Source organism: Carassius gibelio, chromosome A11 (genome assembly GCF_023724105.1).
Source record: "Carassius gibelio isolate Cgi1373 ecotype wild population from Czech Republic chromosome A11, carGib1.2-hapl.c, whole genome shotgun sequence".
Classification (NCBI taxonomy): domain Eukaryota; kingdom Metazoa; phylum Chordata; class Actinopteri; order Cypriniformes; family Cyprinidae; genus Carassius; species Carassius gibelio.
The window spans coordinates 13,932,692-13,992,082 of NC_068381.1; the positions used below are offsets into that span (position 1 = coordinate 13,932,692).

The 59,391-nt window shown below is 36.7% G+C and overlaps 2 protein-coding genes across 6 annotated transcripts in view; both read left to right on the plus strand.

Moving 5' to 3' along the window:
* Positions 1-11,249, plus strand: part of LOC128022413 (protein kinase C delta type-like) — a 22,667-nt gene extending 11,418 nt beyond the window's left edge. For 2 of the 3 annotated variants that reach the window (XM_052609968.1, XM_052609966.1), the window contains exons 2-16: positions 756-881; positions 1,022-1,288; positions 2,508-2,673; positions 3,524-3,555; positions 3,847-3,932; positions 4,818-4,947; positions 5,072-5,172; positions 5,358-5,445; positions 5,854-5,984; positions 6,065-6,238; positions 7,051-7,142; positions 7,280-7,342; positions 8,703-9,030; positions 9,150-9,278; positions 10,190-11,249. In XM_052609968.1, the coding sequence (XP_052465928.1) occupies positions 773-881; positions 1,022-1,288; positions 2,508-2,673; positions 3,524-3,555; positions 3,847-3,932; positions 4,818-4,947; positions 5,072-5,172; positions 5,358-5,445; positions 5,854-5,984; positions 6,065-6,238; positions 7,051-7,142; positions 7,280-7,342; positions 8,703-9,030; positions 9,150-9,278; positions 10,190-10,348 (2,055 nt within the window). In that variant the 5' untranslated portion in view covers positions 756-772 and the 3' untranslated portion in view covers positions 10,349-11,249. The remainder of the gene's footprint in view (positions 1-755; positions 882-1,021; positions 1,289-2,507; positions 2,674-3,523; positions 3,556-3,846; positions 3,933-4,817; positions 4,948-5,071; positions 5,173-5,357; positions 5,446-5,853; positions 5,985-6,064; positions 6,239-7,050; positions 7,143-7,279; positions 7,343-8,702; positions 9,031-9,149; positions 9,279-10,189) is intronic. The other variant, XM_052609967.1, reaches the window with a different exon arrangement.
* A 1,536-nt stretch (positions 11,250-12,785) lies between these two features.
* On the plus strand, positions 12,786-58,599 carry LOC128022410 (scm-like with four MBT domains protein 1). Of its 3 annotated transcripts, none has more exons than XM_052609963.1 (21): positions 12,786-13,235; positions 16,237-16,272; positions 16,614-16,708; positions 18,127-18,370; positions 18,999-19,087; positions 20,107-20,359; positions 21,020-21,117; positions 22,060-22,161; positions 22,572-22,725; positions 23,970-24,052; positions 25,590-25,716; positions 25,945-26,058; positions 26,183-26,225; positions 26,308-26,378; positions 26,506-26,648; positions 26,956-27,065; positions 50,878-51,053; positions 52,603-52,781; positions 53,333-53,557; positions 55,433-55,561; positions 57,241-58,599. In XM_052609963.1, exons 2-21 carry the CDS (start codon positions 16,248-16,250, stop codon positions 57,379-57,381), a joined length of 2,601 nt encoding a protein of 866 aa, XP_052465923.1. In that variant the 5' UTR covers positions 12,786-13,235; positions 16,237-16,247; the 3' UTR covers positions 57,382-58,599. The 3 variants fall into 3 exon arrangements, with proteins under 3 accessions (XP_052465923.1, XP_052465924.1, XP_052465925.1); XM_052609964.1 differs by having other exon boundaries at positions 12,787-13,235; positions 16,215-16,272; XM_052609965.1 differs by having other exon boundaries at positions 12,789-13,235; positions 16,215-16,272; positions 26,509-26,648.
* Positions 58,600-59,391: the final 792 nt, after the last annotated feature.

Here is a 59,391-nt window from a genome sequence, read left to right on the forward strand (position 1 = left end):
TACTGTGCCTAATAGAAAAAATGAAATTAGCTGGTCAGCAGCAGTGAAAGTGATGTAAGCAGAACCATCAAAAAAGAGTAGATTTCACACAGTCTTGCAAGTGTTGGCTTTTCACAACAGGAAGTTGAAGCAATAATCTTGAGAGTTTTATGAATCGTTCTTAAAAAATAATGTAAAACATTGTATACACTACCAGTCAGCTTCGCCATAACAGAAAATAAATTACATATGTCATTTTAGATTTTATCAATATTTCACAATATTACTGTTCTTACTATATTTGTGGTCAAATAAATGCACCCTTGTTGAGCATAAGAGACTATTTTCAAAAATGTAACTTTTTTGAGGTTTTGTGTAAAGTCCAAAATATTCAGTCATTTGAGTTCAGTAAAGGTCTGTTTTTATTTATTTTTTTTATTTTAGATATTTGCATTACAAATCATATTCTCAGCATTTCAACATGATAAAATATGCATACATTTCATAATTTCTCCACTGTATATTTTAGATAGTATGAACTGTTCACTCCGTATAGCCCACATCCCTTTCATTCTCACTGATCTCTACATCACATTTTGCTCATCTTTTAAAAAAATACTGCATTATATTTCTCTGCCTATCACTGAGTATCTCTTTTATCAAAGCAAGTGATGTTCCTGCTATTTATGAAATAACAAACATTTTCTCTGATAGAGAGACGTTTGCCGACCTCCAGAAACCCATGAACTTCATCCATTTTTTCTTTTGTATGTAAGCAGAGTGATCTTTCACCATGGCTCCGTTCCTGCGGATTGCCTTCAATGAGTTTCAACTGGGAGACCTTCCCCCTATGACAGAGCAACCGTTCTGTGCCATCAAGATGAAGGAATCACTCAGCACAGGTCAGTGAGGCTTTTAAACTGGGCGTAATGCTTGCTGCAAGGTAAAGTTCAGTGCAATGCCGTAGAATTCGGCTTAAAGAGGGAAACTTATAATTGAATTAAAATATCATTAGCATTTATTCCTCTCTTTGTCCACCCAGAGCGGGGGAAGACACTGGTCCAGAGGAAGCCCACTATGTACCCTGCATGGAAATCCCCATTTGACGCACACATCTATGAAGGCCGTGTCATACAGGTGGTCCTGATGAAAACGGCAGAGGAGGCTTTGTCAGAGGCCACAGTTGGCGTCTCTGTCATTGCAGAGCGCTGCAAAATAGGAAACGGTCGTGCCGAGTTTTGGGTCGACCTGCAGCCTTCTGGGAAGGTGATGATGTCTGTCCAGTTCTTCGTAGAGGATACAGACCTAGGTGGGTACATGTAAGCATATACTGTACCCTTCAAAAGTATTTTGGGGTTAGTTTAAGGTTTTTGAAAGAAGTCTCATTCGAAGTTTATTTGATCAAAAACACAGTAAAAACTATATTTTTAAATATTATTACAACTTTAAAATAACTGTTTTGAGAAATAAATAACTGTCCTGTATTGAGACACTTCAGCGGCCATTATTCCAGGCTTCAGCATCAAATAATCCTTCATAAATAATATCAAATATAAATCTTTTACATATTTATAACTATGTTTACAGTCACTTTCAGTCAATTGAATGGGTCCTTGCTGATTAAAATTAATTTGTTTATTTCTACATATTTATTATTTTCTTAATGAACATAAACTATTGAAAAGTAGTAACGGTGGTATTTTTCTCAAACCTTTTTTAGATGACTAGATGAATAGAGAACTTTTATTGAATCAAATTCTGCCCTGATTAACAAAAAGTAATATTTTTAAAACATTCATTTAAACCTATGGAAGGCCTGTTTCTATAAGCAATGTTTACTCTCTGCTTCGCTTTGTTCCACTCTGGTTTTCCCCTGTTTCTTTAAATTCAGTTTTCTCTTTTTTTCCATTATCTAACCACCCTCAGATAGCAGCTTAGTCCTGTCAGCTGGTATCTGTCCTGTCTTTGCTTACTCATGCATCTTACTCATATTTTCATGCTGGTCCTCTTTCTGGCATCTCATTTAAAAAAAAAATTCATATTACAGCAAATTTGCTTTTTGTGTTTCACTGTGTACTACCAGTTTACTGTACTTCAACTGTACTAATAAATGAATGTTTATTGTCAAGACTTATCTTTGAACTCAACAATAACTGGACTCAAATATTGTGACACTCTGTGGTAGCGCACAGAGGAAAAACACATCAATCTCAGCCCGTGAGAGTTTTGTTTAGTTTTGATCCTTCTCTAACTCTTGGCAGCAAATGAGTTGATAGTGATCTATAAAAATGCTGATGGAACCGTAAACAGAAAAGTCATTATGCACCGCATAAAGTCAATGTTTAGGCATAAGGTACTAATAAATATCCCATTTAGGCATATTTAGTCCAGCAATTAAAAATCTGACAATATTGAATTTTGGGTGAAGTATCATATAGCAATGCGATTTAATATTAATGTGCAAGGAAAGTTAATGACTAGAAATAAACTGTCTATTTCAAATGACCCTGTCTTGACCTACTTCACAGATTCAAAGTCCTCAGTGACTGGGAAAGAGGACGACGGCGTCCTCACAATAAACAGAAGGAGAGGAGCCATCAAACAGGCCAAAGTTCACTTTATCAAGAACCATGAGTTCACAGCCACCTTCTTCAAACAGCCAACTTTCTGCTCGGTCTGCAGGGAGTTTGTGTGGTTAGTATATAAATAAATGAATTAAAGAAAACATATGGAAGGAAATACGGAGACACTTTTTTGCACAGTGATCTCCTCATGTCTAATAGCTTGTGTGCATGGTAACAGTAAAAACTCCCATTTCAAAAGCAGATGTTGTCTTTAGAAGAATTTAGAATTTTTGGGGGGTTGTGGGTGGTTACCAGGGCTTTGCTAGTCATTTTTGGGGTGATTCTAGATCATAAAAGCCCAAGTCTCATTATATTATATATGACATAATTGAGTGGTCCCTAGATATGACTTGCACATATGTTTCTTGCACATCTTTCACATTTAAAAAAAAAAACACAATTAAAAAATGATTTGTTTTTTAGAGGGATCATTTCCATAGCAAAACAATACAGGAAAAGTTAGAAAATGCCTAATACTCATCACCATCAGAAATTATTCAAAATTACATCTCACGAAGGTTTAACTTAAAGCAATCTTAAGCAGCCAGAAGAGCGTGGCAGCAATAATCTTAGTGTGTGTGTGTGTGTGTGTGTGTGTGTGGGTGTGATTGTAAGTCGTAGTATTGGATAGCATCTGTGTTAGTGCGCACAAGAGCACTCGGACTTTCCTCTGATATTTCAGCCGTCTCAGCAGAGTCCCTTGGGCCGTCTCTTTCCTGTTCAGTGTGAGACAGCTTGTTATGCCTTAGTGCTTTGTTCACGCTGTGTACAATATATAAATGTATATATATTGGAGAGAGTCAGTGCTCCAGATTCTCCCTAATAAGAGTTTTAAATGTATGCCATTTGTGTACTAACAGTCCTTTATCACCCGCTGTGTATAAATATCAATACTCCAACACACTCTTTTTGCATTCCAGGGGTCTCAACAAGCAGGGCTACAAATGTAGGCGTAAGTATCTTCACAGCTTTTGTAAGCACTCGCATTTGGTTCTCAGTAAGGACCACACATTATACATGTTAGTATATTTGTTCCTTGAACAACAGATTAGTAATTTAATGTTACATTTTGACCTGTTTTTTTACTATGTGGCATATAAATGATCCTCCTATGGAATTAACATAATGGACTCTTTTTTAAATCTGTATATTTTCTGTTTATTTACTATTAAATGAATAAATTAATTACTATTAAAGGTAATTTGCACACGTTAAACCTCACTGCCCTCTTGCTCTTTGCCAGAATGCAATGCAGCCATTCACAAGAAGTGCATCGATAAGATAATTGGGAGATGCACAGGAACAGCAACCAACAGTCGAGATACAGTGGTAAGCATTAGTGTTCTGACACAGAAGCACACTTGATCAGCGAGGGGTCCGTGACCATGAGAGGGTCCAGAGCAGTCCCGTCGAGAGGCCCTTTATAGGATCTAAAACCAATTTTTTATAAAGAAACAAAACTTTTACTTTTATATTTATAATATTAGGTTATTTTAATTAATATACAGTATATTGTGTATATAATGTATCATGGTTTCCACAAAAATATTAAGACAATATCACAATAATAATATGAATTGATACATGAGCACCAAATCAGAATATAATATCAAAATCACAATAATTTCTGAAGTGACAATGAAGTTTAGAGTAATGGCTGCTGAAAAAGTCTATATATGTCCATATATATCTGCATATATTGATGTAATATTTTGGAATATTGCTATTGTAAATAAGTATTATAACATATGATTATGTTATAATGACTTTGCACTCTAAATATCATAACACAGTTTTCTCTCTGATGCCAGCCTTAACTGTTTTGGACGTTAAACAAGGACTTTTTGAAGAAAGAAACATTCACTTACAGTTCCAAAGGGCTGGTCCTTCTGTTTCCAATACCAATACCAAACTGAGCAAGGATCAGAGTCTGTCAGTGATCAATAGAAGGCCAAGACACTGTAAAAGTAGAGCAGTCGAGTCAAAATACATCATGGTAACTAAACTAAACGCAGGCCATTTTAGCTTCTGACATCCAATGTCGATGATCAACATCTTGGCAATGGAGAGACTATCAAAATTATTTAGCAGTACTTTGGTCGAGTCTCTGATGCGCAGTGGGCAGCTCTGGGGTCCACCAGGCTAGGAAGGACCTCTGTTTGAAAGTGCACCATAAAGCATTTTGGTGCTGACGGTCTGTTTGTACATCTGCAGTTTCAGAAGGAGCGCTTCAAGATTGACATGCCACATCGCTTCAAGACCAATAACTACATGAGCCCGACCTTCTGTGACCACTGTGGGAGTCTGCTGTGGGGAATGGTCAAACAAGGCCTCAAGTGTGAAGGTAAGGAAGACGTTTATTGATGATCGTCTTTCATCTGTTTTCCCTTTCTTTCTCAATGGCTTTTTGTTTCTTCTCGGCCTCTTTCTCCGTTAATATCTAATGCAACTAAAGTCTCTCTGTTCAGAATGTTGTATGAATGTTCATCATAAATGCCAGACCAAAGTTGCCAACCTCTGTGGAATCAACCAGAAGCTCCTGGCCGAGGCTTTGACTCAAGTTAGCCTGGTAAGTGATTCAACCAATCAACCTTGGCTTTTTTTCAAGAAATTTGAAGTAACAATTTGTTTTCATAAACCTAAAAGATGACATTATTTGGGGGTTTTCATGGGTTCATATCAAGCATTCTGCTGTTCTCTGCATCAGTATATAACAAAATCTAAAGTGCATACTGTTTCATTCATTGTGTTTAGAAATCTTCCACAAAGCGTCCAGATCCCCCTCTCTCGGAAATTGGAATCTATCAAGCCGTAGATAAAAACATGCCAGTGGACCCTAGTGGTGAGTCTGCAGTACTGCATATTTCCTGTTGCATTATTGCTTCCCTTAGCTTTGGCACTTTATATTAGCTTTGATTTTATTTGAAAGTAAATTGGCCCCAAACTATTTCACACTTAAAACTTTCATAAATGCAATTTAATAATAATAATAATTTTGATATATATATATATATATATATATATATATATATATATATATATATATATATATATATATATATATATATATATATATATATATATAACATTAAATAAAAATATTATTTTATTTAAATCAACAATTATTTTATTACAGATAAAAGAAATTTTTTAGTTTTATTTTAGCTATTATAACCTTGTCTTGTGTTGATCAATGTGTGGGAACTGGTGTATATTTGTCTATATGTATATTTGTGTTTATAAATATTAGCGGAGGGCTCTCAGTATGGAAAACTGTGGGACAGTAGGACCCCTGCCTCTCCCGGGACCACCATCACATCCCGCGTCTCCATGAGCAACTTTGTGTTCCACAAGGTACTAGGCAAAGGCAGCTTTGGAAAGGTAAGAAACACACAGCAGACAGTTTTCTGCATTGTATTATAATGAAGTCCGCTTTTTAAGCAGTACCCATTTTCAATCAGGTGATGCTCGCTGAGCTCAAAGGAAGGGGAGAATATTTTGCTATAAAGGCCCTGAAGAAGGATGTGGTGCTTATGGACGATGACGTGGAGTGCACAATGGTGGAAAAAAGAGTGTTAGCATTAGCCTGGGAAAACCCTTTCCTCACACACCTCTACTGCACCTTTCAGTCGAAGGTGAGCGTGATTCCAAATAATAACATGTTACTCTTACACTGCCATTCAGCAACGACTGAATAAGATTAAGAAAATAAGATGTTTAATGTTACAAAAGATTTCCATTTCAAATAAAAGCTCTTGTTTTCAACTTTCGAGTCATCAAAGAATTTTTAAAAAAATAAATTGTTTGGGTTTCCAATATGTCCCAAATATAGTTGAATGATATAGTTTGAATGATTATCTAGAAGACTGCATTAAATATGTCTAAAAAAAATTATTATATTTTTTATTTATTACTTTAGTGTTGCTAGAGTTGAAATGAATTCGAGTTATGAATATGGAATGTGGTTATGCAAAGGGAAATTTCTTCCTGTCAAATGACGCAGATCGATGGATGGTTAGAGCAGAGCAAGTGCAGAAACAAAGCTTTGTTATCATTTCCATAATGTATGCTGAAGAACTCGTTTCCCCCATTACACACGCTAAGTTTCCGTGACTGCCGGGATTCAATCAACACGTCAGCTTGCTCGGCATGTGTGAGGGTCAGTGGGTTGCACATCAAACATTACGACAGGGACATGGAATGTTGTAAACACAAAATAACCGGTTCTGAAGCAGTCTGGAAATGTATCGAAAGGAATAGCACTAAATACTATGTGAAATTGCCTTGCCTGCAGCTTTGATTTTTCTTGTTTGGAAGCCTCACAATAAATATCTAACCAAGATCATTTCTTTTAAAATGATATGCTGTGGTCATTCTTTCCAGTAAAATATATAGTCACAATCCACAATCTCTCAATAATGATGATGATCTGTGTGTTTCTCAATAGGAGCACTTATTCTTTGTGATGGAGTATCTGAATGGAGGAGATCTGATGTTCCACATTCAGGATAAGGGCCGTTTTGATTTGTACAGAGCCACGTGAGTGACATCCGTTTTAAATAAATGACCTTAAAACTGTTAAACAATTGCTGTAGCAGATCTATACCGTTTATCTTCCATAGTCAAGAAAGAATGTTTTTTGTAAATGTTTTAGTCAAAACTTCTTCCTGTCACAGGTTTTATGCTGCTGAAATCATCTGTGGACTACAGTACCTCCATTCTAAAGGAATTATATACAGGTAAATACATTGTATAGTTGTGACCCTGAACCACAACATCTGTCTGAAGTCAATGGGGTATATTTGAAGCAATAGACAAAAATACATTGTATGGGTCAAAATTATAGATTTTTCTTTTATACCAAAAATCATTAGGATAATAAATAAAGATTATGTTACAAAAAGATATTTTGTAAATTTCCTCCCATAAATATATTAAAACTTAATTTTTGATGATTAATATTCATCATGAACTTCATTTGGACAACTTTCTCAATTTTATGATTTATTTGCACTCTCAGATTCCAGATCTCGGACAAATTTTTATAAAAGTTACCCTTATGACTGGTTTTGTGGTCCAGAATAACAATTATATACATTATATAAGGTTCCTTGATGTCATTTCTTTCTCTCTAGCGTATTCTTTTTTGTGTGTGTGAAAGATTTTATATTTAACCTGTTAACTGTCACCCGTCCACTCTATATATAGTACTATATATAGTCCACACACTATATTACAATTAAATCTAATCAAATCTTGACAAACTATATATCGTTGGAAAGGTCTAAGACTCCCAAATATATATTTTACCAGTGTTTTTTGCTAAACATTTTGTAGGAAAAGTAATCGATTAATTTATGACAAGAGTGCACCCTCAAAAATCTAAATTATAACTGGAGTTTTGACCTTTGTTTAAAAAAGAAGATTTCTTTGTTGCCTTTTTCTCTATCACATTTTAGAAATCATCAGAAGTTATATATCGACTGAAAACTTAAAATCTCAAAATTCATCCTTTAAAACCCATTTTAAAATCAGACATTGCATTTCCATGTAAATGGTACATCAATATCATGTTACAAAATATTTTCATTCATGAATTATAAAAATTTAAGTTTGGATCGTGCACTACAAAGTCAATGTTCAAAAATGTGAGTGACAGTTAAGGGGTTAATAGTTTTATTATTTCAATTAATCTTACTTTCTATTCATTAAGGAATCCAGAAAAACTTCATCACAATTTACAAAATACTATGAAGCAGCACAACTATTTTTTTACATTAATAATAATAAGAAATATATCTTAAGCACCACATCAACACAATGGTTTATGACGGACCATGTGAATAAAGACTAGAATAATGACTGCTGAAAATTCAGTTTTGCCATCACAGGGTTAAATTATATTTTAAAATACATTTTATAACAATATATTATTATTATATTTTACAATATTACTGTTTTCATTTTTGTGTTCGTTTATAAGTCATGTACAAGTAATTTAGCCATACAATGAAAATTACCAAACAAAAATGGGCCATAGAAGTCCATATGAATAACATTTCTCAGATGGACCTCATGCCTGTTTTTCTGTTTAATCAGAGATTTAAAGCTGGACAATGTGATGCTGGACAGTTATGGACATATTAAGATTGCAGACTTTGGGATGTGCAAGGAGAACATGCTTGGAGAAAACAGAGCAACCACGTTCTGTGGCACACCCGATTATATAGCTCCTGAGATCCTGCTGGGACAGAAATACAGTTTCTCTGTGGACTGGTGGTCGTTCGGCGTGCTGCTCTTCGAGATGCTGATCGGCCAGTCGCCGTTCCAGGGCGATGATGAGGACGAGCTGTTCGAGTCGATCCGCATGGATGTACCTCACTACCCACGGTGGATTACCAAAGAAGCCAAAGACCTGCTGGAGAAAGTGAGTCTGACCCACTGGTGTATATTGAGGAACGGCGTCAGCACCGTTGCTTTATGGATTCATTTATTGCAGGAAATATCTGTTGTCAATTGAAATCTGTGTCTTCTACATTTTCACAGTTATTTGAGCGAGATCCAACTCGACGGCTTGGTGTTGTGGGAAATATCCGAGGACATGCCTTCTTCAAGACAATCAATTGGCCTGCTCTGGAGAAACGAGAGGTGTCACCCCCATTCAAGCCAAAAGTGGTACGGTTCTGATTTGAATGGATTTACTATTAAAAATGGCTTTCCTTAATATCTAGCTACATTAAAATAAAATGTAAATAACGGATGACAAATTGTAAACGCCTGCTTGTTTGAAATAAAAATAAATAAAAGATTAATAGAAATAGAAAAAGATTACAAGCTTAAACTAAAATAATGAAAATAAATGCTAATTCAAAATATTAATATCTACTATAGTAGTATAGAAATAAGACTGAATTAACTCTGCTATGAGTGGTGTTAAGAGAGGTTTCACCTTCATGCATTCATCTTATAGTTGAATCTGATTCATTGCATCATTCAAAGTAATTCAATATGAAGGTAAATAATGAAAAGCGAGGTCTGTTTGTGTTTTATAGCTTATCGCTGTACTCTGAAATAAAAGGCAGTAGCAAAATATCTGTCATAAATGTTTGGCTCGTGTAGCGTTCATGGTTGAAAACTTGTGAAGAAGTTAATGACTAACCCATAACCTTTGCGCTCTAATGATGACGTTACAATAACAGGAAATGTCTTTTAAAGAGGCTGTATCATGAGCAATCAAATTTTCCTCACTCTGTTGAGATAAGAGCTGGATTTACGATGGAAAAAATACTGTAACTTTCAAAATCAGCATTTAAAGACCAAAATCAGCATATCAGAATGCTTTCTTGAAGATTTCTTTAAAAAATTTAAAGACTTTTAAAATGCAAAGAGCATTTTTAGTCCTACCAAGCTCTGTGTTAAGAGATCTTCGTGTCTTTTGTTTATTCTACTCATGTGAAAAAACACAACAGACACTGCAATCTTGCAGTTTGATCACCCACGTCACACCAGACAAAAAATGAAGTAGGATACAGTCTTGAAAGTGACTTCAAGATTATTTTCTGACATCTCTCTTCCTCAACTTGCAGAAATCCCCCAATGACTGCAGCAACTTTGACCGGGAGTTCCTCAGTGAGAAGCCCCGTCTCTCTCAAAGTGACAAGAACCTGATAGACTCTATGGATCAGTCTGCTTTTGCTGGTTTCTCTTTCATTAACCCCAAAATGGAGACCATTATGGAAAAATAAAACATTCCGACCTGGATAAATAAGACACTCTAAAGCTCCCTAACTCAAACCAGAAACAGTGTCCAGGAGCCAGGACTTCAACCAGTGTTACACTTGTTATACTGTCTGGATGGTCCAATAGATGATGCTGTATTTATGTCTTCTTTAATCAAATGATCAAAACTTCCAATCAAAAATTTATTTGATGATGTACTATATTTGTAATTGTAATATCCCTAACATATATATATCCCAAAGGAAATGGGACTGTATATTTTCGTCTGTTTAATATGCTGGGACTTTGCAATCTGATTGAATAGTGGCCTTCTTAACACTCTTGAATCCTTCTTGTTTGCCCTCATACAATGTTTCATTGTTAAACATAGAATCTCATACTAAGGTTTGTTGCGGGATGATTTGGTGTTTATTTTATTTTTTATATAGCTATACTTTCTTGTTGATCTGAAACAAGTTTTACATTCTAATTTTTATCTTTAAGATGCTGATTTTGCCAGCATGAGCTGAGCATGCACAAAAATAGTATTTTTTTCCCCCACTATGGATCTATAAATAATGTAAGTCTTATGTAGGTAAACCTAAAACCTCTGCAATATGAAAACCGAGAAATATCAATGTCCTGCTAGACATATTGTTTATACATTGGGTTACTTTTATGGTACTGTAATAAGTAGTATATTGGTACAGCATGTTGGTGGGTGGAGGATATACATCTAAGCATGTGAGAGTATAAATATATGAACTATTATTTAATGTTGCTATTTTAATAAAGTATGATACTGTATGTAATAATATATGTATATTGTTCTGAACTGTTGTTTTTACTGGAGGTAATAATGAGGCTTTTTGATTTTTACACTGAATTTACTCAGAACTCCACACCATTAAAGGTTTCTTCAACTTATTTTTTTTTTAACTTTATTGCCGTGTTTATTGCACCTTCATTCAACTAATCATACTTTCTACAAAAATGGCATACCTTTCTAATAAAATGAACAACCTTAAAAGTATATATGATAAGATCCCAAATTAATCGAGGTTCAGAAACTTATTTTGATAACTTTGCTGAAGAGCTGACTGGAAGATGTTTGTTTAGTTTACTTTGTTTTGAACAATCATCATCGTCCGTCCATCACAGCCGCATAGACTCATTTAAAAGCATTGAAACTACTGCCATCTAGCGGATGTGAGTTTAACCTGCATGTTCAGCCTCGCTCGACCTGAAGATCCCGGAGCTTTTCAGCAAATTCAGCTCCGCCGTTAAAATGCGTGACTAAATGTTACTTTTGATGTTGAAGGGTTCAAAACAGTTATTGGTGTATTTTACACAGAGGTGCCAACTATATATCAAAGTGCTGACTGTCTTGATTTCATATGAGCATTTTTACATGGCGGGTGTAAACAGTCACATGACCAGAGCTGTTTAATTTCAGTTTGTCTCTTTGAAAGATTATGTGTGGGTCAAAGCTAGATAAAAGGATGGAAGCACGTGAACGTGGAGCATGTTAGTGTGCAGGTGTAACTATCATATATGATGCAAATAATATTCCATTAATAGTCTATTAATAGTATTAAAATGGCTAAAAATCAGGTACACAATGCATGTAAACATGTCAGTGGTCACATGTTTGATCAGTGGAAAGCCAGTTTTGAATAAAATACTGATTAATTCACGTCATAAAACTAGATTCAAAGGTAAAAACAAATGTGCATCTGTTATTTGATTATCACTTCCTTTTGCCACAGTTTCCTGACAGAAATAATAAAGTAGCCTATATGCTAATTTTTTTATTTTCTTTCTGGTCTTAATCTGTATAGTTCCCAGTATTTGAGACCAGGAGTAAAACACATACTTTAATTTTAATTAACTTTACTACTTTCATTAACTTTTCTTTTTTTAATGCAGTTTGTTTTGGGTCATTCATAATTTCAAAATAAATAAATGCACCCACTTCTGAAAAAAGATGCTTGAATAAGTAAAAGATAACTAGTTTACAAAAAAATGTGCATCCTGTTGCCAAAAGATTAGATAATAAGTGTGCAAACAAAAATTATTTAAAGGTTTTAAATAAAGTAAATTAGTAAAAAAAAAATAATAATAATAATACTTTTAGTTTCTGTTTCGTTTTCCAATAAGCCCTGTATGGGATATATTATTTTGTCTGTACTTTATAACAAATGTAAATATATAATTCTTATTTCAAACCTTGCTTTGAAATGTTGACTAGAATTTGTTTAAAACAAACTTTCTGAATAAATCACTTAATCTTCATTATGCTATAGATGAATTAATCGTATATAAACTGTACATTCCGTGTCTCCACATGGAAGGATCCAGAAAGATTAATCACACAGAGGAACTGGCTGCTCAGCGTGGCGCAGTTGCGATAGATTAAGCTCTGTTACATTCTAACACTTTACTAAGCAAAAAAGCAGAGAGGCAGGGCGGTAAACCTTCTTTACCACATTAAAGGTTCTGTTCATTCAGATAATTTATATAATACAGAATAACCGCTAACCTCCGCGCGGTGAAGACCTGAACCGATTATGACATTTGCAAGCAACCGTTTAATATTGCATCCCAGCGATTTTATTGTTCAGTCTATGCATATTTCAAATAAAACCTCTAATAATCCACAAAAGTGGAGCTTTTACGTTATTTCAGTGTTGTTTCGGTGGGACAACATAAAGATTGTGTTGAAATATGTAGCAAGTTCGCCTTTTTAATCGCTGAAAGCCAACAAATATCAATCCCGGGCTCGCGGATGAGAGGCTCGCGCGAGAGGCGGCGCATGCGCGCTCACACTTTGTGCCATATTGGAATGAGGTCGTGAACGACTAGGCGGAAAAAGACACGGCATCTAAAACCGACTTGAAAAACTCCTCACTGGTAAGAAACGAAATGCATTCCCAAATATTTATGTATTTTACCCTTTGCCCTATTCGACCTTGTCTTTAACGAGCGATTTCGCGTTGCCTGCATCTTTTTTCCCGTCTCCAAAAAAAGGTGACTTGTGTTCGCTCGTATGAGTGCCTGGCTCTATTGCTGAAGCTATGACGTTTCAGTAACTTGACTTGGTTTTAGGCGTTTTTAGCATGTGCACGAAATCAGCCGCACTCACATCAACAGATAAAGCCTCGCGAAACCGTGCCGGGAAATGTTTCCTGTCTAATAATGTTGAATTATGCAATGAGTCTTCCGAATTGAAAGTTGCATGGTCGGCGTGAATGTATTAAATGCTATTATCCACTTATATGTGGCTAACCGAACACACTGCGCTTGACCAGCGAACTAATATCATCATTTATTAGCTAATTTCCATAAATTGCACTCACTAAAACGAATCGGATTATATATCAGATATTAATATTATTACCGTCTAAATTGCGTTTATTTGAGCTTTGGTTCTACATAACACTGATGCGTTATCTCCTGTGGAAGTCGTGTTGTTTTGTGTTTTTGTTTTTAGTAATATCCGTGTTTAAAAGATCAAGTTTAATGGGAAGCTTTCTCAAGCACTTTCAGAAACTGATGACAGTTTCATTACATAACACGAGTTGTGTTGTGAGTCGCAATCACTCTTATTGTGAAGCTCTCACTTGGCTTCATGCTGCCCTGGAAATAAAAGAAAACATATTAGATGGTCTTCAGAAATAGAAAAGTGTATTTGACTTTAGAGCTGACAAGTTATCTGATCAAGAAAAATATAATTCTTATTTGAAAGTCCACTGGATAATGCATAATTCGCCAGATTGACTCTGGTTGGTGCACGTGATAACGGTCAATGCGTCATGTGTCTTCCTTGAGTCTTGTTTGGCTTTAAGTCATTTATACTCGCACCCGTTATTCGCTTGATCAATGGAGGGGAGTTGTCTTCAGGGTGAAGTGATGGAGCGGCAGAGTTTGGCAGGAATGTGCTGAGGGTTCATAGACACACCAGAATTAGCCTCTCCTCGTTCCCTCATGTGTGGCGTTGTAACATCATAGGTTTAATTGCATGCATGATCAGAACAGAGGAAGATGTTGTGTTTCATGTTGATTAATGATTGTTAAATAACAGAAGTGGTATCATCTGAATCAGATATGCATGCTTGATGTGTAACATCCAAGGATTTTTCCTCTACGTTTGACAAAACTATGCATTATTGCTGTTAATTTGCTTCTTATATTCAGTTTTATTCCTAAATGCTTCCCAGTTGAATTCAAAAAGTTTAAAATGCAATGATAAAGGAGTGGTTTGGGGATATAAATAATAATTTAGAGCGAGTAATAATTGGAATGAACACAACAAAGCTCTTTCGACTTTATTTTATACGGTTTAGGGACGTGTAGTAACATTTCTAAACTATTTTGTTACAGACAAAAGAAGAAAACATGATATCAAAACACAAAAACGCAGAGAGACAGAATCTGAAAATAATGTCCTCTCCTACATCATCTCCGTACCTTTCCCTTAAAAAAATCACCATGGTAACCATAGTTTCTGCCAAACTACCATAGTTACTACATTATCTGTAGTGCTCTTTTAGTCTTACTGCTGTAAAACTACAATAAATTAATAGTGTACTTCAAATAGTTAAAAGCTTTTAGAATCTGACCTTTTATTTTTTTCTTTTATACAAAAAAAAAAAAAATCTATACAACAATGCTATTTTATTTGCCTTTTAAAATTCCGATGTTTCCCATTTGTTTGCCATTTTGAATTAAAATGTTTGAAATGCAATGATACAATGAGGAAGGAATGGTTAGGGGATAGCATTAATGCATTTTAAAAGGAATTTGTAATTAGTAGAGTAAATGCATACACAAAATGAGCAGATTGATTGTAACTCTCTTGGGTATTGATACATATTTCCATATCTTGACAAATATGGGAATATTATTTCAAAGTTTAGGACGCATAGCACAAAAATGCAGAGTTTTAGAGTTAAAGAAATTGAAACAAAGTTTAACACTCTCCATAAACATAATCACTATGGCGACCTCCAAAATACCTTAGTTACTACATAATGTGTAGTTTTATTATGATGACCAAACAGGCTTATTGGGTAATTTCTTCCCATAATGCTTTAAAGTTCAGTTGATCGTCATACTGAGGGACAGCGACATGCTTTTTTAAACAGCCCTGGCTGCTCTTTTCAATCCCTTTTGGAGACCACCGTGACCCCAGTACATTGTGTCCGTAGCCCGGGCTGTGCTCCAGGGCTCTGGGGTGGTGCTGGGGTCGGGGGGGGGTGGACTGAAAGAGTTTATCCCAGCAGAGCAGGAGGGTCGTGGCCACCAACGGCTGTCAGGAAGAATGTCCGACTCTCTTTAATAGAGACGTCAACCTTCACAAAGACAGCTTGACAGCTCCGGGTGAATAGACTGAGTTAATGCAACTTCGTTAGCCGTTTTCTTTCTTTTTTGCATTTTTGAAAGTGACATTTCAGATTGCATGTTGAGTTTGAAACTGAACTTTCAAAGTTGTTTCTGGCTCTTTTAGTTGAGTATCTTATTGTTGGTGTCCCTCTCTTTATATATGCTGCATTATTACTTCACAGCCATTTCACTTCGCAAAGCTATATTGGGCATTGTGTTGCATTTTTGATTCTTAAAGGTGACATCTGAGTGACAGAAGTGCCTTTTATCTTTGAACATATGCACTAAGAATTCCTCCTCCTGTTTACTTAAATGAAGTAGCCTGTGTGAAATGTGTGCAAGTCTCCTCATGTTTCTGTCTTGTCACATGCTTTCTCTCTCACACATGCAAATAGTTTTACAGAAACACTTTTATATTAATGATACTTCTATTCTCATAATTTGTCTCTCTTTTTTCATTGTTTGTTTTCCTCTCACTTGATTTTTCCCTCCTTATTATTCATGTAGAAACTGTTTGATTGTCCTCCAGGGGCTTCAGACATGAGCCTTGAGGCGCTGGAGTCTGGTAAGCTATTTATTTTCTTTCATTCTGCTCTGTTGCTCAATAAATTGAAGAAAAATAAAACCATAGTCCATCCTTTGACTCTGTAAAGTTACAATATTGAGATCTGTATTGCACATATTTAAATTGCAGTGGCACAGTGTTTGTCTTTGACAGAGAAAGTTGGACATTTCTACACATTCCTGTACATTTGCGCATGCTCCTGCCTATTATAAATATATATATATATAAGCACTCACGTTCCCACTCTGTTGATATGGTTTGATGTGAAGGGATAAGGCTGTGTGTGGAGAGAGCTGAATGGACTCTGCAGTGTTTGAGCTATTGGTCATTCAATGTTTCAGATGCAGACTCTGGACAGGATGTGTCAGAGTTTAACTGGGATGACTACCTGGAGGAAACTGGGGCGCTTTCTGTTCCTCATCATGCGTTTAAACATGTGAGTAAATGAGGCCAGCCTGTGTTCTACACCGTTATAGTGAATATAGTGAAGAAATTATCATTTAACCAAGCTGAAAGCTTTTAATCAAATTTGATCACAAACAAACATGTTTTTTATTACACTTATGTTGGCAGTTAAAGTAGTCTGATTCATTTTAAATTTGTATGCATTTGGCAGAAACATTTATCCAAAGCGACTTGCATTGCATTCAAGTTTAACATTTTATATCAGAGCATGTAGTGCATTGCATTTCCTTAGGAATTAAACCCATGACCTTGCTGCAAGAGCTACGTGAGCTACCGAAATGATTCATAAACGAATGACTATTTTGAGCTGGTTATTTTAATGAATCACTCGAAAAAGAGTCAGGTTTGAATCTGCTTGTACTCAATTAACTGATTGAGACATTGTGTTCTGTCATGTCCAATGCAAAAACAGAAATGTTGAGTACACTAGAGCCCAGCACACAATAAAATTATCAGCAAATTCTGAAGTCAACACTTAGATTACTTGCTATGCATTAGTGATGTATTCCTATTCTTATGGGATCTGTAAGACCAGTAAGTGACCATTTAGATCTTAAAGAATTTATTATCTGGGTCAGAAATTAACCAGGACATGGGGCAAGAATACAACTGAAAACTGACTGCAGGGGCAATAAAGGTCCCGTAGTCCATTCCTCTGATTTGATGATTTTCATCATAGTCTATATACTACAATACTAAGGTTTAGTGAGGATTTAGTGCCTTCAGAGGTTACTGAATGACCTATGGCTGTCAGATTGTCGCTTCATGTATTTTATGTTGATAATATAGGTAACCATTTTTTTTTTTTTTACATTAAAAATGTACTTCAGTATTTTGCCATAGATGGATGTCATGCAATGTGCTTATATAGTTATAGGGAAAGAGAAGCCCTCATAAAGGGAAATAAATGGCCATTTAAAATCAGTTCCAGAGGGCAAATATTGTCCCTTAAAGTCTGTGTTAAGGCAATTCAAAGAAAATGTTTCTAAGCACATTGTAAATTATAAATAAAATCAAGTCTCGATGACACAACGGATCCACTGAGCATGGCCCCTCCCCTAACACTTCTAATAAAGAGGTGTGTTCGGCTTGAAGTGGCACTACACAGAACGAATGTTGTAGGACATCAAAGTACAGTGAGCAGATGGCTCCTTATGCTTTCGAAAGCCACGATCGGTGCATCCTGACAAAATAAACACAAACGTATAACAAAATGACTAAAACTTAAACTAAAAATTACATTGAAAAATGAAAATCTAAAAATGAATGCTAATTTAAAGTCATTAAGAGACCAAAATTACACTCTTCACCATTATCCATGAACATGCTGCCCTGTTGGCCATGTGTCTGTTCAGATCTTCTGCTCAGACTAGTGTTTTTGTTTTTTAGGTGGACCAAGGCCTAGAGACCGGGCTGACTCCTGGTATGAAGCTGGAGGTGTGTGTGCGTCCTGAATCAGAAACAGCGTACTGGGTGGCCACAATAATCACCACCTGTGGACAGCTGCTGTTGCTACGATATGAGGGTTACCAAGATGATCGACGAGCGGACTTTTGGTGCGACATCATGACTGCTGACTTGCATCCAATCGGATGGAGCAAGCAGCAGGGTCGACCAATGAGGCCTCCAGAGGGTGAGCAGAGAATTGTGGTGACTTAGCAGTTTCACTGTGCTGTCTAAATTATGATGAATAGACCCTAATTGTTTCATTCAGTCACTCACTCCAGAAAGTGTGGCTTTTTAGGTAAAGATGTTTTGAATTCAGATTCTCCTCTCATTTCTGAAAAGCTTTGTGCACATCATCCACACAGAGCCAAATTTGCATATTTCTTTACATTCTTCAAGTGCTGTATTGCTTGCCGTGTAGTGCTTATTCCTGTATGTGGTTGTTCACATTCGATTTGTGGGCATATTCAGGAAATGGGGGATGGGTGTTTGTGTTGGGGCTTTTATTTAGCTTGCAGCTTGCTGATGGGCACAATCTTTACTCCTCTAAAATTATTAAAAGACCCGTTTTAATACTTAAAGCTTCATTTGTTAATGAAGCAATGCAATGGAGTGCAGTAGGTGCAGGCTTGGGGGAGTACAGATGCTCGCTGGCATTTTGCTTCTGGCTGCCTTTGCCTTATTGACAGCTGTGCTTATGGCCCAAAATACCATGTCAACAGTGAAGCCATCATAAGCACAAAATGGCATAAATCTGTCAGCAGGATAGTCTGAAGATCTGCTGTATGGTTAAAATGCTCTGTATCTGTGGTCAGGTGTTCGTGAGAAGCATCAGGACTGGGAAGCGCTGCTGGAGAAAGCTCTGGCTGAATCCTGCAGTGTTCCTGCTAGTCTATTGGAAGGGGTAAGAGATATGCCTTACACGTAAAGGGAAAATGTATAGTGCGCTGGTCATTATTGCAAAATTAACTGATGCAATGATATGTAAAAATTAAAACTTAAGCTAGAGTTGCAAAATTGTAGGCAATTAGCTATTATAAATTGCATGGAAAAAAGGGAAAGTTGCATGAGAGAAAGATTAAGTGTACAGTTTAAAAGTCATAATACAACAGATGACCAATCAGAATCAAGTATTTAAACTCAGGTCAGATATTGTATTTACACAACTGTACAAAATGCTGAATTTATTTATTTATTGAAAGAAACTTTAACTGAGCAAAGACACATTTAACTGATGTGCCACGTGAAGGCATTTAAAATATTTTATTTCTAATAAATGCTGTTCTTAAAAAATGCTGTAAAAAAAAAAGGCAACAAAACTATTTTCAACATTGATAATAAGAAATAAATTTTCTTGAGAACTGAATCAGCGTATTAGAAAGATTTCTGAAGGATCGTGTGACTGCTGAACATGCAGCTTTGCATCGCAGAAATCCATTTAATTGTAAAATATATTACAAAATAAAACAGTTCATTTAAATTGAACAGTACAACATTACTATATCTTACTGTATTTTTGTAGTTTTATAAATGAGTATAAGATTTCAAAAACATTAAAAACATCATACTAACCCAAAGTGCTGTACAATTAAAAAAACTAAATATTAAGATGAGGAAATAAGATATTACAATAAACAAAACAAAAGACAATAAAATCGTGAGAAAAATTAATAATTGCAATTAATAAAAAAAAAAAAAAAATCAGTTAGAAAAGGCATGATCATTTACATTTTTCTAACTCAATATACTCTCAAACAGTATTTTAAAAAATATAAATTCAAAATTTAAATGAATGACGCACTGCTATAGCAGTGGTCTTTAAAATGATGTTTGGAGCACAACAATGAAATTTCCATAGTTATTGCTAAAATATTAAATATTGCATTATCCTTGTGCATGTATCTTTTGCTTGTATGTTTGTAGGCTCAGCGTGGCTGTAATCCTATTGATCTGTTAAGTCTGGGTCTAAACATTGAGCTAGTGGACCGTCAAGATACTGGGGTGGTCTGGTCTGCAGTTATTGAGGAGAACGTAGGGGGGCGCTTGCGACTCCGATATGCCGGCACAGATGGGCTTCCTGACACCCAATCCATCACATGGGTCTTCTACCTGGACCCCCTGCTTCATATGCCGGGCTGGGCACAGGAGCACAACTGCACCCTTAGACCACCAGCAGGTGCGGGTTTTTATCATATATATAAAAAAATCTCTATCAATATACATATCTTGAAATATCAGAAATCAAATTAAATGTCCTTAATAATGTTACTTAGTTGAATGGTATATAATTATTATTTTTTTTAAATAGAATGGACTACACAGTGGATGATTTTGTTACTAGCATGGCCAGTTTTCATGTTTATGTGCTCAACGCTGTACTACATCCAAGCACTAGCTAGCTTCTGAAGTATGTAAGTGGTCAGTGCAACTAAAACCATGGAAACAGAAGAAGAAACTGGAAATAAATGTGGATGGTTAAAGATGTAGTTGCTGCTGTGGCTAGATGATTCCTAACAGTAGATGAATAAACAGACCAACAGGATTCACAGTAGAGTCTTCCTGACCTATTAATGTGCAAATCAGCTTAAGTGTTCCATGCTGGAAGTGTAGTTCATGCACAAAAAGGTAGGCAGCCTGAATTGTCCTCATAAGCACTACTAAAGTACTTTTACCCTAGGAGATCTACATATTACAGTTTAGGTAATCAATAGTTGGGATTGGTGGATGGGGGAAGTGTTTACAGGGGTTTAGATCAGAGTCCACTAGCTTTTAGAAGATAAACATGTGATGTGGTCAGCAGAGAGGTAATCGTGTGTTTGTGTATGTTTGTTTGTAGCTCTGCTCCCCCTGCGCACTGAAGCTGAATGGGAGGAAGTTAAGAAGACCGTTTCCTCTCAGGTGCAGGACTCCAGCATCAACGAGGAGTTTTACAGGGTCAGTAAATACTGATTAACTACTACGTTTGGTAGAACTTGACTCTGACCTGGAGTTTGCTTATTTGAACCCTGTTGGTGTGATCCATAAACTGGAGAGTTTTGGAGAACCACTGTGACCTTTGTGCCCTTGAGCAAAGCACTTAATTGCAGGTTGAACCAATGTGATTGTCCCTGAAGTAAGTGTACTATATATAAGTCAGCTTGGATGGAGGGATCTTTTGGGAGCTGCTTATGCAGAATGTTTTTTATTCCACTGCACAACTTGTCCATTGTTTTTTATGTAAGCATCTTTGACTGTTCTTATGGAGCGTGTGCACATGAACACAGCATCAAGTTAAAAGAAAAACAAACCTTTTTCTCATTCCAATGCCCTATATCTTGTAAGTTTTGTGTGAAAGGCCCCTTAAGACAAAAGTGTAGTACATTATGCATACACTATGATGATATGATGCATGCTGTGTAATTGTATACACAATGTATGTCAATCTTTATGCAGTAAATAATATCCATAAAATCCATTTCCTGTGTTATTGGTAAAAATCGAAATAGTTTAAAGTTCCTATTAATTTTTATAGCATATTTTTAACTTTATAAAAAACTGAAAAAACACTAAATATATATTGATTAATCTTGCTTAATTTTAATTTAATTTGTTATAGTTAGCTTTTATATTTTTATGTATTTATTATTTTTATATATTGTTTTCTGTCAGTATGTGTTGTGGCTGGGTTCAACAATAACAATGATAATGTCTGTTTGTTATTTGAATAGGTTTAATAAAGTTAAAAAAAAAATCATGTTGGAGGTATACAATACATAATGTGTAGTATAGAATGTTACTGATATTTCATTCCAAATCAAGGTATGATTGCTATAATAATAGTTTGGATGAAAAGCTTTTCTTCTTTCTGACAGACTATACACTTGTTTCTGTATTCAGGACAGATCAACCATCAATCCACACTCCTTTACTGAAGGGATGAAGCTGGAAGCTGTGGACCCAGCAGCTCCTTTCACCATCAGTCCAGCCACTGTGGCAAAGGTGACGTAATGGACCCTACCTCCCCTGTGCTATTATCACCCCAAAATGTGTTCAACACACTAAACTGTTATAGTTTGGACCTGTTACCCTAATACTCTGCAACTACATAAAACGGGGTAATACACACATTCAGTGCTAATTTGGGGTTATAAAAAAGCTTTACCAGAAATGACTTCTACTTTTCAGTTAGTATTCAGTCAAACACAACCTTCGACCAAAAGAATTAGTCTCCTTGTTGTTACCACACATGAAGGTTAAACTTTCTCACTGAAGGATGGGTGTTTTCCATAAAGATGGGTGTATTCCAGATAACTGAGTGCAGGATGAGCAGGAAAACTAGTTGTAGATCTGTGCCCTTCTTCTTAGATCTGTAATCTTTATTCATTTACCTGTTTGTTTGTGTATGATAGGTGTTTAGTGAGCAGTTTTTTCTGGTGCAAATGGACGATATGAGAGACGAGGCACAGAAAGAGGGACGCTCTTTCCTGTGTCACAGAGACAGTCCAGGAGTCTTCCCTACACAGTGGAGTCTCAAGAATGGAGTCAACCTCAGCCCTCCTCCAGGTTTGTAGATTCAACTTGCTTTTAATCGTCATATACAGTAAGGAAAGTGAAATAATACAAATTACTATTAATTAACGTTACCATAATAAACATGGTAAATGCAACCAGGAGAAATCAGACGTCAGCTTCTTATTCTCTATCACAATTGTGTATTTATTTAGTAACATATTTTATCTGTTACGAGTCTCGTATCGAGAGTTTAGCTCCGCGTAACATATGTCATCAAAATATAATAATGATTTGTTCGGGAGCTTTTATAAGAATAGATTCTAAATGTGACGTATAGGCTACTGTGACTACAAATAAACAGAAACAGACTCGACTGAATGAGCAGGCTATTTTCATAAGCGTTAAAAATAAATAAATAAAATAGAAATAAATGTATTTCTGTGTGATTAATTTTGAGTCCTGATAAATTATTTAATTATGATCAATGTATCACTTATTTTATAGTAAAACTTCGATGCTTTTGAATTTGAATATTTAACAAAGCATGCAAACAAACGGCCGCTTTTATCATGTTCCTGTGTGATCGCGTATGTTCCAGTGATTTATTTCTTAGTTTTAGTTAGTATTTAGTTATTAGTTAGTATTAGTTTTCTGATAACTTCTCTTTGTTGGTAAAATGATGAGGTTACGTGACGTTGTTCCTGAGAGGCGTGTAAAGGGTGGGTTTTAGTGAAACTATTCTGGGGCCCCGCCCGGCCCGTTTTAAGCCCTGGCTCGCACTGGCCCCACAGTGGAAATGCGGCTCATGAAACATTGGTTTTGTAGTAATACGCACTCATGAGTGAACAGTGTTTTTACAGTAGGATGCTCCCTGTCCTGAAAAATGGCTTCATTCACTGGCAGTTATACTGCCCAGCAGAACAGTCATTAGACCTAATGGCTGGTGTGGGACGACTGGCCATGTCGTTATGGAACCTTCCCCTTTTTAACAGCTGGAAACAGACACTGAGGCTTCAGTCCGTAAATGCAGTTTATCATTTTATTTTGATCTGGTTTCCAGGTGTTTTTTTTGACACCAGTTTGTGTTGATATACTGTGGTTTATCAACTGGGAGGCCCTATTTGACCCCTTTGAAACTTTGTTGCTTTGAGCACTCACAAATCAAAGTGTTTATTGTCAGTTCTCCTTTACACCTCACATGCTGCTAATCGCTAATCAACATATTGATTAGTTCATCGTTTGAACAGGTGAATTTGTTGACCATTGTGTGGTTGTGTCGGTGTGTGTGTGTGTAGGGTTCCAAGGCCAGGACTTTGACTGGGCAGACTATCTGAAGCAGTGTGAAGCTGAAGCAGCCCCTCAGCAATGCTTTCCTCCAGTGAGTTTCTCTTTCTGCATATTTAAATATGGGGCAATGGTATGACATGAGTACATTAAATACATTATACATTACAAATACAATAAAAATGCTATTTTTAACTATTTAAATACACATCTTTCATGGTTAACAAGTTTGACATTTTTTTTAATTGTTCAAAGCTCATAATAATAGCACTAATAATAATCTCAAATTGAAGCATGACATTTTTGGGGGGGAAAAATTAATTTGATTTATTTGAAGAAATCTTTTAAAATATCATTAAAATATTTGACATTAAATTGTAAGACCTAATTCTTTTATTTATTTTTATGTTGACAACATATATGTATTTAAAATATATATTTTACATTTTGATAAAAAAGTTCACCCAATAATCAAAATTATGGAAAAATTTTGCACTTATGCAAAATTATTCATTTGCGTTCTGTTCTGACATTGCCTTTTGCGGGTATACCTGAAGTGCGCACACACTAAAAAGCCTGTCAGACAGCACCTGATTAATGGACTAAGTTATATTATGTGTTTGCTTGTGGTAATACTGTCAAAAAAATACAGTTGGTCATGTCTAAAGTGAAAGTAAACAGTTGCTACAGAAAAATTCAAAACATGCTGCCGATTGTCACTTTTCACCCAAAAATGTAAATATTGTCGTTATTTACTCACACTCATGCTGTCCAAAACCATTATTGATTTATTTCTTGTTCTGAACACAAATTAAGATATTTGGAAGAATGTGGGTAACCAAACAGTTGCTGGTCCCCACTGACTTTGATAGTAGTAAAGAAAAATACTATAGAAGTCACTGGGGACCAGCAACTGTTTGGTTACCCACATTCTTCAAAATACATCCACGACAGAAGAAAGAAACTCATTCAGGTTTAAAAGAACTTGAGAATGAGTAAATGATGAGAGAAATTTCAGTTTCGGGTGAACTCTTAATTTTATTAATAAAACAACAAAACACAAAGAGAAAAGTCACTCCCTGCTCTTGACTGAAGATAATTATAATATAACTATAATTTCTACAGTGAAGTATATTTAGTTTTATTTTTATTTTTATATTTATATTTATTAATTCAGTTTCTTGAATGCTGCTGCAAAATACACCTACTGTACCTGAAAAATAAAGCATATTTGTTTTTAATTTTAATAACAAAGATAAAATAATGACATATTTTTATTTTCACCCTCTTTGGCCTAAACATCTGCCATTCTTTTTAATTTTATTTATTACCTTGAAAGGCTTTGTTTTTAAAACAGGGAAATTAGTTTGGCTGTCTTGCTTAGACAACTTGCAAATTAATAAAACCAACAAAATGACAAAGAATCGTTATAAAATGTAGATTTCCTTGAAAAAAATTGTGATATATTTTTGCCTTATCTCCACCCCTAGTTTATCGCATATTTGTATTATATTGTATTACTTTCTTTAAAAAAGATTCAGATTTCTTGCAAGACTGCTACAAATCTCAGTTAATGCTGGCTTTCGCACTGATATGACTTTATAAAAGGTATTTTTTAAACTTCCTTGTAGGACCCTTTTGATCAGTGCATAAAAGAGTCCATGATGCTGGAGGCTGTCAACCCACTCTGCCCTGGAAACATTCACGTAGCAACTGTTATCAAGGTCAAAGGTCAACACATGTGGATACGTTTGGAAGGTGTGACATCAACTCTCTTTTTTTCTGCAGTATGGCAGCTGTGAATGAGCAAAAATAATTATGGAGTGTCTCCTTGGACTGGCTCCAGAGAAAAAAAAAGTCCCTGATTAAAAATAGCAGAACCACTAATGGACTAATATAAAAGTGGGATTAGCCCTTTATAGACATCACAGGTCAGTAGACATGAGGATTAGTCTCATATATCTCTCCCTCCCACTCTTTGTTCAGGTCTGAAGCAAGCCATCCCAGAAATCATAGTTCACACAGACTCTATGGATATTTTTCCAGTGAGCTGGTGTGAGACCAATGGCTATCCTCTTCATCACCCCTGCAAGCCCAGAGGTCAGTTTACAGCACAAACGTCTCAATGCCAAGGTGCTGTGCACACAAATTACCTTATAAATTGATATTTGATATTGGCTTGTTAAGAGAGTTAAAAAATGTGTATTTTATGTGTTCTTTGCAGTGGAGAAACAGAGAAAGGTTGCAGTTGTTCAGCCAGAGAAACAGTAAGAAAGACACAAAAGCGTTTGAATTGAGTTCAAGTATTTTTGATTGTGGAAAAACACTCATTTATCTCTTTCATCGCAGCTGGATACCATCCAAAGACTCCTCACCTGACACTACCAAACAACAGACTAACTGCAGTCAGGCTGAGATCGGTGAGTGCTAGATACATATCTGAACACTATGCACGTGCATGGTCTTCCTTCTCAGCCGTTTACACAGTCATAAAAGCTCAACGGCCTCCAACATTGTACTATTTTAATCTTGTTCATGTGCAACCAGCAGGCCATGCAAATGGGAAATACTGTTGCCCCAAGATCTATTTCAACCATCGCTGCTTCTCAGGGCCCTATCTCAATAAGGGCCGTATTGCAGAGCTGCCGCAGTGTGTGGGACCTGGGAACTGTGTCCTGGTGCTGAAGGAGGTTAGCCCTAAAAGATACTATTCAAATACTTTTCAAATTTCAAATCGTTTTTACTGTATATGTGATCAGTTAAATTCAGAATAAATAAATCTCATTCTGCCATATGGACATTACTTTGACCATGTCACATCTGATAACGGATGTATCATAAAATGTGCTATACAAATCAATGTGAGTTGATCAGCTTTTCTCTGCATTTTGTAATCGCTTTGAACACGGCTCAAAATCTGGAGTTGAACTATTCTAGTGTTTTGTTAAGACTTATGAATACCTTAGATGCTGACCTATTGAGCTGTGGCCTGTACAGGTGCTGACGCTGCTGATAAATTCTGCCTATAAGCCCAGTCGAGTGCTGAGAGAGCTGCAGTTGGACCAGGAGGACCGCTGGCAGGGTCACGGAGAGACACTTAAAGCCAAGTGAGTATATGGTGCCCCAAACACTTATTTTTTGCAAAAGGGGAAAAAATAAAAAACACTTTTACAGAAGTACCTGTGAAAGGCTGATCAAACAGGTTGTTGAAACAAGTTTGTTGATAGACTATTAAAGTTATGCATATGTTTTCTATTAATGTCTATAATAATTAGGGCCCGAGCACCGAGGTGCGAGGACCCTCTTGTATCTGCTTTGTTTTTTATTAGGGCCCGAGCACCGATGGTGTGAGGACCCTCTTGGAATTGCTCCGTTTATTATTAGGGCCCGAGCACCGATGGTGTGAGGACCCTCTTGGAATTGCTCCGTTTATTATTATTATTATTATTATTATTATTATTAGGGCTCAAGCCCAAAGGGCGAGAGGCCTATTGTTTTCCTTAGGATTATTTTTTATTATTATTATTATTATTATTATTATTATTATTATTTTTTTCCAACGTCTCGGGGGCTTTTGGGGCCCTTAACGTGCTTAAAAAGTCTTGAAAATTGGCACACAGATTGGAACCTGCGGCCATTAGGGCCGGGCAGAGACTGATACACGGGCGTGGCACAGGGGCTCTACAGCGCCCCCTGGAATATGGAGGGCCATATATCATACATTCTTGCTCGTAGACGTATGAAACTCGGTACACATATAAATCTCATCAATCCAAACAACTTTTGTATTGCATATCATAGGCTCCGCCCAACAGGAAGTTGGCTATTTAGGGTTTAGTATTCAAATTTTTCGTCAAAGTTGTGGGGGCTTTTGGGGTCCTTAACATACTCAAAAACTCTTGAAAATTTGCGCACACTTTGGAGTCTGTGGCCTTTAGGAGCCTGCAGAGGCTGGGACCCAGGCGTGGCACAGGGGCTCTACGGCGCCCCCTGGAACACAGTCAGAAATGTTGATGTATAGCTCACACATACTTGCACATATTCATATGAAACTCAGTACACATATAGATCTCATCGTGCCGAACAACTTTCGTATTGCATGTCATAGGCTCCGCCCATCAGGAAGTCAGCTATTTAGAGTTATGTAAAAAGCGCATGCTCTGGAATTTGAAATACTTGTCATAGGTTTTTTTCTCGATTGCCGCCAAACTCGGTCAACGTGATCTCAAGACACTGGGGATGAAAAATTGCCAGGGGATTTTTGATATCTCGAACGGTTTGCTCGTGGCGAGGCGTTGAAATTATGGCGAGAAATGAGAAACAGGAAGTGTCTAATACCGTCCACATACATTTCCTGATTTTAATCAAACTTCATCAGATTATTCGTTGTATGATGTCGATCGCATATATGTGACTATTAGGAGTCAAAGTTATAGCGCCACCAACTGGCAGAAGGAAGTGTGTCATTTTCAAAATGATTTGAATTCAGCATCTTATTATTACTCGATTTGCTTCAAACTTCATCAGAATAATGTTAAAACACAGCCGATATAAATCTGCAAGGGGGATATTGATATCTAAAAAATTGTTGGCGTGGCAACATGTCAAACTGGAATACTTCTCAGGTGATTTTGAGGCAAATGACATACTTAGAATTTCACAAAACTCTGAACACACATCAGTATTTCTGATAGGAACTTAAATTGTGAATGGATTTTGGATAGCTTGAATGGTTTTGCCGTGGTGATTTTTTAAATGACCTTACAAAGGGAATCATTATTGTATTTTTAAATTGCAGCTTCCAAACACGTCAAATAATTTTTTCATACAGATGAAAAAGTCATTCTGAGGAAATATGCATAGTTTCACGACTTTACAACACTGCATGGATAACAGAAAATTAAAAAACTGTCAGACATCTCATCTCACTCTGTCCCTCTGTTTGAGTATATGTGCTTCAGACTTCCATTGTCTGAGAGAAATAGCGCCCCTACAGGTTCAATTCCCGGACTTTTACTTTCACTTTTAAATCGGTTAAAAATACAAACAAATACTTAGATTTAATTCACACTGACAAGCTAAACCAACATATCTGATTATTACCGGTTCAGGGCTCATGGATAAATTATTTCTGGCCAGAGATACGTGAGAAATAGGAGAGATGAATCACCGCTGTGATCACGAGCGTCTGGAGTAAAGAGCTCAGAGAAAACGAATTTATTCCTGTTTTAAAGCTTTTAAAAATAAATTATTACAGCGATATCACACAATCAACCAATTAGAACACACCAAGAGCTAAATTCAGATGTTTTTGAAATCACCGCCTCCGATCAGCGCGTACAGTGTCGAGCTCAAAACAAACGAATTTATTCTTGTTTAAGAGCTTTTTTAAATAAAATATTACCACAAATGCACACAATAAACCCATTGTAACACATCAAGAGCTAAATGCAGGTGTTTGTGACCCGTTTAAGTGCGCAAGACTATTTGACACCGCGACTGGCAGAATAACATATATCTCTCGAGCTGCAGGATTCTGCCTTTCGTCGTAAGAACGAACACATCACGGACAAGATTATTTCAAAACACATAACAGCTTGGCGACTATAAACGAAAACAGCCACGTGAACATAAACTGTTGAGAAATATATCTGAAGTGGATCTACTGGATTTTAATATTAAGTGACCGCATATACCAGCTGCTTCTGTCTTCAATTTTAATCTATATAAAAAATGAAATTCATTCATCTTGGCTGCTTTTTTAATGTGTGTACGTATTTATTTATTTATTTATTATTTTGCTCTAACAAGAATTAATCTATATTTAATTAAATCAATTACATTTTATTTTACATTTTATTTGTCCATATCTGCATCTAAACGCCTAAAAACCTAAAACATGCTCTATTATACTATTGTTAGCAATTTCTTTATCGTCCAATTTATCTGGTGTACACACTTTTATTTTCATAATAAACTTGTTTGTTAGATTATACACAGTTACAGTGGTCTATAATAAATATTAACAGGTTTTATTCAAGCTGTTTAGAATGATTGCAGTAGGCTAATTTTTTTTAATGTAAATCCAAAAAAAAAAAAAAAAAAAAAAACATTGGAAAACAATGACTGTTGTACTTTTTTATACATTTTGTATAATTTCATAGTTTATGCATTATAGTTATAAAACAAATAAATGTAGCCACTCACATAGAAATCTTAGGCCTTATCCTTTTCTGACAGTTTTAGGGATTTTTAAAAATATTAAAAAACCTTATTTGTGCTGCAAATAATAATTTCAAACTCAAAAAGTAAATAGTCAGTTCATGCTTTATAAAGCCTTGTCCCAATATTAATAGTCAGTAGTAAGCAGTTTATAAATACAGCTATAAATAGCTTGTTTTTGGTTTATAAGCACATTTATTAAAAAGGAGAGTAAAGGATCAGTTATCTTCCTATGAAAAATAAAAGATAAAAATAAACAAACAACAACACAGATTGATACAGAACAGAAAAATAAATTTTATTGTGGATTTATGATAAAATCAGCCTGTAAATGAATTCATACTCCTCCTCATACTACTCCATACTCCTTTTTCAACATGATGCCAATATACTGAGATGTTAAATTGTGAATGGGTTTAGGATAGCTTAAATGGTGTTGCCATAGAGATTTATTAATGTAACATAAAAAAATACAATAGTTATTTTACTATATCTTTAAAATTTTTCATTCTAACTCTTCATAATTTTTTATATAAGTAGAAGTCCTCATTTGAAGGAAGCACAGTAAGTTTCATAGCTTTTTCATTTTCAAGAGCCAGCCTAAAATTAAAACTATCATAACTTATAAATCAAGCTTGCAATTCTTAGTACCTATAATGGCCACCAGATGGAGCTATAGGATTACTTTTAAATAATTATTGTAGAAACGAGTATGATTTAAATAATTTATAGAAATCTTTCAAATAAAATAATATGTATTTTAGGAATTTTACTGATAAAATGACCCTCACTTAATTAGAATAACAAGCTGAAGTATTGTGAACTGTATATTAAGAATAATTCTTTATAGGCTTTATGGACAGATACGTTTTGAGTGACTCTTGAAGGTTCAGCACCACATCCTCTTTTACCACTGTTTAAAGAATTAATCTTACAGAACAGGTGTGAATGAATTTTGGATAGCTTGAATGGTTTTGTTGTGGTGATTTTTTTAAATAATAGTAAAAAAGGAACCAGTAAATGTCTTTTTATTTTTTTTTAAAGTGCAGCTTCTAAACACTTTAAAAAAATGTACACATAAAAGACAAGTCATTCTGAGGCATATTTCCTCAGAATGACTGGTCTCATGACAATAGTTTCATGACTATACAACACTATATGGATGATAGAAAATAAAAAAACTATCATACATCTGATGTCACTCTGTCCCTCTGTCACTGTGGTTAATGTGTGTGTGTGTGTGTGTGTGTGTTAAGTGAATTAGGTGTGAAACTATCAGGGAGCATTTAGTCTCCAGCGCCAACATTTTACAGAACTGCCACTTTCCTGGAGTCTCCAGAATTACTCGGTGTCCGGCTCTGAGAGACTTAAGATCCCAAAAAATGATTTAATTAGAATACCATGAAGTATTGTGAAATACTATATATTAAGGCTTTATATATAGGCTTTATGAACAGATTAGAGTGACTCGTGAAGGACCAGCACCACCTCCTCTTGTTGGATGGTTTGAGGAATATATCTTCCAGAATCTGGGATTAAGATTTAAGAGCTCATTTTTATTCCACCTCCTTTCCTGAAAGTCTGTCTTGCAGAATTGACAAAAAATTAATCTTCACATTATTTCCTAATTATTTTGCAATTCTTTTTGTCAGTTCTTCTTGACCTGTTTTTCTCTTCCAGCTTTCCTGGACTATTGTATAGCACTCATAAATGATTAAATAAAAAACAATGGTAGTTATTAAGATTGATATGGTTTGGAATTGGTAAAAAATGCTTGGAAAAAAATCACAATAAAACAATGTTTTAATGTTTAAGTTTGGAATATTAACTGACATGAATGAATGCTATATAAATATTGTTCATGTTAACATAATGTTTATGAATGGAATCTTATTGTAAAGTGTTACTAAAGTTATATATATATATATATATTGTTCTGTGAATGTGATTTTAAAGTCTAGATGATTCGGATTAACCCTTTAACTGCCATATCCTTTAAAACCTCACTGCCAGAGGGATATTGTGAATGCATGTGCCCGCTGGGCACAGTTTACCTGATGCCACCGGGGTGGCGATGGCACTGGTGGCTTGAGCCCGCCATCGCTGCTTGCAGCTATATTTATTATTATTATTCTTCTTCTCCAAAATGAATCGCATTTTTGAGGGCCTAAACATGCTCGAAAAGTCATGAAACTTTGCACACACCTCAGAACTGGCGAAAATTTACGTCTGATATGGGTTTCAGAAGTGGGTGTGGCAAAATGGCTCAACAGCGCCACCTATACACGTTCAACGGTGTGCGCCTCGAGCTACGTTTCATGTACATGTATGAAAATCGGTATACACATGTAACTCTCCAATACCTACAAAAAAGTCTCTTGGAGCAAAATCCGAAACCCAACAGGAAGTCGGTTATTACTAATATTATGAGCAAATTTTGTGTCATTTTTGTCATTTCCATGCGTTGTATTTTAACGAACTCCTCCTAGAGATTCATTCAGATCAACACCAAATTTGGTATGCCTAATCTGAAGGCCTTTGTGATGTTAAATTGCGAAGCTTTTGAGTTTTCGTTAATGGGCGTGTCCGTGGTGGCCTGGCGAATTTCGATGATTCGCCATGAAACAGGAAGTTGCTATAACTCAGACATACAATGACCAATCTGCCCCAAACTTCACATGTTTGATGAGACTCCTGACCTGAACAGATTGACATGCCCATATTCAGTTATAGTCATAGCGCCACCTATTGGCAACAGGAAGTGACATATTTTACACTGCGATGAACTACTCCTAGAAATTTTATGACATCAATGTATTTTTTGTGGTCAGTCTAATCTAAAGGCCTGTGCGATGTTAAGTTGTGAAGATCTTGAGTTTTCGTTAAAAGGCGTGTCCATGGCGCTGTCACGAAGTTCGATGTCTCGCCATGGGAATAAAAGATGTTATAACTCAGGCATAAAATGTCCGATCTTCCCCAAACTTCACATGTGTGATAAGAGTCCTGGCCTGAACACATCTGAAGGCCAAAATTCCATCAGTTGTGGCAAAATGGCTCGATAGCGCCACCTATACACTTTCAACAGAGTGCGCCTCGAGCTATGTTTCACGTACATGTACAAAAATCGGTATACACATGTAACACACCAATACCTACAAAAAAGTCTCTTGGTACGAAATCCGAATCTCAACAGGAAGTCGGTTATTTAGAATTTTCTCTGCAAAACTGGCGTTGTTTTTGCCATTTTCAGGGGTTGTACTTTAACAAACTCATCCTAGAGATTTATTCAGATCAACACCAAACCTGGTCAGTGTAATCTTAAGCCCTTTGCGATGTTAAATTGCGAAGATCTTTAGATTTCGTTAAAGGGCGTGTCCATGGTGGCCTGACAAATTTCGATGTTTCGCCATGAAAAAGGAAGTTGCTGTAACTCAGACATACAATGTCCAATCTGCCCCAAACTTCACATGTTAGATAAAACTTCTGCCCTTAACAGTTTTACATGCCCACATTCAGTTATAGTCATAGCGCCACCTATTGGCAACAGGAAGTGACATGTTTTACGCTGCGACAAACTACTCCTATTATTTTTTTGAGATTAACATATATTTTGTGGTCAGTCTAATCTAAATGCCTGTGCAATGTTAACTTTTGGAGATCTTGAGTTTTTGTTAAAGGGCGTTTCCATGGCGCCATGACAAAATTTGATGTCTTGCCACAGCAAGAGAAGTTGTTGTAACTCAAGTATAAAATGTTCAGTCTTCCCCAAACTTCACGTTTGATAAGAGTCCTGGCCTGAACACATCTGAAGGCCAATATTCCATTATAATGATAGCGCCACCTGCTGGCAACGATAAGATTGGCACATATATGGGATATACTTTGATATATTCCACTTATATTTAGGACATTAAATGCATATTTCTCAACGTTCACCTTTTTACTAAAGCCACACGATGGCGGTGAGCCCGGGTGCGAGGGCCCGTTCATCGCTGCTTGCAGCTTTAATTATTATTATTATTATTATTATTCTTCTTCTCTAAGATGAATCGCATTTTTGAGGGCCTAAACATGCTCGAAAAGTCATGAAACTTTGCACACACCTCAGAACTGGCGAAAATTTACGTCTGATATGGGTTTCAGAAGTGGGTGTGGCAAAATGGCTCAACAGCGCCACCTATACACATTCAACGGTGTGCGCCTCGAGCTACGTTTCATGTACATGTATGAAAATCGGTATACACATGTAACTCTCCAATACCTACAAAAAAGTCTCTTGGAGCAAAATCCGAAACCCAACAGGAAGTCGGTTATTTCTAATATTATGAGCAAATTTTGTGTCATTTTTGTCATTTCCATGCGTTGTATTTTAACGAACTCCTCCTAGAGATTAATTCAGATCAACACCAAATTTGGTATGCCTAATCTAAAGGCCTTTGCGATGTTAAATTGCGAAGCTTTTGAGTTTTCGTTAAAGGGCCTGTGTGTGGCGGCCTGGCGAATTTCGATGATTCGCCATGAAACAGGAAGTTGCTATAACTCAGACATACAATGACCAATCTGCCCCAAACTTCACATGTTTGATGAGACTCCTGTCCTGAACAGTTTGACATGACCATATTCAGTTATAGTCATAGCGCCACCTATTGGCAACAGGAAGTGACATATTTTACGCTGCGACAAACTACTCCTAGAAATTTTTGACATCAATGTCTTTTTTGTCGTCAGTCTAATCTAAAGGCCTGTACGATGTTAAATTGAGAAGATCTTGAGTTTTCGTTAAAGGGCGTGTCCATGGCGCCATGTCAAAGTTCGATGTCTCGCCATGGGAGTAGAAGTTGCTGTAACTCAGTCATAAAATATCAGATCTTGCCCAAACTTCAAATGTTTGATAAGAGTACTGACCTGAACACATCTGGAGGCTAATATTCCATTGGGTGTGGCAAAATGGCTCGATAGCGCCACCTATACATTTTCAATGGAGTGCGCCTCGAGCTACATGTCATATACATGTACGAAAATCGGTAAACATATGTAACACACCAATAGCTACAAAAAAGTCTCTTGGTACGAAATCCGAATCCCAACAGGAAGTCGGTTATTTTTAATTTTCCCTGCAAAATTGGTGTTGTTTTTGTCATTTTCAGGGGTTGTATTTTAACGAACTCCTCCTAGAGATTTATTCAGATCAACACCAAACTTGGTCAGTGTAATCTAAAGCCCTTTGCCATTTTAAATTGCGAAGGAATTGAGGTTTTGTTAAAGGGCGTGTCCATGGCGGCCTGACAAATTTCGATGATTCGCCGTGAAAAATGATGGTGCTATAACTCACACATACAATGTCCAATCCGCCCCAAACTTCACATTTTTGTTAAGACTCTTCACCTGAACAGATCTACATGCCAATATTCAGTTATAGTCATAGCGCCACCTATTGGCAACTGGAAGTGACATATTTTACACTGTGACAAACTACTCCTAGAAATTTTATGACATCAATGTCTTTTTTGTGGTCAGTCTAATCTAAAGACCTGTGTGATGTTTAGTTGTGAAGATCTTGAATTTTTGTTAAAAGGCATGTCCATGTCGCCATGACGAAGTTCGATGTCTCGCCATGGGAATAAAAGATGTTATAACTCAGGCATAAAATGTCCGATCTTGCCCAAACTTCACATGTGTGATAAGGGTCCTGGCTTGAACACATCTGAAGGCCAATATTCCATTATAACGATAGCGCCACCTGCTGGCAACAGGAAGATTGGCACACATATGGAATAAACTTTGATATATTGCACTTATATTTATGAGTTTAAATGCATATTTCTCAACGTTCACCTTTTTACTGAAGCCACACGATGGCGGTGAGCCCGGGTGCGAGGGCCCGTTCATCGCTGCTTGCAGCTTTAATTAGGGCCCGAGCACCGATGGTGTGAGGACCCTCTTGGAATTGCTCCGTTTATTATTATTATTATTATTATTAGGGCCCGAGCACCGATGGTGTGAGGACCCTCTTGGAATTGCTCCGTTTATTATTATTATTATTATTATTATTATTATTATTATTATTATTATTATTATTCTTCTTCTCCAAAATGAATCGCATTTTTGAGGGCCTAAACATGCTCAAAAAGTCATGAAACTTTGCGCACACCTCAGAACTGGCGAAAATTTACGTCTGATATGGGTTTCAGAAGTGGGTGTGGCAAAATGGCTCAACAGCGCCACCTATACACGTTCAACGGTGTGCGCCTCGAGCTACGTTTCATGTACGTGTATGAAACTCGGTATACACATGTAACTCTCCAATACCTACAAAAAAGTCTCTTGGAGCAAAATCCGAAACCCAACAGGAAGTCGGTTATTACTAATATTATGAGCAAATTTTGTGTCATTTTTGTCATTTCCATGCGTTGTATTTTAACGAACTCCTCCTAGAGATTCATTCAGATCAACACCAAATTTGGTATGCCTAATCTAAAGGCCTTTGCGATGTTAAATTGCGAAGCTTTTGAGTTTTCGTTAATGGGCGTGTCCGTGGCGGCCTGGCGAATTTCGATGATTCGCCATGAAACAGGAAGTTGCTATAACTCAGACATACAATGACCAATCTGCCCCAAACTTCACATGTTTGATGAGTCTCCTGACCTGAACAGATTGACATGCCCATATTCAGTTATAGTCATAGCGCCACCTATTGGCAACAGGAAGTGACATATTTTACACTGCGATGAACTACTCCTAGAAATTTTATGACATCAATGTATTTTTTGTGGTCAGTCTAATCTAAAGGCCTGTGCGATGTTAAGTTTTGAAGATCTTGAGTTTTCGTTAAAAGGCGTGTCCATGGCGCCGTCACGAAGTTCGATGTCTCGCCATGGGAATAAAAGATGTTATAACTCAGGCATAAAATGTCCGATCTTCCCCAAACTTCACATGTGTGATAAGAGTCCTGGCCTGAACACATCTGAAGGCCAAAATTCCATCAGGTGTGGCAAAATGGCTCGATAGCGCCACCTATACACTTTCAACAGAGTGCGCCTCGAGCTATGTTTTACGTACATGTACAAACATCGGTATACACATGTAACACACCAATACCTACAAAAAAGTCTCTTGGTACGAAATCCGAATCCCAACAGGAAGTCGGTTTTTTAGAATTTTCTCTGCAAAATTGGCGTTGTTTTTGCCATTTTCAGGGGTTGTACTTTAACGAACTCCTCCTAGAGATTTATTCAGATCAACACCAAACCTGGTCAGTGTAATCTTAAGCCCTTTGCGATGTTAAATTGCGAAGATCTTTAGATTTCTTTAAAGGGCGTGTCCATGGTGGCCTGACAAATTTCGATGTTTCGCCATGAAAAAGGAAGTTGCTGTAACTCAGACATACAATGTCCAATCTGCCCCAAACTTCACATGTTAGATAAGACTTCTGCCCTTAACAGATCTACATGCCCACATTCAGTTATAGTCATAGCGCCACCTATTGGCAACAGGAAGTGACATGTTTTACGCTGCGACAAACTACTCCTATAATTTTTTTAAGATTAACATATATTTTGTGGTCAGTCTAATCTAAAGGCCTGTGCAATGTTAACTTTTGGAGATCTTGAGTTTTTGTTAAAGGGCGTTTCCATGGCGCCATGACAAAATTTGATGTCTTGCCACAGCAAGAGAAGTTGTTGTAACTCAAGCATAAAATGTTCAATCTTCCCCAAACTTCAAATGTTTGATAAGAGTCCTGGCCTGAACACATCTGAAGGCCAATATTCCATTATAATGATAGCGCCACCTGCTGGCAACGGTAAGATTGGCACATATATGGGATATACTATGATATATTCCACTTATATTTAGGACATTAAATGCATATTTCTCAACGTTCACCTTTTTACTAAAGCAACACGATGGCGGTGAGCCCGGGTGCGAGGGCCCGTTCATCGCTGCTTGCAGCTTTAATTATTATTATTATTAGGGCCCGAGCACCGATGGTGTGAGGACCCTATTGGAATTGCTCCGTTTATTATTATTATTATTCCGCTTCTCCAAAATGAATCGCATTTTTGAGGGCCTAAACATGCTCAAAAAGTCACCAAATTTTGCACACGCCTCCGAACTGGCGAAAATTTACGCCTGATATGGGTTTCAGAAGTGGGCGTGGTAAAATGGCTCGACAGCGCCACCTATGCACGTTCAGCGGTGTGCGCCTCGAGCTACATTTCACGTACATGTATGAAAATCGGTACACACATATAACACATCAATACCTACAAAAAAGACTCTTGGAGCAAAATTCTAAACCCAACAGGAAGTCGGTTATTTTTAATATTATTAGCAAATTTTGTGTCATTTTTGCCATTTCCATGCATTGTATTTTAACGAACTCCTCCTAGAGATTTCTTCAAATCAACTCCAAATTTGGTATGCCTAATCTAAAGGCCTTTGCGATGTTAAATTGCGAAGATTTTGAGTTTTCGTTGAAGGGCGTGTCCGTGGCGGCCTGGCGAATTTCGATGACTCGCCATGAAAAATGAAGTTGCTATAACTCAGACATACAATGTCCAATCCGCCTCAAACTTCACATGTTTGATAAGACTCTGGATCAGAATAGATTGACATGCCCATATGCAGTTATAGTCATAGCGCCACCTATTGGCAACAGGAAGTGTCATATTTTATGCTGCGAAGAACTACTCCTAGAAATTGTATGACATCAATGTATTTTTTGTGGTTAGTCTAATCTAAAGGCCTGTGCGATGTTAAGTTGTGAAGATCTTGAGTTTTCGTTAAAAGGCGTGTCCATGGCGCCGTCACGAAGTTCGATGTCTCGCCATGGGAATAAAAGATGTTATAACTCAGGCATAAAATGTCCGATCTTCCCCAAACTGCACATGTGTGATAAGAGTCCTGGCCTGAACACATCTGAAGGCCAAAATTCCATCAGGTGTGGCAAAATGGCTCGATAGCGCCACCTATACACTTTCAACAGAGTGCGCCTCGAGCTATGTTTCACGTACATGTACAAAAATCGGTATACACATGTAACACAGCAATACCTACAAAAAAGTCTCTTGGCACAAAATCCGATTCCCAACAGGAAGTCGGTTATTTAGAATTTTCTCTGCAAAATTGGCGTTGTTTTTGCCATTTTCAGGGGTTGTACTTTAACGAACTCCTCCTAGAGATTTATTCAAATCAACAACAAACTTGGTCAGTGTAATCTTAAGCCCTTTGCGATGTTAAATTGCGAAGATCTTTAGATTTCGTTAAAGGGCGTGTCCATGGTGGCCTGACAAATTTCGATGTTTCGCCATGAAAAAGGAAGTTGCTGTAACTCAGACATACAATGTCCAATCTGCCCCAAACTTCACATGTTAGATAAAACTTCTGCCCTTAACAGATCTACATGCCCACATTCAGTTATAGTCATAGCGCCACCTATTGGCAACAGGAAGTGACATGTTTTACGCTGCAACAAACTACTCCTATAATTATTTTGAGATTAACATATATTTTGTGGTCAGTCTAATCTAAAGGCCTGTGCAATGTTAACTTTTGGAGATCTTGAGTTTTTGTTAAAGGGCGTTTCCATGGCGCCATGACAAAATTTGATGTCTTGCCACAGCAAGAGAAGTTGTTGTAACTCAAGCATAAAATGTTCAATCTTCCCCAAACTTCACATGTTTGATAAGAGTCCTGGCCTGAACACCTCTGAAGGCCAATATTCCATTATAATGATAGCGCCACCTGCTGGCAACGGTAAGATTGGCACATATATGGGATATACTTTGATATATTCCACTTATATTTAGGACATTAAATGCATATTTCTCAACGTTCACCTTTTTACTAAAGCCACACGATGGCGGTGAGCCCGGGTGCGAGGGCCCGTTCATCGCTGCTTGCAGCTTTAATTATTATTATTATTCTTCTTCTCCAAAATGAATCGCATTTTTGAGGGCCTAAACATGCTCGAAAAGTCATGAAACTTTGCACACACCTCAGAACTGGCGAAAATTTACGTCTGATATGGGTTTCAGAAGTGGGTGTGGCAAAATGGCTCAACAGCGCCACCTATACACGTTCAACGGTGTGCGCCTCGAGCTACGTTTCATGTACATGTATGAAAATCGGTATACACATGTAACTCTCCAATACCTACAAAAAAGTCTCTTGGAGCAAAATCCAAAACCCAACAGGAAGTCGGTTATTACTAATATTATGAGCAAATTTTGTGTCATTTTTGTCATTTCCATGCGTTGTATTTTAACGAACTCCTCCTAGAGATTCATTCAGATCAACACCAAATTTGGTATGCCTAATCTGAAGGCCTTTGCGATGTTAAATTGCGAAGCTTTTGAGTTTTCGTTAATAGGCGTGTCCGTGGCGGCCTGGCGAATTTCGATGATTCGCCATGAAACAGGAAGTTGCTATAACTCAGACATACAATGACCAATCTCCCCCATACTTCACATGTTTGATGAGTCTCCTAACATGAACAGATTGACATGCCCATATTCAGTTATAGTCATAGCGCCACCTATTGGCAACAGGAAGTAACATATTTTAAACTGCGATGAACTACTCCTAGAAATTTTATGACATTAATTTTTTTTGTGGTCAGTCTAATCTAAAGGCCTGTGCGATGTTAAATTGTGAAGATCTTGAGTTTTCGTAAAAAGGCGTGTCCATGGCGCCGTCACGAAGTTCGATGTCTCGCCATGGGAATAAAAGTTGTTATAACTCAGGCATAAAATGTCTGATCTTCCCCAAACTTCACATGTGTGATAAGAGTCCTGGCCTGAACACATCTGAAGGCCAAAATTCCATCAGTTGTGGCAAAATGGCTCGATAGCGCCACCTATACACTTTCAACAGAGTGCGCCTCGAGCTATGTTTCACGTACATGTACAAAAAACGGTATACACATGTAACACACCAATACCTACAAAAAAGTCTCTTGGTACGAAATCCGTATTCCAACAGGAAGTCGGTTATTTTGAATTTTCTCTGCAAAATTGGCGTTGTTTTTGCCATTTTCAGGGGTTGTACTTTAACGAACTCCTCCTAGAGATTTATTCAGATCAACACCAAACTTGGTCAGTGTAATCTAAAGCCCTTTGCGATAATAAATTGCGAAGGACTTGAGGTTTCGTTAAAGGGCGGGTCCATGGCGGCCTGACAAATTTCGATGTTTCGCCATGAAAAAGGAAGTTGCTGTAACTCAGACATACAATGTCCAATCTGCCCCAAACTTCACATGTTGGATAAGACTCTTGACCTGAACAGATTTACATGCCAATATTCAGTAATAGTCATAGTGCCACCTATTGGCAACAGGAAGTGACATATTTTCCACGGTGAGAGACTATTTCTAGAAATTTTATGACATCAATGTCTTTTTTATGGTCAGTCTAATCTAAAGACCTGTGTGATGTTTAGTTGTGAAGATCTTGAGTTTTTGTTAAAAGGCGTGTCCATGGCGCCGTGATGAAGTTCGATGTCTCGCCATGGGAATAAAAGATGTTATAACTCAGGCATAAAATGTCCGATCTTCCCCAAACTTCACATGTGTGATAAGAGTCCTGGCCTGAACAAATCTGCAGGCCAATATTCCACCGGGTGTGGCAAAATGGCTCGATAGCGCCACCTATACACTTTAAACGGAGTGCGTATACACTTTAAACGGAGTGCGCCTCGAGCTATGTTTCACGTACATGTACAAAAAATCGGTACACACATGTAACACACCAATATCTACAAAAAAGTCTCTTGGTACGAAATCCGAATCCCAACAGGAAGTCAGTTATTTCGAATTTTCTCTGCAAAATTAGTGTTGTTTTGGCCATTTTCAGGGGTTGTACTTTAACAAACTCCTCCTAGATATTTATTCAGATCAACACCAAACTTGGTCAGTGTAATCTAAAGCCTTTTGCGATCTTAAATTGCGAAGATCTTGAGGTTTCGTTAAAAGGCGTGTCCATGGCGGCCTGACAAATTTCGATGTTTCGCCATGAAATAGGATGTTGTTGTAACTCAGGCATAAAATGTCCAATCCTCCCCAAACCTCACATGTTCGATAAAAGTCCTGCCCTGAACACATCTGAAGGCCAATATTCCATTATAATGATATCGCCACCTGCTGGCAACAGGAAGATTGGCACATATATGGAATAAACATTGATATATTCTACTTATATTTATGAGTTTAAACGCATATTTCTCACCGTTCACCTATTAACTAAAGCCACTCGCTGCTGGTGAGCCCGGGTGCGAGGGCCCGTTCATCGCTGCTTGCAGCTTTAATTAGGGCTCAAGCCCAAAGGGCGAGAGGCCTATTGTTTTCCTTAGGATTATTTTTTATTATTATTATTATTATTATTATTATTATTATTATTATTATTATTATTTTTTTCCAACGTCTCGGGGGCTTTTGGGGCCCTTAACGTGCTTAAAAAGTCTTGAAAATTGGCACACAGATTGGAACCTGCGGCCATTAGGGCCGGGCAGAGACTGATACACGGGCGTGGCACAGGGGCTCTACAGCGCCCCCTGGAATATGGAGGGCCATATATCATACATTCTTGCTCGTAGACGTATGAAACTCGGTACACATATAAATCTCATCAATCCAAACAACTTTTGTATTGCATATCATAGGCTCCGCCCAACAGGAAGTTGGCTATTTAGGGTTTAGTATTCAAATTTTTCGTCAAGTTGTGGGTGCTTTTGGGGTCCTTAACATACTCAAAAACTCTTGAAAATTTGCGCACACTTTGGAATCTGTGGCCTTTAGGAGCCTGCAGAGGCTGGGACCCGGGCGTGGCACAGGGGCTCTACGGCGCCCCCTGGAACACAGTCAGAAATGTTGATGTATAGCTCACACATACTTGCACATATTCATAAGAAACTCAGTACACATATAGATCTCATTGTGCCGAAAAACTTGCGTATTGCATGTCATAGGCTCCACCCAACAGGAAGTCAGCTATTTAGAGTTATGTAAAAAGCGCATGCTCTGGAATTTGAAATACTTGTCATAGGTTTTTTTCTCGATTGCCGCCAAACTCGGTCAACATGATCTCAAGACACTGGGGATGAAAAATTGCCAGGGGATTTTTGATATCTCGAACGGTTTGCTCGTGGCGAGGCGTTGAAATTATGGCGAGAAATGAGAAACAGGAAGTGTCTAATATCGTCCGCATACATTTCCTGATTTTAATCAAACTTCATCAGATTATTCGTTGTATGATGTCGATCGCATATATGTGACTATTAGGAGTCAAAGTTATAGCGCCACCAACTGGCAGAAGGAAGTGTGTCATTTTCAAAATGATTTGAATTCAGCATCTTATTATTACTCGATTTGCTTCAAACTTCATCAGAATAATGTTAAAACACAGCCGATATAAATCTGCAAGGGGGATATTGATATCTAAAAAATTGTTGCCGTGGCAACATGTCAAACTGGAATACTTCTCAGGTGATTTTGAGGCAAATAACATACTTAGAATTTCACAAAACTCTGAATACACATCAGTATTTCTGATAGGAACTTAAATTGTGAATGGATTTTGGATAGCTTGAATGGTTTTGCCGTGGTGATTTTTTTAAATGACCTTACAAAGAGAATCATTATTGTATTTTTAAGTTGCAGCTTCCAAAGACGTCAAATAATTTTTTCATACAGATGAAAAAGTCATTCTGAGGAAATATGCATAGTTTCACGACTTTACAACACTGTATGGATAACAGAAAATTAAAAAACTGTCAGACATCTCATCTCACTCTGTCCCTCTGTTTGAGTATATGTGCTTCAGACTTCCATTGTCTGAGAGAAATAGCGCCCCTACAGGTTCAATTCCCGAACTTTTACTTTCACTTTTAAATCCGTTAAAAATACAAATAAATACTTAGATTTAATTCACACTGACAAGCTAAACCAACATATCTGATTATTACCGGTTCAGGGCTCATGGATAAATTATTTCTGGCCAGAGATATGTGAGAAATAGGAGAGATGAATCACCGCTGTGATCACGAGCGTCTGGAGTAAAGAGCTCAGAGAAAACGAATTTATTCCTGTTTTAAAGCTTTTAAAAATAAATTATTACAGCGATATCACACTATCAACCAATTAGAACACACCAAGAGCTAAATTAAGATGTTTTTGAACTGTTTGTGTGAAAATGAAATATTTGTGGCTGCCTATCTGAAATCACCGCCTCCGATCAGCGCGTACAGTGTCGAGCTCAAAACAAACGAATTTATTCTTGTTTAAGAGCTTTTTTAAATAAAATATTACCACAAATGCACACAATAAACCCACTGTAACACAACAAGAGGTAAATGCAGGTGTTTGTGACCAGTTTAAGTGTGCAAAACTATTTGAAAGCGTGACTGGCAGAATAACATATCTCTCGAGCTGCAGGATTCTGGCTTTCGTCGTACGAACGAACACATAACGGACAAGATTATTTCAAAATACATAATAGCTTGGCGAATATAAACGAAAACAGCCACATGGACATAAACTGGATCCACTGGATTTGAATATTAAAGTGACCACATTTACCACTTGCTTCTGTCTTCAATTTTAATCTATATAAAAAAGGAAACTCATTCGACTTGGCTGCTTTTTTAATGTGTGCGTATTTATTTATTTACCTTTTTATACATTTTGTATAATTTCATAGTTTGTGTATTACAATTATAAAAACAAAAATAAATTTAGCCACTCACATAGAAATAGCTTAGGCCTTAACCTTTTTCTGACAGTTTTATGGATTTTTAAAAATCCTAAAAAAAACTTATTTGTGCTGCAAATAATAATTTCAAACTCATTTGATACTGACCTATGACATCCTGTGACATTATATTTATTTTAACTTACATAATCTCATGGATGTAACAGTAAATCTGTTCAGCTCACAGATCAATACTAAGCTGTAATGCAAGCAGAACTTTCACAAATGCTTATGAGTCATTTAAGGATTTGATAACACTGTAAAATAATGTCTAATTTGTTAACATTAGCAAATGCATTGATAACACTTTATAATAACTGCACTCATTAGTAAATAGTCAGTTCATGCTTTATAAAGCCTTGTCCCAATATCAATAGTCAGTAGTAAGCAGTTTATAAATACAGCTATAAATAGCTTGTCCTTGGTTTATAAGCACATTTATTAAAAAGGAGAGTAAGTTATCTTCCTATGAAAAATAAAAGATAAAAATAAACAAACAACAACACAGATTGATACAGAACTCAGAAATTTTATTGTGGATTTATGATAAAATCAGCCTGTAAATGAATTCATACTCCTCCTCATACTACTCCATACTCCTTTTTCAACATTATGCCAAAATACTGAGATGTTAAATTGTGAATGGGTTTAGGATAGCTTAAATGGTGTTGCCACAGAGATTTATTAAAGTAACATAAAAAAATACAATAGTTATTTTACTATATCTTTACAATTTTTCATTCTAACTCTTCATAATTTTTTATATAAGTAGAAGTCCTCATTTGAAGGAAGCACAGTAAGTTTCATAGCTTTATCATTTTCAAGAGCCAGCATAAAATTTAAACTATCATAACTTATACATCAAGCTTGCAATTCTTAGTACCTATAATGGCCACCTGAGGGAGCTATAGGATTACTTTTAAATAATTATTGGAGAAACGAGTATGATTTAAATAATTTATAGAAATCTTTCAAATAAAATAATATGTATTTTATGTATTTTACTGATAAAATGACCCTCACTTAATTAGAATAACAAGCTGAAGTATTGTGAACTGTATATTAAGAATAATTCTTTATAGGCTTTATGGACAGATACGTTTTGAGTGACTCTTGAAGGTTCAGCCCCACATCCTCTTTTACCACTGTTTAAAGAATGAATCTTACAGAACAGGTGTGAATGAATTTTGGATAGCTTGAAGGGTTTTGTCGTGGTGATTTTTTTAAATAATAGTAAAAAAGGAACCAGTAAATGTATTTTTATTTTTTTAAAGTGCAGCTTCTAAACACTTAAAAAAAAAATGTACACATAAAAGACAAGTCATTCTGAGGCATATTTCCTCAGAATGACTGGTCTCATGACAATAGTTTCATGACTATACAACACTATATGGATGATAGAAAATTAAAAAACTATCATACATCTGATGTCACTCAGTCCCACTGTCACTGTGGGTAATGTGTGTGTGTGTTTGTGTGTGTGTTAAGTGAATTAGGTGTGAAACTATCAGGGAGCATTTAGTCTCCAGCGCCAACATTTTACAGAACTGCCACTTTCCTGGAGTCTCCAGAATTACTCGGTGTCAGGCTCTGAGAGATCTAAGATTCCAAAAAATGATTTAATTAGAATACCATGAAGTATTGTGAAATACTATATATAAAGACTTTATATATAGGCTTTATGAACAGATTAGAGTGACTCGTGAAGGACCAGCACCACCTCCTCTTGTTCGATGGTTTGAGGAGTATATCTTCCAGAATCTGGGATTAAGATTTAGGAGCTCATTTTTATTCCACCTCCTTTCCTGAAAGTCTGTCTTGCAGAATTGACTAAAAATTAATCTTCACATTATTTCCTAATTATTTTGCAATTCTTTTTGTCAGTTCTTCTTGACCTGTTTTTCTCTTCCAGCTTTCCTGGACTATTGTATAGCACTCATAAATGATTAAATAAAAAAATAATGGTAGTTATTAAGATTGATATGGTTAGGAATTGGTAAAATGTGCTTGGAAAAAAATCACAATAAAACAATGTTTTAATGTTTAAGTTTGGAATATTAACTGACGTGAATGAATGCTATATAAATATTGTTCATGTTAACATAATGTTTATGAATGGAATCTTATTGTAAAGTGTTACTAAAGTTATACATATATATTGTTCTGTGAATGTGATTTTAAAGTCTAGATGATTCGGATTAACCCTTTAACTGCCATATCCTTTAAAACCTCACTGCCAGAGGGATATTGTGAATGCATGTGCCCGCTGGGCACAGTTTACCTGATGCCACCGGGGTGGCGATGGCATTGGTGGCTTGAGCCCGACATCGCTGCTCGCAGCTATATTTATTATTATTCTTCTTCTTCTTCTTCTTCTTCTTCTCCCGAATGAATCGCATTTTTGAGGGCTTTAACATGCTCAAAAAGTCATGAAACTTTGCACACTCGTCAAACCTGGTGAAAATTTTCGTCTGATATAGGATTCAGAAGAGGGTGTGGCAAAATGGCTCGACAGCGCCACCTATACCAAGAAAATCAACAGCCTTCCAGCTATGTTTCACGTACATGCACGAAAATTGGCACACATATGTAACACACCAATACCTACAAAAAAGACTCTTGGAGCGAAATTCTAAACCCAACAGGAAGTCGGTTATTTTTAATATTATGAGCATATTTTGTGTAATTTTGGTCATTTCCATGTGTTGTATTTTAACGAACTCCTCCTAGAGAGTTCTTCAAATCAACACCAAATTTGGTATGCCTAATCTAAAGGCCTTTGCGATGTTAAATTGCGAAGATCCTGACTTTTCGTTGAAGGGCGTGTCCGTGGCGGCCTGGCGAATTTCGATGATTCGCCATGAAAAATGAAGTTGCTATAACTCACACATACAATGAACAATCTGCCCCAAACTTCACATGTTTGATGAGACTCCGAACCTGAACAGATTGACATGCCCATATTCAGTTATAGTCATAGCGCCACCTATTGGCAACAGGAAGTGACATATTTTACGCTGCGACGAACTACTCCTAGAAATTTTATGACATCAATGTCTTTTTTGTGGTCAGTCTAATCTAAAGGCCTGTGCGATGTTCAGTTGTGAAGATCTTGAGTTTTCGTTAAAAGGCTTGTTCATGGCGCCGCGACGAAGTTCGATGTCTCGCCATGCGAATAAAAGATGTTATAACTCAGGCATAAGATGTCCGATCTTCCCCAAACTTCACATGTGTGATAAGAGTCCTGGCCTGAACAGATCTTCAGGCCAATATTCCACCGGGTGTGGCAGAATGGCTCTATAGCGCCACCTATACACTTTCAACGGAGTGCGCCTCGAGCTATGTTTCACGTACATGTACAAAAATTGGTACACACATGTAACACTCCAATACCTACAAAAAAGTCTCTTGGTACGAAATCCGGATCCAAACAGGAAGTCGGTTATTTTGAATTTTCCCTTCAAAATTGCTGTTGTTTTTGCCATTTTCAGGGGTTGTACTTTAACGAACTCCTCCTAGAGATTTATTCAGATCAATACCAAACTTGGTCAGTGTAATCTAAAGCCCTTTGCAATAATAAATTGCGAAGGACTTGAGGTTTCGTTAAAGGGCGGGTCCATGGCGGCCTGACAAATTTCGATGTTTCGCCATGAAAAAGGAAGTTGCTGTAACTCAGACATACAATGTCCAATCTGCCCCAAACTTCAAATGTTGGATAAGACTCTTGACCTGAACAGATCTACATGCCAATATTCAGTTATAGTCATAGCGCCACCTATTGGCAACAGGAAATTAAATATTTTACACTGCGACAAACTACTCCTAGAAATGTTATGACATCAATGTCTTTTTTGTGGTCAGTCTAATCTAAAGACCTGTGTGATGTTTAGTTGTGAAGATCTTGAATTTTTGTTAAAAGGCGTGTCCATGGCGCCGTGATGAAGTTCAATGTCTCGCCACGGGAATAAAAGATGTTATAACTCAGGCATAAAATGTCCGTTCTTGCCCAAACTTCACATGTGTGATAAGGGTCCTGGCCTAAACAGATCTGAAGGCCAATATTCCATAGAGTGTGGCAAAATGGCTCGATAGCGCCACCTATACACTTTCAACGGAGTGCGTATACACTTTAAACGGAGTGCGCCTCGAGCTATGTTTCACGTACATGTACAAAAATTGGTACACACATGTAACACTCCAATACCTACAAAAAAGTCTCTTGGTACGAAATCCGGATCCCAACAGGAAGTCGGTTATTTTGAATTTTCCCTGCAAAATTGGTGCTGTTTTTGCCATTTTCAGGGGTTGTACTTTAACGAACTCCTCCTAGAGATTTATTCAGATCAACACCAAACTTGGTCAGTGTAATCTTAAGCCCTTTGCGATGTTTAATTACGAAGATCTTGAGGTTTTGTTAAAGGGCGTGTCCATGGCGGCCTGACAAATTTCGATGTTTCGCCATGAAAAAGGAAGCTGCTGTAACTCAGACATACAATGTCCAATCTGCCCCAAACTACACATGTTGGATAAGACTCTTGACCTGAACAAATCTACATGCCAATATTCAGTTATAGTCATAGCGCCACCTATTGGCAACAGGAAGTGACATATTTTACACTGCGACAAACTATTTCCAGAAATGTTATGACATCAATGTCTTTTTTGTGGTCAGTCTAATCTAAAGACCTGTGTGATGTTTAGTTGTGAAGATCTTGAGATTATGTTAAAAGGCGTGTCCATGGCGCCGCGACGAAATTCGATGTCTCGCCATGGGAATAAAATATGTTATAACTCAGGCATAAAATGTCCGATCTTCCCCAAACTTTAAATGTGTGATAAGGGTCCTGGCCTGAACAGACATGAAGGCAAATATTCCATTGGGTGTGGCAAAATGGCTCGATAGCGCCACCTATACACTTTCAACGGAGTGCATATGCACTTTCAATGGAGTGCGCCTCGAGCTATGTTTCACGTACATGTACAAAAATCGGTACACACATGTAACACACCAATACCTACAAAAAAGTCTCTTGGTACGAAATCCGAATCCCAACAGGAAGTCGGTTATTTAGAATTTTCTCTGCAAAATTGGCATAGTTTTTGCCATTTTCAGGGGTTGTACTTTAACGAACTCCTCCTAGAGATTTATTCAGATAAACACCAAACTTGGTCAGTGTAATCTTAAGCCCTTTGCGATGTTTAATTGCGAAGATCTTGAGGTTTCGTTAAAGGGCGTGTCCATGGCGGCCTGACAAATTTCGATGTTTCGCCATGAAAAAGGAAGCTGCTGTAACTCAGACATACAATGTCCAATCTGCCTCAATCTTCACATGTTAGATAAGACTTCTGCCCTTAACAGATCTACATGCCCATATTCAGTCATAGTCATAGCGCCACCTGCTGGCAGCAGGAAGTGTCAATGTTTTACACTGCAAATAACTACTCCAAGAAATTTTATGACATCCAAATTTTATTTTGGTCAGTCTAATCTAAAGTTCTTTGCAATGTTAAATTGTGGAGATCTTGAGATTTTGTTAAAGGGTGTGTCCATGGCGCCATGACAAAATTTGATGTCTCGCCATCGGAAGAGAAGTTGTTGTAACTCAGGCATTAAATGTTCAATCTTCCCCAAACTTCACATGTTCGATAAGAGTCCTGGCCTGAACACATCTGAAGGCCAATGTTCCATTATAATGATAGCGCCACCTGCTTACAACAGGAAAATTGGCAGATATATGGAATAAACTTTGAAATATTCCACTTATATTTCTGAGTTTAAATGCATATTTCTCACCGTTCACAGATCTACTAAAGCCACTTACTGCCTGTGAGCCCGGGTGCGAGGGCCCGTTCATCGCTGCTTGCAGCTTTAATTAATAAATGAATTTTGAACATAATTATGTAACCTAGTTTGCATTTGATTTTCTGACCAGTCTTTGTGCTTCACATACAGGTACAAAGGGAAGAGCTACAGAGCGACAGTAGAGATTGTTCGCACTGCAGACCAGGTGGCTGATTTCTGTCGGAAAACCTGCATTAAGCTGGAGTGCTGTCCCAACCTGTTCGGCCCAAGAATGGTTCTGGAGCGCTGCTCAGAAAACTGCTCTGTGCTCACCAAAACCAAATACAGTAAGCATCTTTTGTCTATTAATTATCTAATAATTCCAATTGTTTTCAACATTGCTGGGTAGATTTAAATTGTTTTGCTAATGTATGTTTTTTTTCTAATGTATGAGCTAGTGTTGTCACGGAACCAAAATTTCAGTATTCGGTACCGATACCAGTGAAAATCCACGGTTCTCGGTACCAATGCCGGTACCAAAGCAAAACACAAAAATATGCTAATAAAAAATATATACTTTTTATCACTAAAAATAAAACCAGTGCCATTCTTTATACTTATTTGCATAAAGTTTTTCTACAAACTTTATTTGCATAAAGTTTTTTTCTACTTATTTGTTTAAAGTTTTTCTACAAGTAATATAATTATGAAAAACGGTAAACAAGTTTCACCCAAATTTAATTTGTCTTTTAATTATTTTTTGGTAAATAAAGGGGATTTGCTATTAAAACTTAAACATGGAAGAAAAATTGTATGATTTATTTCTTTAAAAAGTTTTATTAATTTTTTCAACAGTAATAGCAGTATCACACATTCTACTAAATAATAGTAATATTTCTAGCACAATGCCTTTATGTAAAAATGAACTTTTATTTTGACGGGTTACCATGAATACTTTTAAATTGACACTGGTTTTACTCAAATGAAACGGTAAAATACTTGTGAAGTGACTCAGAGCAGTTCTGGTGATGTTGTTTATGTATTAATGTCCTCATTACTGCAAGCATCACGTGCTTCAGTCTATGTAGTTAACAACCCTTACGAAAGGAAAATATATTTACCAATATATTTCTTAAAATATATTGTGATATATTGTAATATATTATTTTCCCTTTTTATTTTCTAATATTTTATATATTTGAATACATTAATAATAATATATTGATGATACATATATTATACAATATATTGCAAAAAACAAATGATTGCCGCTTTCAATATATTGCAATATATTGGAAAAAAATAAATATTTATAAGAATATATGCCTAATATATTACATGATATTTTCCAATATACTGCAATATATTTTTGTTTCATAAGGGAAACCTGCACGTCTCTGCCATTCATTCATTCCCACAGAGTCGCGCAGAACATGCAGGATTCATATTTTAACCAACTTTTGCAGCTTAAGATTTCCAGATGCTGGTCCATATGGAGATTTGATTTGATTAATTTATGCTAACTTTGACAAATTTCGTGACTGTCCATATTAAAATGTAAGTTTCATTTTCATGACTGGATTTTGAGATTCCGTACGTGTTTTCTGCTTCGCGGAAATTATAGCGCTGTATGTGTCAAGAACCGGGATGACCGGTAGCACCGGTACTATAAGAAACCTGGTACTGTCACATTTTTTTAGTCCCGACATGGTACCGAAGTACCGGGTCTTTTGACAACACTAGTATGAACAAAAAACTAAAATTTTCTGAAAATATGGATCTCTTGTTTTTATGCAAAATATAATTTCTTTTTTATTTTGGGGTTAAATATGACCTGGACAAATTCATCGATGCTATTTAGTTGGCTCTGTAAAACTAAAAGTAACTGTTTTATAGCATATTACTATGGGAAGAAGAAGTGCAGGCGTGTAGGCCGGCCTCCTGGTGGACACTCCAACTTAGAGGGAGGTGTGAAGAGACGAGGCAGGAGGAGGAAGAGGAGGAAACAGCTCTTCGTCCACAAAAAGAGACGTTCATCTGCCTCTGTGGACAACACTCCAGCAGGTTCCCCTCAGGTAACAAGAGCCACGTTGTGGTGTAAAGATCTGAGAGCTCTTCTGGAAATGTTTCTTTTTTGCATTTTTCTAATTTAATAAAAATGCTTCCAACTATAAACATTATCAGCATATATAATGTACAAAAATGATTTTATTGTATTTATAATTATTAAATTGCAGATTTCACGAGTAAATGGTCCAGATTTATAATTATTATTATTTTTGCTTAATTTTAGATGTTTTGCATTTAGTTTACCTCTTGAACCCAGATTTTCAGATGTTTGGACCACACTAAATACAAATCAAATATGTTTAGAGTAACTGCTCAACAAGAACCATCTTCCTCCATCTTTTTTTAATGTTGTCATTAGAATGTCAAATGCACAGTCTGGTGAAACATTTTCACTCAGAGTAAATGTCATTCAGCGCATGAGCAGAATTCAGATGTTCCACCATCACAGCATCAAAATGAACATTTTGGTCGTTAATATGAAATATATGTAAGTTAAACCAAAAGAAGCGTTAAACTGGATCTACAGATGTACTAATGTCACTGTTTGGTCTCACAGGGCAGCGGTGATGAAGAAGATCTGGATGAGGATGACTCTCTAAGTGAAGACACAGGCTCTGAAATGCAAGATGAGTTAATGGATGACTCTGAATATTCAGAGAAGAAGTCACAGCCACCCACCCCCTCCCCATCCCCTCCAGAAACCCCCCGTCCCACACGCAGACGGCGCAAGGCTCGCTCACCGTCCTGCTCAGATGATGAGAACAGACCTCCTTCACCCAAGGTAACACAGGGGTTTCTAGAATAATTGGACAATAATATAATAATAAAGATTCATTCACAGCAGTGATTCTTAAGCAGGGGGCAGGGGCCCACTTAGGAGCCTCAGCACACTTCCAAGGGCTGGCAAAATGGCTAAAAATTATTTAACATAAGACTGAATATGCTTCAATAAAATAAAAGCTAAAACAATTTAAAATCAAAATGTAAGCTGACATAATTTTAAAAATTAGTTTCTTCAACCACTCTGCTATGCAAAGGCAAAAGGCTACAACTTAGTTTTTTAGTTGAAAATAAGTTATTGATATTTTATGCGACATTCAAGACCTCCTTATCACATGGATAAGTATCTTAAGTCAATTTTGTTGTTGTGTTTTAGATAAGATAGTGGCTTGTCTTAACAGTAACTTCGAAAATCCCAGGAGAAACCAAGGCAGAACACCATATAACACTTGTATAAAATTACATGTATAATAAAATTGAGTTACAGTACTCTGCTTTTGTTTACCCGTATGTCAATATGAAGTTAATGTGCCGGCCTGGAGTTATACAGTATTCTGCCTTTATTTTACTCTCCATTAAAATCTGTCACGTTTAAACTACAGTGTAACTTGTGTATTTCATACATCTCTCACTGAAGCACTTCATTAGACAAACGAATTAGATAGATTGCTATCTAACTGCTCAATATAACAAAGCACTGTAAACATGCAAAGTCTAGATAACTTGGCAGCAAAAAGTAATCGTAAATAACCTTTAAAGTATTTTCTTTTCTTTAAATAATACAGATTATTCACTCGGTGCCGGCCTTTCAGTTTGGGGCTCCACCCATGTGGACTCGAATGTCGTGACAGCTTAGCATGATCATAAATAAAATCAGTAACAGTTCGAAGTTAAATCCATATCCTTCCTTTTCTCATAACCCGATAAAATCCATGACAATTAATGTCATCTGAGATTTTTAATCACAAGCATTCTGAGCATTATTCCTACTTACTGGCGTTCACATCAATCCACAAGTCATCTTTTAAGGCTAGGCTGTTTTTATTCAGTTCAGTGTAAAAGCAATTAGGCTATGTCTTGCGTACTTTTATGTTAGTGAACATTGAAAATACATTTGTTGCTAAATGGTATCCATTCACTTGTTTAACTTTTTGTCTGGTTGTTACGGTCAGAAGAATGATTAATACAGTCACATTACTATACAGCTATGTTATAGCCTGTCCATGATCACAAGATTTTATACAGGTGTTACTAAAATGATTTTGTTAATGAGGATCAGCAACCAAATATTGATCATGTGGAAGTTACTGCCTTTTGCCTTGGTGTGACATCTCACATTTTGCAGACAATGCAAAGGCAGGGTATAGTAACTTCAAAATAGGGGTGAAAATCAAGTCTGAGTATAAATGAAAATCTTTAAAGTCATTTTTCTCAGTTCCACACTCCTGCGAGTTAAGGTATTTTGCCTTTGTAGGGCAGCACTGTCATCTTTATTTATGGACCAGTATTTGCAAATAAAAAGTGTAAACCCTGAAGAACATTTAGTTATTGAAACTTCTGGAATGCAATTATTTTCATTTTAATGAATTATTATTATTATTATTATTATTATTATTAATATTTTTATAAATATTTTAATATTTGAATGAATTTAAATAGATACTTCTAGTTTCTGTGAAAATAAAATGGAAAGCTATCATCATAAGTACCACAAATATCACGGGGCCCTTTGAATATTGTTTTTGAGGAGCCTAGAAGTCAGAAAAGTTGAAAACTGCTTAACATTTAGGAAAATAACTCTCTTTATAACTAAGTTTTGTACTGTTTTGTGTTTGATAAGTATGCAGTACTGACTGTTTTGCTGTCTCTCCTGAAGACACCACGTACTGAAGTCACTCCGAAGCTGTGTTTGGACAGCAGTCCACTGGAATGGAGTGTCAAAGATGTTGTGCGTTTCATCAGGACCACTGATTGTGCTCCACTGGCACGCATTTTTATGGATCAAGTAATTGAACACACACCTCTAATACATCCATAACATCTGTCTGTGATGATCCAGTCTCAAGTGATCAGGAAAGACACATTGCTATTCATGCCTGGTAGTAGTCTCCTGTGAGCACCTTTTTTAAAGTGTTTAAGATTTTCTGAGTACATACCTGCAGTAAAACTTTGTAGGTAAAAATCAATTTCCATTTCAAGCTGAATCTTAGTTTTTTTATTTTATTTTGAAAAACAGTTTTTTTTTCCAATATTAAAGGGTTAGTTCATCCCAAAATGAAAATGATTCCATAAATTACTCACCCTCAAGTCATCCTAGGTCAGGGGTAGGCAAGTTTGGTCTGCAGTGTTCAGCTCCAACTCTGAAAAAAAACATCATCTGCCTATACAGGTGTGTTTGATTAGGCTTGAAGCTGAACTCTGCAGGACTGAAGCTCTCTAGGACCGAACTTGCCTAACCCTGTCCTAGTTGTATTTTACTTCTTTCAGGCGAATCCAGTTGGAGTTATATTATGAATTGTCTTTGATCTTTCAAGCTGTTTAATAGCACTCAGCGGATGTTGCATGCATCAGTCCAAAGGAAATTAAATAAAAAGCGCCCGTCCATAAAAACAAAAGTGTCTCACATGGCTCTGGGGGGGTTGAACAGGGGCATCCTGTAGCGAATGGATGCATTTTTGTAAGAAAAATATCCATATTCAAAACATAATAATCACTTTAATGTAGCTTGCGCCAACAGTTGTACACATAAGCAGCTCTGGGCAGATGACGTATGAGGTCAGCGTTGCGCACGCGCCAGTGAGTCTTGAGAAAACCAACGTTTGTTAACAGGAGCAAAGGAAGCAAAGTTTCCTTACTTTAGCAAAGGAATACCAGTCTCCTCTTGCCGTATATTGAATCCTCTGACCATCTTCTTTACAAATCCTCATAATGTACTTCTAATTAGTGACCGTTGTTTTGATTTGATCTCTCCACTGTGTTTCAAAGTTCGTCACTTCTGAGCGGCGCATGGGTAAAGCTGACCTCATACGTCATTCACCTGGAACTGCTTCAGTTTACAACAGTGAGCGCAAGCTAGATTAAATTCATTATTACATTTTAAATATGGTTATTTTTCTTTCAAAAACGCATCGATTCACTTTGTAAAATTATTTTTAGGGATGAGCTTTTTATTTCACCTTTTTTTTGAGTGATGCACTGCAAGACCCACTGAGTGCCATTAAACAGCTTGAAAGATTTTTTATATAACTCCGACTGGATTCGTCTGAAAGAATAGTCATATACTCTATGGATGACTTGAGGGTGAGTGATTTATGTGGTAATTAAAATTTTTGGTTGAACTAACCCTTTAAATCAAAAATCAAATGAAGGAATGATACACAGATTTAACTTGTAAAACAAGGGAGCAATTTAGTAAGTCATGGGAACAGTTTACATAACATGAGGGAACACATTAGTGCAGCAAATTAAGTTGTGAGAATTCTTAATTTGTGGCTAGGATATCAATTTCTTTTCTCATGTCTTGTGCAGAGCTTTGTGGGTTTGAGTAATTTGATTGCAAAACCTTTTGGGCCCCATTGTAAAATCATTGGCGTACATTAAACTACATGTTCTGGCTCACATGCTTATTACTGATGATTTAGGATCCTACCTCTGTGTCAGCTCTTTTTCATTTACCTTTGCTAGGAAATTGACGGTCAAGCGCTGCTTCTGTTGAACCTTCCTACTGTCCAGGAGTGTATGGACCTGAAGCTCGGCCCTGCCATCAAGCTGTGCCATCACATCGAGCAGGTCAAGCTAGCTTTTTACCAACAGTTTGCCAGCTGAGGGTGACATTCTGTAGAGAAGAGTAGGGCATTTGACATTTTGGGATACTTTCCTAATTTTTGTGATCTTCGTTTTGCTCTATGGATCACAGAACCTTTAAAAATCACTTAGCGCTTTAGACGCTTCCCGTACAATAGAGATACTACTGGAGGGGTGTTTTTCAACAGGGTGAATCTGGCACTTGCTGGGCTCTTCATCTCAAATTAAGCCTGGACTACTGTTAAGTTTGTGCTCTTTTTTTAAAGATTAGTTCAGCTCAGGTTACAATTAGACCTAAGTCAGAGGAACTAGTCCATTCATGTCTGCAACAATAAGAAAAGGTCTTGTTTTTGAAACCTTCATTAACTGTATAGCGGATGACAATGCAATTACCTTAAGCACAAAAAAAAATTTTTTTACCCATGTACTGTAAGTGGTATGCAAACATGTACATACAGGAGAATGAATGTAAATACTGTAAATAACCAGATGTTAATTTTAGTGGGACTGCTTTAATTCTCCCATTTCGGTTTGGTTTTCTATTAAACCTTGGGAATTACACTGTAACACAAATGTGCAAAAGATGAGGTCTCTGTAAATACTAATTATAATTTGCTCATTCTAACGACGCATTATTAAATAAAAGTGCAGAGTAATAAGAAAAAAAATGAAGTGTTATGGTTAAGACATAAGCACACAAATAATTCAGGTTGTCACTGACTGTGATAGGGAGACTAATCATAGTGACAAATCCAGGGTTTATCAACAAAACCAAACTGCAGAGTCTTGTACTCTTACAAACAAAATATTTTAATTTTAAGTAGAATGCAGCATCTGTGTTCAAATGCATATACTGCATTAAATAATTTCAGGAGCCTAAATGGTCTAAATAACTAGTTTGGTCTTGCATTGCAAAGCTATGCCCCCATTCAACCAGATAGCATCATTTGATTTATCTATTGATTGTATTTGAATTGATAATGAGATATGCAACAGTCTCCCTTTTCTTGATTTAACTGTCCATTTCCCTTGATCCTTCTTCTTTAAGCATTTTGTGCTGGAATGGTGAAAGATGCATTTGAAACCTTGTTTTGCCACATTCTGTTTTATCCATTTCCTTGTTTTCATCCATTTGTTTAAAGGTTGTTAAAATAATATTGGTTTAATATTTTTTTTATTTTTAAGTATATGTTGGTGGAAAAATGTTATTTAAAAGAAAATAAATTGAACGGAATCTTGCCTTTGGTTTCTTTCTTCAGGGGGTTGATTTAAAGAAAGGGGTTGAGTCAGTGATTACTTTTTTTTTGACCATAGATATTAATACTTGGGTAGATTATTTTGCATTCTGATTATATAGTCTTGTGTGTAGGCTATTGCTTTTTAAGATTTTTTTAAAGTGTTTTTGAAACAAGACTTCTGCTCACCAAGGTACCGAGCATTTATTTGATTAACAATACAGTAAAACTAATATTGTGAAATATTACAGTTTACAATAATTGTTTCATATATTTATTTTTTTCTGTGATAAGTCTGAATTTTCAGCAGCGTTTTTCAAGTTAGTCAGTCGTGGCCTACTGGTTAGAGAGTCAGACTTGTAAACTGAGGAATTGTCGGTGGGAAGAGTGAATAACTAGTGCTCTATTCCACCTTCAATACTACAACTGAGGTGAGTCCCCTGAGCAAGGCACTGAATCCCCAACTGCTCCCTGGGCACCGCAGCACATGGCTGCCCACTGCTCCGGGTGTGTGTTCACTAGTGTATGCGTATGTGTATGCGCACAACTTGCGAGTATGGTCACCGTACATGGCCACACATCACTTCACTTTCACTTTTTCAGTCTTCAGTGTCACATGACTATTCAAAAACCATTCTAATACAATATTTGATGCTCATGAAACCTTTCCTCTTATTACTTAGTTATTGGTTTTCAGGGTTATCTGATTAACAGGAAGTTTGAAATATATATTATATTTTAAATATAAATCTAATATGTATTTACTGTTTTTTGATCAATTTAATGCATTCATGCT

Coding starts and splice junctions, on each gene's coding strand:
- LOC128022410 (XM_052609963.1), top strand. CDS start 16,248: ATGAGCCTTGAGGCGCTGGAGTCTG. Junction 19,088..20,106: donor CTGCTAGTCTATTGGAAGGG/GTAAGAGATATG, acceptor GTATGTTTGTAG/GCTCAGCGTGGCTGTAATCC. Junction 24,053..25,589: donor CTCAGCAATGCTTTCCTCCA/GTGAGTTTCTCT, acceptor ACTTCCTTGTAG/GACCCTTTTGATCAGTGCAT.